Source organism: Eschrichtius robustus, chromosome 10, assembly GCF_028021215.1.
Source record: "Eschrichtius robustus isolate mEscRob2 chromosome 10, mEscRob2.pri, whole genome shotgun sequence".
Classification (NCBI taxonomy): Eukaryota; Metazoa; Chordata; class Mammalia; order Artiodactyla; family Eschrichtiidae; genus Eschrichtius; species Eschrichtius robustus.
The window spans coordinates 116066486-116138574 of record NC_090833.1 but is presented as its reverse complement, the minus strand read 5'-3'; the positions used below and the strand labels follow the sequence as shown (position 1 = coordinate 116138574).

General features: G+C 39.2%; 1 pseudogene; it reads right to left on the bottom strand.

Annotated features, from left to right (window-relative positions):
- Nucleotides 1–21145: 21145 nt before the first annotated feature.
- LOC137771024 (inactive polypeptide N-acetylgalactosaminyltransferase-like protein 5) lies at nucleotides 21146–35266 on the bottom strand (annotated as a pseudogene).
- Between the last annotated feature and the right edge of the window lie 36823 nt (nucleotides 35267–72089).

Genomic DNA, 72089 nt, shown 5'->3' with positions numbered 1-72089 from the left:
TCTATTTTTAGTTTTTTAAGGAACCTCCATACTGTTCTCTATAGTGGCTGTATCAATTTACATTCCCACCAACAGTGCAAGAGGGTTCCCTTTTCTCCACACCCTCTCCAGCATTTGTTATTTGTAGACTTTTTGATGATGGCCATTCTGACAGGTGTGAGGTGGTACCTCATTAAAGTTTTGATTTGCATTTCTCTAATGATTAGTGATGTGGAGACTCTTTTCATGTGCCTGTTGTGCCTCTGAATGAACACCAGTCACTCTTGAAAGCAGCATTACTTTCTCTGCTCAAATGACTTCCTGAATAAGTGAGTTTATTCTCTTTGACATGTTTTAAGCTTATTGAAATTTATAACAACATTCCATCTGTGGCATTAGAGTTCTGTAGACTAATTTATCACAGAACAAGATCCATCACATCTGTACTAAATACTTTGTGTTTAGCGGGCTGATTCTGTGTTCAGGTCTTATCTTGTGTACCTCGATAACAGTGTGATAAAACTGTTGAAGTTTGTTTTAGTGTCTTTTTGTTTTTGTTGTTTGGTTTTATTTTTCTCTCCCGTTAATGATCCTCTCCTCTCTCCTTACCGAGGAAGCATCCTCAGAGGGGCTCGCTCAGGTCTGCCTCCCCGAATTCTTAACCCAAAGCATCATCAGGATTATTACCGTTAAAATAATATTTTTTCCAATTCCACATCAAAACTTAAACGTCAGTTTTGTCGTCATGTCAGCACATACACCTGATTTTTAAATTAAAGTTAACTGATCATCTACCTTAGGTGTGGTATATCTTTAAACAGAAGCCTCTGGAAACCGTAGCTTAGCTTAGGTGGAGGGATCTGGGGGTAGGGATTCCTGGAGCTGTGGCAGTCTTTAATAGAAAAAAGGGAGGACCTGGGGGCATTGTGTGCTCTCCAAACCCTCCTCCTCAGCGTTTTGCCCTTCACAGGCCCTTTCCCACGTAAGATCCCCTAGACTGTTAACGTGGGGACCGATCACATGGCAGGAAACCCCAGTAAAGAGACCTGGTAAAGAAACGAGCAGCTTCACGTTTTTAACATTATTTTTCTTAGATAAATAAGAAATTTGATAACATTAAATGCTTCAGTGATTTTAAAATAAGAGCATAAAACCAAATATCATAATAAATCATTTTTAAAGGCTTAAGTTTATAATATGAGAGAGAGACCAAGGGAAGAAAGGTTAAAGCACAAAGGTTAAAAATGTGTATGTGGAGGGAAAAGTGTGTGTATGAGAGAAATAGAGAGAGAGGGGTCTTAACGAGTGTCTTGACTTTATTGGGCATTTTCCTCAGCTCCTCTTTGATTCTTTGTCTCTTACTGTACCAGCTTGGCTCCAGCAGCTCCATTCCTTAAACAGCTTCCAATGTTTGAGCCCCTTTTCCTAGAGATTAAAAAATCAAAAGTTGATCTACCCCTGACATAGAAACTGAAAATTGGCCGTTTTAACTGAATCTACTTAAACACAGACATAGTTTCATCTAAGACATTCATAAATTGTAGTTGTTGGTGTGTGTGTGTGTGAGTATAAAAGCACAAGCTTTGGACTCAGACCTGGGCTCACAATCTGAAATTTTCTAGCTATACAAAATTAGTCAAATATCTTAAATTCTCAGAACTTTAGTTTCCTTATCTTTAAAACAGGACCAATAATATCTAATACAAAGGACTGTAGAGAATGTTAAATTAGATAATGTGTATAATGTCCTTAACACACACTTGTAAGGACTTGCTAAAGGATTATTTTTTTATCATCATACTTCTATTACTATTGATATAAGAACAGTTGAAAATATTTAATTTCAAGTAATTAACATGCTTTTATGACTGTTAATATAAACATAATTGCAAATATGAAATGCACAAGTGTAAAAAAGATGAATCTGATCAAAGAGTTAAAAAGTTATTCTCGTTAGGTGTCATTTTAACAGGTAAATGGTGAAAAAGTCAGGCAATCAAAGAGAAGCGCTCGGATAGCCTTTAAATTGAAGTCAGAGTTCAATTTCTTAAATATCAAATCCATGGAAAGGGAGAGAAGATTGGGCAACACTGGAGAATAGCGGCAGAAGATGTGCTTTTTCAAGTTGAAAATCTATTCTGACTTTTAGAATTCTATAGTTAGAGCTCTTCTCACTGGGATTTCAGTCCAGTGACATCGGAGAAAATCGTGAGGTTTTTTGTCTCTAACTACAAGGTCCTGAGAGTATTTTCAAATGGTTCAAAAAGCTCATTTGTCGTGAACTAACATTTTAGGAACAACTTTTCAATGACTTTAGTGGCAATAAATCAGAAGCATACTGATTCGGTTTACCATGAAACGCCCATGGGTTTAAAGATTAACCGGCAAAGAGATAGAAAAGACACAGTTTAGACATTTCCAAAGGCAATGCATTTGACCAGTTATTTGAGTCACGCAACAAAACTTCATTCTTTTTTTGTCTATGATGCTATCACAAGCTATAAAAGTAACTCCAACATTGCTTTCCATGTTTTATTACAATTTTTGTCTTTATTCTTAATAATAAGGTTATTAATTACAAATAAAAATAAAACTAATTAAGCAATCATTCTATTACTAACTTTTAAATGTTTAGTGAAGTGCAGTGTTTTGGCAATGAAAGGCAGTTTTGGAGTTGGATATTATTATGATCAGAAGATTTTCTTAACTTAGCATTTTTTTATAGCTTGGTATTTTTTCTCTTTTATTTAAACTATATATATATTTTGTATTTGTCTTGGGTATAAGCTTACTTTGGCTCTCTCTAGAAACATATGTATCTAGTAAGAGCAACAAAAAGAAATTTAAATGTATTGTGGATAAAGAACTATAATGACAAAATCTATCCATTCACTAGCTAGGGGATAGAAAGTTAAAGCTACTGAAGCAAAATTAATGGGTCTAAAGTGATGTAGAGTTAATTATCTCCATTTTCTTTAACTTCAGTCTATAGAAGCAGATTCATTTGTTACTAAAGATCAGTGGAAGTGACATGGGCTGGATGATGACACAATTAAGATGAGACCAGAGAAAAAAAGGCATAGGTTCTCCTCAGATGTGTAGGTACGAGTGACTTGTGAACTTGAGTGCATTTCAAACTGGGTCATAGCAATGTTTACCTTTTAAACACAGCACCTTGGGAACTACAGGAGTGACAGTTTAACTTCCTTCCTTTGATGGTGACTGAAACAAATCATTAACTACCATGTAAAATTCTCACAAGTAGCCAAAGTAATGACCAACACGGTTTTGTGAAGACTTAGTAAAGTCTAACTAATTTGATTTCATGATAGGATGACAAATCGAATAAATGAGGGGAAATAGCTGAAAGTGTTTTGACAAGAATTTTACTTTTAAAGGAGAAACAATGTGATTTTCTTTGTCAGTATTTTACAGTGAGATATCAACTCAGTTACCATTTAAATTACAAAATCCTGGGAGTTGACATATATCTTCTATCATCTTCAACTAGACTAAAAATAGGCATCCTTATTTAATTCCCGGTTCATATTACTTGGGGATGCAAAGAGTACTTTCTATCATTGAAGTTTTAAGACCCTTAAAGGACAGAAAATTTTAAGTAAAGAAATGATTAACTGTTGACCTATTTGGTACAAGGTCTTTTTGTAAAAAGGATTTCAGTGCTGTAACTTCACAACATACAAGAATTGTATTCTCAGAGTCCCCCAAAGAAAAGTTTCTTTTGACTTCCTCTTTGAAACTCCAAAGATGTTTAAAATAATCTCTGGGGTCCCCATTTATTTTAAATCCTGATACTGTGTTCTGTAACAGAAGTACCAGAGGTCTTTTTAATAATTTTGTAACTGTACCTTGGAAATCCAGTCAAATGCCATGTTAGCCAACAGGTAGAATCCTGTTTTTCATTTTTCATGAGACTGAAATTGATGTGATTTATTTTTTCCCAATAATGAGTGCCAAGCCTAAACCAAACGGTTAGTTGATTAATGTAATACATACTTATTGGGTGCTATGCATTATTAGTCACCATGCTAGGCTCTGGGTGCACAGCCTCGAGCTAGATACACACGATGCCTGCCCTTACGCCGTGCACGTGCCCTTACAACACGTTAATTGAGATGATGAACAATTAAACGTGCAATTACTGGCCACCGTGGAGAAGGGTGCTTACTAGCACTTGGCAGGGGCATCTAAGTTGGTATTCCTGGGGAGGCCAGGTGAAGGTTCAGAGATAATAATGGAGGCAACAGCATGGAAGAGGCAACAGCGGGATTGAGATTTGAAAGAGTGAAAAGAGCAAAGACCAGTTCAGGGACTGAGAAGAAATCAATCCCTAGAGCTCAGGTTTGAGGACCGGAGAGGCAACGTTGAGGCCGGAGAGGAAGGCAAGGAGCCTGGTATGTTGTCCTAAGAAAGGAAACTGCACACCAGCGCCCATAGGGAGCTATTAAAACATTCAAAGCAGGGGACTAACGTGATCATAATTGCTTTATGTAAATGCAGATATTAACATGGTAATTTTCTGTCTGTGTTTTTGACGAAGCCTCAAGACTATAAGTGCCAAACACTGTGAGGGGTAGACGGCCTGAGGAAGATTTGCAAAGGGGGTCTCAGACGAGGGATGTGATGAATGTCACTGACATCAGCCTCCAGACTACACAAGAGGGTGGAGATGCTGAGATACAGAGGTGATACTGGAGAGACGATGGATGTGGGAAGTTCACTGTGCTGTGAGATGGTCACGTCTCCCCTTGAGAGGGAGGTGGGGTTCCCAATGGCTCTTTCAGATACCGTCATATTTGTCCCCCACAGCTTGGGGGACACAGGGCTGAGAACGACCAAGGATGACACTGTGGCTGCAGCACCTGTACCAGCAAAGTGTAAGCTGTGGTGTGGGTAGGGCAGTAACAAGTCCACCTGTGCTTTTCCTAGTGACCTGACGTGGGCGGGCGGGAGACCAAACAGTCAGACACACTCGGAGTTATTTTTATAAGAGGTACTTTAGCTGGGATGATGCCCAGATGGACCACTGAGAAGCAAGGACCAATGGGAGGGGTTTAAGGTGGTTCTAAAGAGTTTATCAGCCGTGCCAAGGAACCAGAGGTGGGGATCCTCATAAAGGGCCTGTCTCAGCAAACCCCGCTGTATTAGTCAGGGTTCTCTGGAGAAACAGAACAAATAGGGTGTGTGTGTGTGTGTCTGTATTTTAAGGAATTGGCTCATGTGATTGTCGGAATTGGCAAGTCCAAAATCTTTAGGGTGGGCTGGCAGGCTGGAGACCCAGGGAAGAGCTGGTGCTGCAACTCAAGTCTGAGCACAGTCTGGAGGCACAGTTCCCTTTCTCTCGGGGAAGGTCAGGCTTTTCGCTCTTAAGGCCTTCAACTGATTGGACGAGGCCCACCCACATCACGGAGGGTCATCTGCTTTGCTCAAAGTCCACTGACTTAAATGTTGAGCTCATGTAAAAGAATACCTTCACAGCAACATCCAGCCTGCTGTCTGACCAAATACCTGGATACTGTGACCAAGCCAAGCTGACACGTAAAATCAACCATCACATCCACAATTAGCTGTAAACCCTTTTTACAGCCATGGAAATGTCGACTGTAAAAAGCCAAACTACATTCAGTGCCAGTCAAGAGAGAGCTTTTCTGTCCCATTACTTGTTCTTTCATCTACTCCAAATGTGGAGAAGCCAGAAACCACACAGCTAGCAGGGAGGAAAACCGGAGGAGGCCTTTTCCCACCGCAGAAGGTCAGGGCTGGAAGAGGAGAAACACCTTTCAATTCCAGAGCTTTAATTATTTCCCTGGGATGGACACAGCAATTACTGACTCGCTGGGGCTCTCTAAAGTGACAGAGGACAGGGGAAGGAGATCTAGTGGCCCAGAGCAGGCTTGTAGGAACAATAGGGGAAAAATAAAGCTGCCTTACCCCCCGTATCTTTAGTGCACTGCACTTTCAACAGACTAGCTCCAGTCAGAAGGATGTCTTTGCTTGCCATGGGATAATAATTTTAGCGGCCCCTGTTTTGATGCTCCCTTAGCCGTGTGTGTGTGTGTGTGTGTGTGTGTGTGTGTGTGTGTGTGTGTTAACTGCTGTTATGTCTTCCTGGAGAACTGGCCCCATTATCATTATATAATACCCCTATTTATCCCTGATAATTTTCTTGTTCTGTACATCCTGCTTAGTCTGAAATTAATACAACTACCCTACTTTCTTCTGATCAGAGTTAGCAGGGTATATCTTTTTCCATCCCTTTACTTTTAACCTGAGTCTTCATATTTAAAGTGGGTTTCTTATAGACAAGGTATAGTTGGTTCTTGTTTTTATCAACTTTCCTAAGCTCTGACTTTTAATTGGTGTATTTAGACCATTAACATTTAAATCGATTATATCATTGGATTAATATCTACCATGTTTGTAACAGTTTTCTATATGTTGCACTTGTACAACAAGTGTTTTTCTATTTTCACCTTTCTTCTATCCTCTTTCTCTGGTTTTAATTTAGCATTGTATATGATTTCATGTTATCTCATCTGTTAGCATAGCAATTATATTTTTAAAAACTTTTTTCGTGGTTGCCCTGGAGTTTGCAGTATGAAATTACAACTATTCTGAATCAATCTTCAAATAACCAATACTGAGGTTTGTAGGTTTCCTGTCTTTTATGATATTGCTGTCATTGATATCACTTATCCATTTGCTATAATCACTTATTCTTACTACTATTACTCTAGAAAACAGCTATCTTTTAGATCAATTAAGAGTAAGAAAAATAAAGGCTTCATTCAACCTTCGTTTATTTCTTATCTGCCATTCTTCCTTTCTCTATGTGTATACCAGTCTCTGATCGGTATCATTTTTCTTCTCCCTAAAGATTTTCTTTTAAAATTCCTTGAAGGATAGGTCAGTTGGCAATGAATTTGGACAACTTTTGGTTTTCTGCGAAAGTCTATTTTCCCCTCATTCTGAAGGACAATTTCATTGACTAGAGAATTATAGGTTTTTTGGTTTTTGTTTTCTTTAACACTTTAATCTGTCCATTCTCTCTTCCTTGCCTGGTTTCTGATGAGAAGTTCTATTTATTACTTCTGTATCAATGTTCTTCTGTAGGTTAGGTGTTTTTATTTTCCTCTGGCTTCTTTCACGCTCTTGTCTTTGTCTTTGGTTTTCTCTAGTTTACATGTGAAATTCTCAAGTGTATATTTTTGGTGTTTATTCTGCTCTTCCTGGAATGGTGGTTTGGTATTTGTCATTAATTCCATAAAAATATCAGCCATTATTCTTTCAAATACTCTTTCTGCTTCATTTTCTCTCCTTTCTCCTTCTAGTATTCCAATTATGTTCATGCTAAACCTTTTCAAATTGTCCCTCAGTTCTTGGATGTTCTTTTTTTCCCTCTATTCCTTTTTATCTCTGCATCTTAGTTTGAGAAGTTTCTATTGACATATCTTCAAGATCATTGATTCTCTTCTCGGCCATGTTCAATTTACTGATGTGCTTATCAAAAGCATTGTGTTCGTCATTTCTGTTACAGTGTTGTTGACTTCTAGAACTCCTTTATTTAAAAAAATTAATTAATTTATTTATTTTTGGCTGCGTTGGGTCTTCGTTGCTGCGCGTGGGCTTTCTCTAGTTGGGGCGAGCGGGGGCTACTCTTCATTGCGGTGCGCAGGCTTCTCATTGCGGTGGCTTCTCTTGCTGCGGAGCACAGGCTCTACGCACGTGGGCTTCAGTAGTTGTGGCTTGCAGGCTCTAGAGCGCAGGCTCAGTAGTTGTGGCTCACGGGCTTAGTTACTCCATGGCATGTGGGATCTTCCCAGACCAGGGCTCAAACCCATGTCCCCTGCATTGGCAGGTGGATTCTTAACTACTGCACCACCAGGGAAACCCTAGAACTCCCTTTTGATTTTTCTTAGAATTTATATCTCTCTGCTTACATTACCCGTATGTTCTTGCATGTTGTCTTTTTTTTTTTCATTAGAATCCATAACATCGTCATTATAGTTAAATTCCCTGTCTCCTAATTCCAACATCTGTGTTGTAGTTGAGTCTGATTCTGATGCTAGCTTTGTCTCTTCACACTATGTTTTATCTGGCCTTATAATTTTTTGTAGAACACTGGAAATAATGTAATGGGTAATAGGAGCTGAAAAAAAGACTTTTGAGGTGAGGTTTTTTGTTAATCTGACTAGCAGTTAGGGCTGTGTCTAATGTTTACTATATCTATAGGTGGTAGAGACCTCAAATTCCTCCAGTGTTCTTGTTTCTGTGTCCTCTTTAGATTGAGTCTGTGTCCTCTAGCTCTTTTAGCTGTGATCCACTGGTATGATGCTGGAACCCATGGATGTGGTGGTCAGTGGGCGCTGGGAGGGGAAGTGTTCTATGAACTTACTTTTAAATCTCAGTCTTGCAGTGGGCCTGTGTTCCTGATCTGTGACCGTCATACATTTATTAATTATCCCTTTAGTTACATCTACACCCATTCACCAACCTTCTAATTTCAGTTACTAGGTTTCATTTTTAGATGTGCAATTTGTTCTTTTGCAAAATTTGTTGCTTTACCTATGCTTTAAACCCCTTTTGTTTCTTGAACAATATCACACATACTTTTAGAAGTACATTCTTTGATTACAAAGTCAATATCTGAAGGCTCTGTGTTTCTTTCCATGTTTATATCTGCTTACTCTTGTTTATGTATGAGTTTTCCTTGTGTTTATGTAATTTTTGACTATTAATAGATTTTTTTTTTTTTCCCAGAACTTTTAGGCTTGAGCCAAGGTACGTCCTTTCAGGGAGGATTTTCTTTAGGCTTATCTCAAATGCCTGTGAAATTTAACACTTTAAATTTTAAGCTAAATTCTTGGCTTCACATTTTTCTCGTTGACCAAGCACAGTGAGTTAGGCCAAAAAACTCACATGTTGGGTTCTTTGTCTATTAATTTTCAGGAAAGATTCCTCACACACCCGTCCCCCACAACTCAGTATAAAGATTTGAGGCCAGATTTTTTATTTGTTTGTTTATCAAGTTCACTAGAAGCAAAGCGCTTTTATTTCTATTTTACTCTCATACTAAGGGTGAAGCTTTTGGTTCTCAATTTATTAATTTGGAAACCAACCTTCTAGACCCCCATTTTGAGAGGCCTTTAATGCCATCTCTTCTATTTCCACAACACTCTGAACCTTTACATTCAGTCAACCGTAGCACATTTTTAACCATAGCACATTTTTTACCTACCTGCACCCTACCTTTGCTTACATCTTAGCCAGAGTATTTCTTTTATGACAACTCTGGATACATTTATAAAGATGTATTTCCATTTTATCTACCAGGTTAATTAGGGGGGTTACTCTATTGATTATAATGTTGAGAAAAGGAGTAGTAGCAGTGATTCTCTGTGGGCTGGAATTCTAATCTGTGCATCACTTTGGTCAAGTTGGTTACAGGTCTGCCTCTCAAATACAGAGCCACTTTTGAGGTACTGATGAATTCACAGAACTAGATGTGCTTGTTTCTTTCTTTTGAAATGTTGACAATATCTGTATATAATAGATGAAGCGTATGACAGATGAAATAGATATTGCTTTTACCAACATCTCTGTTGAATAGCAGCCCGGCTATGGAGAATCTAAAATTGTCTTTGACAACCGATCCAAATTGATGGTAGTGATACACTTTGAGAATACTTCTTTTCCTCACCTTATTTTTTTTTTCTCCAGTGACCATTTTATCTTTCATTTTAACTATTCTTTTTGGTGTAGTTCTTTTCATTACTTAAGTGTTAGTAGATTTAAGATAATGAGACTCACATATCGGAATATATCAATGTGGAAGCATATTTCCTATCTTTGGATCAGCCTGCCACTTTCTAGCTGTGTGCCCTTGGACAACTTACAGATTTCTCTGTGCTTTCAATTCCTTATTGGTAACATGGGGATAAAGACAGCCCCAACTGCATAAGGTTGCTGTGAGTGTTCCTGGCTGGAACACAGTAAGTACCGTATAAATGTAGTTCATGATGATGAGGACGGTGGTGATAGTCATGATGATGAAGATGGATCTGGGAAGGTGGGCTGGAAGAGGAAAATGTTTACAAGGACAAGTTTTAGCATAACCCTTTCCTTATGTTTCTTTGTCTTGGGTTTTACATTCACTCCGAATACTAATCTTGGTACTTTAAGATCTAAGTTTCTACAGAATGAGTTAGAGGATCAGTTTTAATGCTTTTTTTTTTTTTTTTTAAGTTAAGGCATTTGATTAGAAGGAGCATGCTTTAATGATTTCTTACCTGACTTGATCTCATTATCAACTTCACCAGAGGATTATCATTGACATTATTGCATCTGGCATTTTTGAGAAGTCAGGCTAACCTCTCCCATTTCTCAAGGTGAGAAATAGGATAATAACGATAATCCCTTTAAAATCTTTCAACCACTTTCTAGGGATTAAGTCTAAGACTTTACCATTTAAGCTTCCTAAAAAAAATTGGCCTTAACCTCACTTTGTAGTTGCATTTCCTCCTACTCTGCCCCATGCAATCCAGGCTGTTCACTGTTCTCTGGACGCACCATGATTTTCACGTCTTTGTCTTAAGGCTTCATTCAAACTATTCCCTCCGACAAGAACACCCTGCTTTATATTCTTTCTCTTCTAAATTGGCCCCTCCTCTCTGCCTCCAGACCTGCTTCCTGAATCCATTCTTCCCACTGCAGCCAGACTGATGTTTGGAAAATAGAAATTGAACACGTCAACCCCCTGCTTAAATCCCTTAAATAGCTGCTAGTGACTCTCAGGAATAGAGTTCCATCTCCTTGAGAGAGAGTTTATAATATTTTCTTCACCTTTCTGGTCTTATCTGTGTTCATCTGACTCACAATGTGCCGAGTCACTCCAGCCTTTTAGATGCTGTTTCCTCTGTTTCACATGGTCTCCCAGTTTTCTCCACACATCCCGGGTGTGGGAAAACTTTTATTCAGTTCTTCCCTCAGATTTAGAGTTGTCAGATTAAAAAAACAGGACACCCACTTAAATTTTAACTTCATCTAAATAGCAAATAACTTGTTGCATAAGTCTGTCCCAAATAGTTCATGGGACATGTTTATACTACAAAATATTTGTTGTTTATCTGAAAGTCAAATATAAATGGGCATCCTATATTTTTATTTGCTAAATCTAGCAATCCTACTTAGAGTACAATGAAGCCTTCTCTTAGAACCAAATCATATGTTCTCTTAACATCCTAGACTTCATGGCTCTAACCACCATATATTGAAGTAGTTGTTAATATGTTTTTCTCTTCTACTAGATAGTTTTCTCTTTGGGGACAAGGGTCATATCTTTATCACCGTATTGTCTGCAGCCATTACTGGAGAAAGCACAGTCCCTAGAACACAGAAATCATTAAACAAAGATTTAGTGAGTAAATGAATAGATGGATAGATGATTGAATGAATATGTTGGAACTCCCATGGAAGGCCTCTTCAATAGGACATCCTCCTGAGAAAACTATTTGGTAATTATCTCTGTTTGGGTAACACATTTTACATCTTTCCTGCATAGCTCTTTTCACACATATTCCATGTGTGATCCTTACAACTGTTGATCTGCACGACTGTACACCTTCCTGCCTGGTGGGCATCGGAGGTCAGGGGTTGGATCTTCACCTCCTCATGGTTGTGCTTCCTGCCTTCCACATGGACTTGTTGATCACTGGTCCACACCAAACAATGATTGTGATTTAAAGAAGGGACCTAAGTGCACTCTCTGGAGAGGAAATGCTCACCTGAATATGACCATGATCTGTGACTGTTGACAAGGCATGTGCATTTCAGGGATGTTATAAGGAAAAGAGTGCCTGCCAAATCACCTGCTAATTTGCTCAAATTCAAATACTTTATTTTAATAAAGATAGGAACTGAGTATTATGCAGACAAAAGTGCACAAGAGCTAATATTATGTGCCAAGTAGTGTGCTATTTGATTTAAATGCATAATCTCTATTTAACTTCATAATTGCCAATGGAAGTAGATACTAGTCTCTCCATAGCTCCATATTAAAGATGTGAAAAATTAGACTTAGGGTTGTTCCTAAGGCTCTAAATGTAGCAGATAGTGGAAAAATCTAAATTTCCTTGCTAACCAAGGAAAATGCTGTTTAAAGTATCCCACATCATATAATATGAGAAATGGTTGAAAGAAAAGGGCCTATTTAGCATGAAGAGAAAAAAAAAATTATAAATGTTGTTAGGTATTTGGAGGATCAGTCTTTTTTTGTGTATCCAGAGAGCAGCAGTAAGCACAATGGGAAACATATATGGCTAAATAAGAGCAGGGATTTTCTAATACATAAGGTTATTAAGTGTAACTAATTTCTTTAGAAGTGGAATAATTGGATTTGGAATGGAATCGCTTTGAAACTCTGCTACAAAGAGCACTTTGCACATTCCTGGAAGATTTAGGAGGTGATATCATAAAGGTGAGTCACAGAGGGGATTCCATAGGTAGTTTACGTGTACAGATTTACAGACTAAAAAATTGTACGTTTGGTACTTTAAAGATGTTGGATTTCTATGTATGGTTTTATATGTAAAAAGTTCAGATATTTTTGTGAATTTATATAGAACTGGTAGTTGCTGGGAAAAGATGTCATTTTAAAGCTATAAACATTTTCAGTCTCTGAGGTAAAGCCTTAAATATCCCCATTGGACTTTCTGTTTCACTGTTTATAGTAGCTATTTAGAAGGATCCTTTATCAACGCAAAGTAGCTTCGTATTGTTCTTCGGGGACATTTTGAAGTAATTATTAGCTTTAATGAAGAGGTTTTTTGACTGCAAAGGGGAGTGTGAGGAATCCAAGCGAGGATTCTACTTGGTTGGGTATTACTGAGACAGGACTGTCTCCACGGGCTTTTCTGCTCATGAGAGAGAAGAGTGTGTCTTTCTTCATGCGGATTTAGACTGTATTTTCTCTATAGAGTTTCTTTCTGGGTTTGTTCTTGTTGGAAGATTCATTGACAGGAGATATCAAGTGGTGCCTAGAAGGAAGGGATTGTACTTGATTGAGGTTCTGCCTGTTTGTTCCAGGAATGACCTGTACCTCATTCTACACAGATCAATAACCAGGATGTTGTAGGATGTACTGGTGTTGGAATATTATGTTCTGATGTCACTGTGCTTTCAGGGCCACTAGATAAGAGTGCACACGTGTGTCCTGATTTCCTTGGGTGGGCTCTAAATTTCCACCATCTATGATCCCTTGATAAGGCACATCCAGGGCCTAAGGCAGGGACCACTCTTTGTTCCCAGTTGTTGAGACCTCAAAGCTGAGGATCAGCTTTCCTTTCGGGCACTCTCACTGGTTGGGTTGAGCTGATCCTTTCATGGAGGGGCACGTTGGAGACTTCAGGGGAAGATAATGACCTAAAAGTATGGAGGCACTTGGCACTTTCTCATGTAGGTCTGGAACAAGGCAAGGATGTTCCCTCTCACCATTACTTTTTAACATAGTATTGGATGTCCTAGCTAAAGTGATAAGACAAGAAAAGGAAATAGAAGGCATACTGATCAGGAAGGAAGAAATAAAACTATCTTTGTTTGTATATGACATTATTATTTGTGTAGAGGACTGGCCAGATCCTTTGAGCTCTGAGAGCAGCCATGTGTACTATAGGTTATAAGCTACTGTGTTGTAATTCTCTCAAGTAAATTAATGCAAGCTTAACAAACATCTACCACAAGTTACACACTGTTTTCTTCTGTGATGGGAGAACTAAGAGAAAGGCCAGTGCCATGCCTTGGATATAATGGTGCAGGCAGTAATGCTCCCATGAGCCACCCCCCCCATCATCCTAGGATGCTGTGCCAGAAATAGGTCACCCAAGCCTGAGACCTGCCTCAGGTCATTCTAAGAGGCAGGAGCACAGAGAACAGCAGTGAGGATCCCAAGAAGCCAGACTCAAGGCAAAGAATAATGTCTGGTGTCTCATTATGAGATACTCAGGTGCTGTGGTGGCCATGAAACTGCTGCCATGTATCCCGTTGAGATCTCCCGTGGCAGAGTGTGAGTGGGCGGGCAGCCCAGCTGCTGTCATCCAGGTTTACCATTCTGTGTGAAAACCATGGTTTCCCCAAGATGTTGGCTGCCTTGTCTGAGCGCAGTAGGGGGTCTAGTGCCAACCTGTTCCTGTGACGTGACATCCTCTAATGGATGACTTTATCCTAAGGACTCTCCATTGGTCTGGACAAACATTTTCTAAAATGGATCTGCAGTCTGAGGATATTCTCACCTGATTCTTCCTTCCCCTCTCCTTTTACAGGGGTCAGAATAGCATCATGATTCCAAGGCTCTGCCCAGTCACTGCTGCTCTGTCTCCCCTCACCTCCACACGTGCTGATTCCCAGCTGAGGTCTTCTCAGAGAACCAGACCTCACACAAGGGCTGTGTGTGACATTTGGCAAAACTGGCAGGTGTGGGCTGAGAACAAGTGTAATTTTGGTGTTCTTATAATGTGGTGGAAGTGAGCTTGGACACTTAGTTATATATGCAAGTGCATGTTCAACGCATCAAATTGGAAAGTCACCTAAAAATAGAAAATCTGAACTACTTCCAGCTGGAAGAAACTGAGGACAGGTTGTGTGATATTGTGCTTTATGATAAGAAATATATATTTGGTCGTTGCCCCTATTTCTGGCACAGAGCTCCTACAGTCCTTGGAATTTCCTAAGTGATGAGAGCCATACAGTTGTCTTTTGTTATGTTAATGAGGTGGCTTTTGGAAGCAGCTAAGGAGGGAGGCTGGTTGTCAGGGAAGCCAACCACATGATTAGAAGGTTGGAACTTTCAGTCACTACTGCCTACCTCCAGGGAGTGGAGAGGGGCTGGAGGCTGACTCGAGGACCAATGACCAATGATGTGATCAATCATGCCTATTTAAAGAAGCCTCCATTAAACCCAGAAGGACCAGGTTCTTTGAGCTTCTGGGTTGGTGAGCACGGGGAGATTCAGGGAGAGTGGGGGGCTCAGAGAGAGGGCCTGGGAGCTCTGTGACTTTTTCCCATATCTCATCCTATGCATCTCTTCCATCTGGCTGTTTCTGAGTTATGTCCTATTATAATAAGTTGGTAATCTAGTAAGTAAAATATTTCTCTGCATTCTGTGGGCCACTCTAGCAAATTAATTGAGTCCGAGGAGAGGGTCATTGGAAGCTCTGATCTATAGCAGATTGGTCAGAAGCACAGATGACAACCTGGATTTGTGATTAGCATCTGAAGTGGGGGCAGTCTTGTAAGACTGAACCCTTAACCCATGGGCTCTGATGCTGTCTCCATCAGAAGTGAGTTAGTTGTAGGACACTCAGTCAGGGAATCGCTTGCTGGTGTGGGGAAAAACCCATACAGGTTGGAACTGGAATGAGAATCATACATTGTTACTGAGACCCTAAGTGCTGGGAGAGAAAAAGGGGTTAGCCTGTGGTCGAGACAAGGACTGGGAAGGGGGAGAAGAAACATACGCAGTTGCCAAAAGCCTGGGAAAAAGGGTTGGCGTAAGAGAGGGGATGGACACAGAGAGGGTGAGAATGGGGAAGTGCGCAAAAGCAGGTTCAAGGTGTGGTGCAACAGAATACAGCAGACAGCAAGAAAATGAAAAGGAAGACAAAACTCCAGGACGTAGACGCAAGCATACAGGTTCCATCAGCAATGCAGAAATGAAAAGGAAAAAACTACGGTTAGGGTGTGTATAGTATAAGCCTGAAAGCTGTCTTCAACTCACTCACTTACGAATACAGACAATGAGACTGAAGGATTTCATGATAACTCACGTGAGGCAGGGTTTCCAAAGATGAAGTAGGTCAAACAAGACAAAGGCCGGGATCAAGTCCAATTTGAAGAAAAGAAAGAGTATGAAGTGTCGCTGTTGGAAGAAATCCCTGGTGATCCTGCTCTGAACTATGTTTCTTCCCATCACTGAGAGAGAAGAATGTTAAGGAATTACCACTGGCATCAGAAACATTGCATTAGATTAACACATCACGAAGATTAATCATTGAAGTCTTTAAACATTTGCTGATATCAAACAATGGAATACATAAAATACTTTAAAATATTAGAAATAGCAAATGCATAATTTTTAGGTATAAATGGGTCACACAGTACAAAAATAATAATGTTTAATTAGATATTGCTTTTTATATAGTTTTCCCCTCAATAGTAGAGATGGACTTACACAATCTATTCATTTTTTCCCAAGTTCACTTTTCCATCAAGAGCCATGTATTTGAATGCTAGATAGTTAGACTCAAGCAGTCAGTGTTTGATTTTCAAAGTGTTGCTAATTGACCCCTACAAAGATTTAGCTCAGGCAGTGGGAAAAATCAGAAGAAAAAAGTAATCATGTAAGCAGAGAATGGAAGGGAAAATGTCAACTTTACTTGAGTTTCATTGGTTTGACTCAATTCAGTTACTTAAAACTAACCAACAAGCAAGACCGATTGCTCACTCTCTCATTTCTATTTTCTAAGGAGTAGAATGGGAAGCTCTATCTTTATTTCAAATAACTTGCGGGTCCGGTTGTTTTACACTACAATTGGTGTTTTTTTCCTCTAATGTAAAAGTGAAATACCACTAATCCATAATTTACAGGTTATAGTAAAGAAAAAAATGAGGTATTATACTTGACACAAGAGATTTCTGGCATACAGTGGGAATGCAACATATGGTTGCTCTTGACTCATGGGAGTTAAACAGTGTTGGAATCATTAATGAACATTAGCTGAAGAAGAAGACAAACAAGGGAAAATACATCTAGGGAAAAACATAAAGATTGTTCAAAATAAAAAGGCATAGAGGATAAGAAATCTAAATCACTATTACAAATGTAGGGCAAAGGCACATACAGTCAAATAAATCATAAGAAGACCTGCAAGAAGAATGTATGTTTTGGGAAGAAAAATGGAGAATTTCAAATATATGTGAACTGAGAAGACAGGGAAGGAAGATTATAAGCCCCTTGGGGGAGATTGAAATGAATTCAATGAGAGAAGCAAATGCAGCACAAAAAATGAATGACTTACTTGTTTTAGTGCTCATTGGGGAAAGCTTGAAGTTCTACTAGAAAGTGAAAAGTTTCCCGGGGGGAGATGGCAAACTCCTAAAACCAAAGAACTGGAAAATCATTTACATAGGTAACATCTCATTAGAATGAAACCTACAGTGCCTTTAAGTTGTTTTATGGGGGCAAAATTTTGTTGAAATTATTTCAGATGTGAAAGCCCCTACAAATTGATAGATTTAGGGATAATACTCGGTATCTGCACATTAAAAACTGTGGAGAATAAAGTCTTATGCTCATAGATGTGCACTGCAGCATTATTTATAATAGAGAAGTATGGGGAGTTTTGTAAAAATACAAAAGAGAATGGTTAAACACATTTTAAAAGTTATATAATAAAATACTTTACCAACAAAATAATGCTTATAAAAAGTCATTAACAATGGCAGAAAATGCATATGATGTAATATTAAATGAAAGAAAATTCCATGCACAGAATAATTAAAATTGTGAAAGATAAAATAACTGAAGAAAACAAGACTGAGGAGATCCATAATAAAATGTTAAAAATAATTATTTCTGATGGGGTATTGAGACTATAGAGTCTTTTTACGTTCTTTTATTTTTCTGTTTTTTCTAAAATTAGTAGGTATTTCTTATATGCAGATGTATGTTGAATGTGAATCTATATTTTATAAATAAGTACATGTATAAAATTTTAAAAATCAACTAGTTCTCTAAGACTTTTAATTAAAAAGCAGCATTCCTTTGCTCCACCTTTTTTGCTTTCCCAAGACATCCATTTTCAAACCCTTTAACTGTTTCTTCTGTTAATTACTTCCATATACCAAATAACTGCCGTTTAGTTTTTAAGGGGTTATTTATTGAATTATTCATGTGGGAAATAGATTTGCTTTTCTCACGTCCCTGCCCTCAACACCCACACAACTATTTTCTCTTTATCCTCCCAACACGTTTGTCTCTTATTTAGATTAAATGGGTATTTTGTGTTTATCCATAGTGGAGTCATATAGTGTCATGTAACTATTTCATTCTCTTCCTCGTACAAGTTCTTGTTTTCCTTGCAGGTCAGTAATTGATCCTTTTTGTTTTTTCTTAGGAACCTATTCCCAAACTGTCAGAGATGTAAAGCTCTTCTCAGTGTATTTAAATAAATCAAGTAAGGTCTCAGTTCAAGTTCCCTGGAAACAGAGCTGGAGAACGGGGTGTGGATGCATGGATCTGATTGAGTGAGCACCCCCAGGAGAAGAGTGCAGGTCTGGGACAGGAAGTGAGCAGGGGTGTTTCCCTTTTGTCTGCTTCCAAGGGCAGAGTTACCTCTGAGTTCTTAGCACTGTGGGGCAGGGTGGGTGGAGCTTCTCATCTCCAGGGCCTGGTGGCTCTCTCTTGGCCCAGGACAGAAGAGGGGATAGATGGGTGCCCTTAGCATCCACTAGATGGAGGATGGGTGCACTAGCCCAATAAAGTGGATTGGGGCAGGGTTCAAGTGCATCCAATGTAGGTAATCTCTAACTGTCTCCTTCCTTCCCTCCTTTCCTCCCTTCCTTCCTCCTTTCCCCTCCCTCATTTGTCCCTCCTTCCCTCCCTCTTTCTGTCTTGGGGACCTTGTTTCTGGGTACCCTGATATAAGGATCTGTGGGTTTTCTCTTGGGACAGCCAGGTTCTCTAGAGAGTAACCCCATCTCTTGCCTGAGGCATTGATAACTTTTTTCAGCCTTCTTGGACCCAGCAAGGGGGGATGGTCTGATGGATCATATTTTGCAGCACAGGGACTTGCACGTATGTTTTATGTCTGTTTCACTCTTCTGCAACTATGTGTGTGACTTGAGCCCATTCCTCTGCCAGGGCAGCAAGGAGGCAATAAAGGGTTAGCAATTCCGGGAGTCAAATTGCTTCTTAAACAGACTTTGAACAAATGCTTCTGCTTTTGGTCCCTCCTCTCTATTTCTGCCTTCAAAAGTAACAGCTTCCTCAACTTGAACCATTCCAGGTTCTGTGACACAAAAAGTTTTACCTTTCTCCCTCTTCCTCCTGACTGCTGGCTTAGATTTTCACTTTCCCTGCTGTGCTTAATAAGTTGAAATGTGTCCTGCTTTCCGGCTATAAACGTTCCCTTGACATCCTACCTGCTGCCATTGCTTTCCAGTTTTCTTTGTCTTTTGGGGTTTATTCCTGTTCTTCCTCATTACTCTCATTATACTCAATTTTAGGGGATAAACTTATTTTCAATCATCTTGTTAAAATAAGACACTTGTTTTTAACAAAATAAATTTTTAACGTGCTTGATTTCCACGTATGTTGACAAAAATTTTAAAACCAATTAGTAGTTATATCTTAGTTGTACTATGAACCTCTGCAGATTATCTTTGTTAAGCAAAGTGGAAACAAAATGCAGTGAAATAAAAATGGTAACATAGCTTTCTTTAGCAATGCAAGTCCATGAACATGAATAAACACTTGAATCTGGGAAAATAGGGGGGGAAATAGCTATCACTGGCAGTGTTGATTGTTTGTATATAAAAGGTACATTGTTCCTGTGTGAAAGCCCAGTTAACCTTGTGTCTCGGAAGTCATGTTCTTTGTGAGGGTCCAGGGTGAGATTTTGGATTCTCAAAATTCTCAGCGTGTGGGATTTTGTAACATAAGGTGGAGGCCGCACTCCTCCCTTCTGTAATCCATATGTCAGTAAGGTTTCGGTCTTTTATTCCCAGCATAAAAATTTCTGGGCTGCATCTTCCCTGTAATATATGCCCGTAATAAAAAGAAGACTCTACGCCTCCCAAGAGTCACTCAGCCAGGGAAGTTCCATTTTTGTGAGGAAGCAAATCCCTTGAGAGAAACCTTGATTGGGTTGGATCTAAAAACAGAATTCCTGCTGGAATACTGACAAGGGCATATTCCAGCGGTCCTGTATTATAATAAATTGATGCTGATAGGCATGAAATTTGTTACTAATTAGCTCAAGTAATAATTACAATATTGATTTATAGGGTACTTTACATTTCTCACAATATTATCCCAACTGTTGCTAATTTTATTTTTACTAGAGTACTGAGAATGTTCACATGTGGCATTATTCATATATAACGGGTAAGGCAGCTGCTGAGTGAATTGCTAAATGTGCTGTTGACATCCTGTGACCTGAGCCCTGAATTCTTTTAGTTGCACAGTTCTGGCGCACTTTTTGTATGCTCTGCACTCACAGACACCTTACATGCTTTGTTCTAAGATTGTCTTATGAGATTTTTTTTTTTTTTAATTTATGTTGCTTTGTAAATGCTGCAAAGGTCCTTTCAAGTTGACAGAGAATCAACTCTGTGTCATTCATTAAATCTGTGCTTTCTTCTAGCTGGTAGTTGTTAGCCACTAAACTCCTGTTTACTCTTCATGTTTCCATAAAATCTGAATTTTAGACTTCTTAGCCTTTTTTTTTGAGATGTGTGCATCTGCCTCTGTGATATTCATTCCTGGTTTTGTCTTCTGTCTCTTCTTTTTTTTTTTTTTTTGCCCCTTAACACCATGCTACCTCCAAGGCTCTCTGGACTGAGAGAATTTGGTACAAGCAGTTCCAAGGGAAGCAGAAAAACTCTCGTTCACAAGTTTCACAAGTCTGGGTGGTGGTTGGAGGGACCAGGTCAAAAGAAACTTCTGACTTGAGCATGTGAGGTTTACTTATTTAGCGGAGGGGTTATCTCCCTTAATCACAAGGTCCACAGGTGTTCTTGTGAGTCACACTCAGTCACACCTCACAACATGTGTCTCTAGGCGTCACGGAGAATCAGCAAAACGGCTCCAAAGTTGCTGCTGACCAGGCTGTGGAAGGAGACTTGGCTTGCATATCTCAGAAATAGATTTTCCAGTACCTGTAGCAGCAAAATGACTCCATATATATTTCCAAATAGGTCATGGTACATAGGTCTAGCAATGCAAAGAAATCATTCCATTCTGAAATAACGTATCCTTTGTGGTGCTGAAAAATAAATAGGCTTTTAAGTGAGGGAAAGAGTGCCATCATCCGCAAATGCAATATTTTCAACATGGTGCTGAGAACAGCAGTTGCAAAATAGCATCCGGGAATTAATGTTGTCGACTCTGCATGATGCTGCCCAGGGCGGAAGGGCTCAGCTGCTTGTTTCTTAGCGAGTCTGTCCTCATCTTGTCTGACTCCTGCCAGGCAATCAGTTCTCCAAAAGCCTTAGTTGAAACCAGGGCAGCATTTAGCAATGCAAGGACTTTATCCATCTCATGGTCAGTAGCTGCCTCAGGATCAATGCAGAAGGCAGGTTGTTGGCCTGCTGAACTCTTCCAGGACACCTGATACTGAGAAGTGAGTAAATGTATTGACAAGTGGTGAAGATTTTCAAGGAGCTCAGCAGTCGTGTCATACGGTTGAAAGACAATAAAGAAGGGAAAACAGTGTTTATACTTGGGGGGGTGGGGAGTGGCCCCCATACCTGACATCTGACACAGTTTGGGTCATTGATCGCTTTGTTTTGACCTAGGTTGATAGAATGGGAATCATAAAGTTAATCATAAAATGAACATAGAATATATTTCTACTGTTTATATTATAGTTAGTCAATGTCACCTTTGAGGTTGGTGTATATTATGAACCAAAACAAACTGTAAAGATTAAAAAAAAGTATTTTAAAAAAATCTTTTATATTGAACTACAGTTGATAAACAATGTTGTGTTAGTTTCAGGTGTGCAGCAAAGTGATTCAGTTATACATATACATGTATCTATTCTTTTTCAAATTCTTTTTCCGTTTAGGTTATTACTGAATATTGAGTAGAGTTCCCTGTGCTATACAGTAGGTCCTTGTTGATTATCTATTTTATGTATAGTAGTGTGTATATGTTAATCCCAAACTCCCAATTTATCCCTCCCGCCACCTTCCCCTTTGGTAACCAGACCTAGAAATAATGTCTTTTAACTTCACTTCACTGTACAGTAGAAACTAATACAACATTGTAAAACAACTATACCCCAATAAAAAAAAAGAAATGCATAAACAAACAAAAATCTCATGATATTTCCCATGTCCTAAGTAAAATAGATGCTTACTAAATACTTGTTGGATTTTTTTAAAGAATTAAGATTTTATCATTTCATTGAGGGAGTAAACATTTTAATGAGCTAATTTTGAATGGAAAAATATCCATATACCTTATTTTTATTGGTTTTATTGTTTGTATTGGTTTACACTGAACATTTAAAATTAGCCTCTCGCTAATTGTAGACATTGCCCCATTATTATTATATTTTTTAACATCTATATTGGAGTATAATTGCTTTACAATGCTGTGTTAGTTTCTGCTGTGTAACAAAATGAATCAGCTCTATGTATACATATATCCCCATATGCCCTCCCTCTTGCCTCTCCCTCCCACCCTCCCTATCCCCCCACTCTAGGTGATCACAAAGCACCGAGCTGACCTCCCTGTGCTATGCGGCTGCTTCCCACTAGCTATCTATTTTACATTTGGTAGTGTATATATGTCAATGCTACTCTCTCACTTGGTATAAGATAGCATTTACCCACTCTGTTTCTTAGTTTCCTCAGATGTAAAATGAAAATATTTGAGGACATGGTAGCTAAGACATTTTCTAGACTATTTTCCATTCTATGTCCATTGAGTTCATGCTAGTCATAATGCATACATAATTTCTTCATTTCATAAATACTCTCCTCTCTCAGGATGGACGTGCTTTCTATTTATATATTCCTTGTCCCTGTACATTAGATATTTATAAGCCTGAGGACTCTGTGACGTGCACACGTTATTAGGATGTTACTTTCTTTCCTGAGGCACTACTTCTACAGTGTCTGTGCTGCTCTTGGCTTCTCTTCTACTTCGCACTTGGGTCCTTCATGATTAGGTTGAAGTGAATTCCTTCATCTGTCAGTGGCTTATTTAGGTCTCAGGACAGATGTTCCATTTTTACAATTTACTTTTCCCCCCCCCCATTCCATTTGTACAATTTACACCCTTATTTCAAGCACTTGGATGATACTCTTTGCATTTTCTGTTGATTTTTATGGCGGTTTGGCCCATTATGCCTGACGGACTTCTAAAATCACTCACTTACTCCTGTGGAATTGCTTGTGTCTGTTTCTTGAAAGTGTGAAAACTTATTTACCCAAGTGATGTGATCCTTTTCTTTGTGTTTTTGCTGTTCGCCTCCCAACACACAAGGCAACTTGTCTTTGCCACAGTAATTTTGTTTCTCATTTTTTATCATCTGCTGAATCCTCAAAAAAGAGGTCTCGGTGGAATTGAGAAGCGGTGGTTTGTGTTGTTTGTTTCTTGACATTCTCTCCTTCTTTTGCATTGATTAGCACAGACCCTTGTTAGAAGGAATTTATGTGCAAGTTTCCTCTCTGAACATTTTTTAACCAAGTCAGGTGTCTGTTCTCTGAGGGCACATGAAATACAGTAGGACCGTTTTAAATGCTGGAGCTGAGAAAATGGGCAGTAATTGTGCATGAACCAGCTGTTATCAGATTTTACTTTACTTAATGAACTTAAAGAAGTACTACTTGAAAGATGGCCTTTTTTTAAAAAATCATTTTAAAATTGAAGTATAGTTAATTTACAATGTTGTGTTAGCTTCGGGTGTACAGCAAAGTGATTCGGTTTATATATTTATTCAGTTTACATATATATATTCTTTTTCAGATTCTTTTCCCTTATAGGTTATTACAAGACATTGACTATAGTTCCCTGTGCTATATAGTAGGTCCTTGTTGGTTATCTATTTATATGTAGTAGTGTGTGTATGTTAATCCCAAACTCCTAATTTAAAGATGGCCTTTTTGATTTGTGTAGGTTGTGCTGTAATACCTAGAAATAACAGAGGAAAGAATGGAGACAATTTAAAGAAGGCTAGTAAAGTTAGTAAAAATTTGCTGTGGGTCTTTGAGCCCTCCTTCTGGACCACGTCCACATGTTCCGTGTGAAATATATCATCTTAGTCAACTCGGTAAAATAACAGGTCATATTCTTAGCCCATTTTGCATTCTGTGTTCCCTCTTTGGGTATTCTCATAGTTTTAATAATTATACTTTCTTAGTCATGGAAAATTTGATCACAAGGGACCAAAAAACAACCCAAATTACCTAGAAAAATGTTACAAAACCAGAGAAAAATCTCATGGACATCAACTGCAAAAAGGTTAGCTAGATTTCAAAAGAACTGCAGCATCACTGGGTTTCAGTTTTGTCTTTCAGGCTTCTTGTTTTGCTTCTCTCTGTCCATCTACTTCATTCCTGTCCCCCTCTGTGGTCTAGGTTTTGCAGGCTATTTGTCAATAGTCTGTCAGAACTGCTCCAATATGCAGTATTGTTCTCAGACCACGGCAAGAGGAAACCCTTCCTAGGGTCTGCTCCAGTTTTATCCCTCTTCTAGGCTAGGTTTTGGGTACCTGGGGTCTTGAATTCTCTGCTATTCTAGCCTCAGGCATCCTATCAGAGCCTATGAAATCCTCCTCCTCAGGCACATTCTTCTGAGGGCCGTCCATGCAGTAGCCATGTATACATGTATACATGTATACATGTATACCCTTGGGCCCTGGCATGGGCTATGGACAGAGGTCTGCAGGGAGTGGATGGACCTTGGACATGTGAGGCCCTGGCTTTATGGACAAAGCTCAGTGCAGAAAGAGAAGGGAGGTGGGCCATGATCCGGAGCCACTAGCCAGTTCTCCCTGTGTCTCTACATCCTTGCTGAAAATGTTGAGGATCCCGAGAATTCTACACATAATTCTGTCATTGTAATGATGTATTTATCTACATAGGAGGCTAGCGCATGTTCTTCTAAACAATGTGTTAGCTTAATTTTATTACATTTAAATACTTAGATCCATGATGTATGGAATTCCATTTGCATTTTTGCCCTGGATCCCAGAAATATTATAGCGGCAGCATGCCAATGTGAATATCTACAAAATATTCCCCAGTAACTAACTGACTTAGTCTTTCTGTCACATTTCAAATTCTCTTGGGACAGAAATTAATTTTTCTAACTTGAGTGCCATGTTCAGGCTTGCAGGTTTCACAGGTATGTCTGACTCAAGTTGCTTAAAGTTAAATCTATTACCTTCCACTCCTAATAGGCTAATTCATACAAGACATCCTTACTGAGAACATTCTGAGCCAGGCACTTTGATAGTCACCTGGAGCAAGATGATGAGGAGAACCATACATGGTCCTTGTTTGGATGCAGTGGAAGAGACAGGGTCCATGTTTGGATGGGGAGCCCCATCAGCTACTTTGTTGTCAATTCCCAGATCTTCAGTGTATTCATGATTTGGCACCTTTCACCTTACCCATAGCCAAACAGGTATCAAGCCTGGTTGATCTTTACCTCTTAATTGTTTTTCTATTTGTCAACTTTACTGATCCCTACTGTTATTATCTTAATTTCATCTTAGTTACCTTCTCTCACCTACACTGTTGCTTGAGCTTTTATCTCATTTTTCTGTCTTCAGTATTGTGTTTCTCAATTACTTTAAAAAAAAAATCTGTCACCTTTTTTACTTGATTATAATCCATCAATCCTTGCATGCCGGCTCCTGTTTCCTTACTGCCCTCACTCGCCCATCCAAGACAAATACTAACTCCATATGGAATGAAGTCTAATTTACCAGGGAGAGAAGGCCTTCCAAGAAGAGTTTCCTACTTACCTTCTTCCTATCTTGGTCCCCACTCTGTCAATTAGAATAATAAATTTCAACAGTACCAGCCTCTTCTTTCTATTCCTTTGCTTCAGATGTTTTCTCTGCCTAGAACACTCTTTCTCAACAAAATTAGACTTCTTCCAATCTCTCCTATCCCTTACCCCAAACATACACACAACTGTGGTTGGGTTCCTTTCAGATGTGCTTTTACTGGAAGCACTCATGCATGTGACTATCAGAGCATCTACCTAAAGTAGTAAATCGCACACATACACACAAACACACAGACATTCTCTCTCTCTCTCTCTCCTGAAGGTAATCATTCCACAAGATTTTAACTACTCAAGGGAAGCATTATTTTTTATCATAAAACAGATCATCAAAAAATATATTAACCCAAAAAAGTTTGGTGACTTGTGGTTTCTCTGATTTAACCTATCACAGTTCTCTTTCTTTCTTGTTTTTTTAAAGATTGATCTTTTGGTTCTTGTTCATCTTGTAGCCCCTCTTGTAAACTTTTCCAGAGAAAACACTTATGTCTATAGGACAAATCCTAGAGTAAATACTGTTGCTTTGAATTCGAGCAGAATAAAAAAGTTCAGAGATTTTCACCTAGATCCTTGCACTTACACTGAGTGAACTGAAGCTATTCATCCCTGACATACAATGATATAAAAACTCTTCATTTTCAAATGTCTTTAGCCTGCAAATTGGGATTTTTATTTTAAGTATCTAAAGGTGACCTATTTTCTAAGTTTATACCATCACAGGAATGAAGGAATAGCCTGGTGAAATAGTCTGTAGGTGTGTAGATGATTACTGAGTGGAATTCCAATACCTTGAATTCCATGGTGTATACCTTATGACACATCAGGAACCCAGCTACACTGGGCAGGATGTAGAAATGATTTTGGCATATCTAAGATCCAAAAGTTCCTTAGGTGTGTCTTGTGCTACTTATAAGAATTAAGTAAATAGCAGCCTGATTTATCCATTGAACTTGACCATTTCAATCCAAGTGGATAGATCACACATCTTTCAGTACTAAAGAGTTTCTAATTCTCCTTTGATTTTTTTTTCTTTGATCAATGGGATTTTTGGAAGTGTGTTATTTAGTTTTCAAATGCTTGGATATTTTCCATGTTTCTATTATTAATTTCTAATTTAATTCTGTTGTTAAGAGAACATATATTGTATAATTATATATATATGTGTGTATATTTTTTTGGCTGCGTTGGGTCTTCGTTGCTGCGCACAGGCTTTCTCTAGTTGTGGCGAGCGGGGGCTACTCTGGTGCGGTGCGCAGGCTTCTCATTGTGGTGGCTTCTCTTGTTGCAGAGCAGGGGCTCTAGGCACACGACCTTCAGTAGTTATGGCACATGGGCTCAGTAGTTTTGGCTCGCGGGCTCTAGAGCACAGGCTCAGTAGTTGTGGCGCATGGGCTTAGTTGCTCCGCAGCATGTGGGATCTTCCCGGACCAGGGCTCGAACCCGTGTCCCCTGCACTGGCAAGTGGATTCTTAACCACTGTGCCACTAGGGAAGTCCAGTATAATTATAATTTTATTGAGATTTATTTTCTAACCTAGAATATGTTCTATTAGTATAGAATGTGTTAGGTACTAGGAATACCAAAATAAATGAAATAGAAATCATTAAGCAATTCACATTATTTTTTGTCTAATAGACATGTTTACAAATTACAATACAGTGTTAAAAATATAAAAAATATATGTACAAGAGTCTATGGAAGATTACTGTAGTTTAGCCAAGGAACAGGTTATGATTTAGAGAGAATACTTAATTCGTTGGCACAAAAACAAAGGATAGCACACAGGCAAGATGCATTATATTTATGGCAACCTTGGGAGTTATTGTTTCTCTCTTATGTAGAAAGATTTAGGAATTAGTGGAGTCAGATCATAGGCTCAGGGTATAATTTTCAGAGCTTGACAATGAGATGGTGTCATTAAATCTGGGCCAACAGAATAAAAAAATAAATCTTCATTGGCCTCTCCAGCAATTTGAAGACTTTAATTGAAAATTCATGTAGTTGAAAATTTTAACTAAATTTTATTGTATTCTATCATTAGACCAAGTCTCCTTGGACCCAGAACTCCCTTGTTGAATGCTGATACACATAATCTAAATGAGAGGCAACTAGTCCAATCTGTGAAGGACTGCATTTGTGAAAGTTTGTTTCTAAATCTTGAAGTGTGCACCAATTCACAGCAGCAGATGCCTGTGTGCAACTGATATCTCCCTAAACAGCCGTGTGTAGACAAAGAACCAGTGGGCTCTGGAGAATGATAATATCATTTTGTCTTTATTGAGCACTTATCTCTGAGGAACTAAAGTGATTTACAAGAATTATCTCATTAGTTCGTATAATACTCTTATGAAGCAAGTAGATATTATCTTTGTTTTTTAATAGAATTCTCCAGGTACAACCTGGAAAATTTGATTAGATAGGTGAGCTGGATTCATAACATCCTAATCTAAGAAAAACTGTCTTGCAGACATTGAAAGCATTATTAACATTCGAAAAACAATTTTATAAATCCTAAAGTTTTTAGAGTACATGCCAGCTCAAGGAGCTGGCCATATTTACAGGTGGTTTTGACAAGGTGCATTTTTAAGAACTCAGGTTTTATATTAAACATTTTATATTTATATTTATATTATACATATATTCCATAAGATGTTATGGAAAAACCCGAGCAAACTTTTTGGCCAACCCAATAGATTCTCTCTTAAATCCAACAAATATATTTTGAAAATCTGCTATATAAGAGAAAGAAAATCAAAGCATGATATCTTTTTCCAGAGAGGTTTTTATCTTATTGGTATGATAAATTTTAAAAAGAGACACTTAAAAGGATATCATATATATATATATGCTGTATAGATATCTCTGTCCCTATCCAGAAAACTAATATGGCATAGACAAGGAAAGTCGTTATCTCTCAAGAATGAGTAGGAGACTATAAGCAGATCATTTTAAGGAAAGGTTGATTGTAAATACAGTTTTTCATTGCACTCTAAATGAAATGCAGTGCCTCGCTGTGGCCTTCAAAACTCTACATGGATTGCCTTGATTGCCTAGCCAAGTCTCATTAAATAGACAACTCTTCCATATTTGGCCTGCTTTCAAACTTCCGATCCTCTGCCACATCCTCGGTTTCAGCTGATGGCCTTGTACCTTATTTCACTGAGAAAATAAGAAGCAATCAGTAGAGCATTTCCATAAGCCATTGCTCATATTTACAGGTGTATCCTCACCTGTTCTCAGGCACGCTGGCTCCTCTGTCCAGGTACAGATGAATTGTCTGTGATGCCATCACTCGTGTACTAGATCCTGTCCCCTGTCACCTACTCAATTTTCCTGGTGCATCTAATCTTCCTTCTCCACTGAATCAGTAGTCAAGCGTGCTCTTATTTCTTCCATTTAAAAAAGTATTCTTGATGTTACTGACTTATTTCTCCTCTTGCTTTTATAACAAAAATCTTCCACGGAGTTGACTGTACTAGCTGTCACTAATGATCTTCTAGCCTCCAATTCTCCCATCAGACCACTCCATGCAAATTTATGTTGTTCAGGTAAGCGGCGATTTACAGACTTATTACATCTAGGGGGCACGCCTCAGTCCTCTTCTCCATTGATCTGTAAATAATGTTAGACCCAGTTGATAACTGCCTCCTTTTTAAAAAACCTTATTCACTGTTTTTTCTCACCTGGTTTTCCTCTATTTCACTAGCTATCTGGCCTCTGTCTTCTTTGCAATTTCCTCTGGATCTTTCAAATTACTTAGCATGGTGTGGAGGGATTGGCAGTTCATTTTCTATTACATATTACATTCAAACATATCAAAACTGTTCACTGTTTCTATTAACAAACAAAACTTGCTTTGTTTTGATACTGCGGCTGCAGGTTCGTTTCAGTGAAAATTTCCTCTGATCTCAGCTATTAAGAGCTTAGAGGAGACCTAGTCAGACAGTGACCCTCCTAACTGGATTTAGTCACCACCGGCTTGAACTCACTGCGTGCCCCTCACCTTTTGCTTTAATACAGTTCACCTTGGAATTGTCATGTTGAGATGAGAACGCGCCCAGCTTGGATGCTAAACCAGCTCCCAGAGTAACGCCTAGAGTGACTCAGAGAATAGCCCCTGCTCTAGTAATTGCCCAGCACTATCCTCACACATCCTGCCTGGAAACCTCTGCAGCAGGCGTGTGGGGAGGCCCGAGTGATGGGAGCCATCACCTGGGCAGCGGTCAGCTGGCACTTCTGAGTAGCTGAAGAAGGGCCGTTAGCAAAGCCGTCTTTCTGAGAACCTGAAGTTGAGTGAGGACAGTCTGGAAGGAAAAGCCATTTAATCCTGGGACCCTACAGTTTGAGAGAGAGATCAGAACTCCAAATGTTGCTTTGGGGGCCATCAGCATATAAAAATAATCTTTGATGTTTTCAATGAAGATGAGCTCACCTAGAGAAAAGACCTCTGAGTTTTGGGGAGTGTGGGGAAGCAGATGGCAGCCCGGGTGGGCTAGTCCGTGGACAAGTGTTTGAAGCGCCTTCTCATGCTGCAGTTGAACCTATGCTGATGACACAGAATGAAACAGAGCACCACTTCTGCCCTACACTTGCATGTCTTATTTGAAAATCAGGCAAACCTCCCCCTTAAACTTGAGGAGTTGAAGTTCCAATTGATATTCTTTCAGGGACACTTAGGAATAGTTCTGAATCTTTAAAAGGCCACAGATTCATTGAGGTTTTAGTAAAAGCTATGGATCTTTCCCTAGAAAAACGAAAATGAGTGTATAGAAACAAGACATAATTCTGAAACAAAAAGTCAGAGGCCTCCTGGGTACTAGTTATTTTTCATAGTGAAGACATGGTTGGTGCTTTTATATATTCAGTTGGAGATTTTTGCTGCTGCTTTCTTAAATTCTCTTGAGATTTTGTTGTTTTGGTGACACAGTGTTGACGCAGAGTTAGGGTTGCTAAGTTCTGTTTTCTAATTTCATCATTGCCTTTTGTGATTCTGCCCTATGTTATATTTTGGGGGAAAAGGAGAACGTCTTGGGTTGGAGCAATGTTCTCATAAACTAGTAAAGAACACAAATTCTGCAGTATAATGGAATCATTCTGCCTTTTCTTGTTCATTTAAGTGAGATAGAGGGAGTATTTTAATATTTTAAGAGTATTTTAAAGTATTGCCTTTCTTTTTTGATAGAAAGCCTTTAATAGAATTTTTTAAAGATTTTAAAGTAACAAATTGGCTTTAATCCTCTTTTTCCGTATAAGAACAAGAGCCAAATGTATTTCAGCATGTTTCCAGGTAAGATGTGAAATGACATGAAAAGTATGTTCAGAATGAAGATCTATTTCAGAAGGCAACAGCCATGAGGAGACAGGCAGAGGGGAAGATGAGGGCAAGACCAATGCCAAGATTCAAGTCAGTGCAGGTAAACTGAGAACTTGATCTGAGCATCTAATCTTGAAAGGATGCAATATTTGAGACGGCTCTTTTGATCTCAGGCAGTGATATAAAACACTTTCAGCAGACCCAACTGAGGTCAAAGTTGAATTTCCTTGTTGAAGAGGGGGACAAATATTGCTGCCATTAAATCTATTAAAGAATATTAAAAGTTAGCCACATGTAAAGATAGATATTTGATACAAGGGTAATATATAGAATCACACACAAATTAGTGTCATGGTGTAATTCCAAATGTCATCACTTTGGCTCGGGATCTTGATACAGGATGTTGGCCATACTTAGTGACAGATTTGATAGAGTGAAAGTAAAAAGATACCTGTAAACAAATGAAGTCAAAATATGACACCATCTTTCTAGAAATTGAATATGTAGATGGGGTGACTTCTCTGTAAATCTGTGAAAGTTTTCCATATTTGTACCTTTGTTTTCTCTCTCTCCCACTTTCTCTCTCTCTCTCCCCCTCTCTGTATATCTCTCTGTCACTTTGTCTCTGTATGTATGTATATATATGTGTATATGTATATATGTAAATCCTATAATTAATCAAGGGTTACTCCTATATTTTTGCTTGAATATATCCATATCTGTATCAGTCATTGGCCACAATTTATATGCTGTTTGAAAAAGAGATATCTCTCTTTTCCACCCCATTCTTATCTAATAATATCTACCTCTAACTCAGTTTGAATATTACTGCAATTATGAAGCCATTTGGACACTTGACATTATTTCTCTGAGTGACAATAACTTTTGTATCCGTTAAGATATTCTTGGCTATGAGAAACAGAAGCCCAGTTTGAAGTTGCTCGAACAGTAAATCTATTATCTAACTCTTTATATGAAGTATAGAGTCAGGATGGTTCCAGGGTCGGCCGTTCAGAAGCTCAGCATCTTGAAGGATCTAGATTCTTTCCCTGTTTCCACTTGGAAAATCCCAGTGTGCGGATGTTATCTCCTCAGATTTCAAGAAGACTATAGAATCTCCAAGCATCATATAGAGACTAAACAATACCCAGAAAATTATGTGCATTTATTTGGAAAATAGAAATTGAAGCTTCTCAAGTTTCTAGCCAGAATGGAGTCCAATGTCCTTACCTAATCAAACTCTTGTAAGGAAAATAACACCACTGAACAGCTTATTACCACCTGAAGTTGGAGATGGGTCCCATCCCTTGGACATTCATCCATGTAAAATACGATTATGTGAAAAAAGCTTTGCCAAGGAGGAAGAAGCAGGTGTGTGTGTGTGTGTGTGTGTGTGTTTGCACTATTTTTTTGAGTTTGTTAATTGTATGCTATCATACTTTATCACTACTGCTTTTAAGTCGTACCTCTCTCTACCTTCTGTTCCATGACTTGTCTTGCCTAGACACCTGTATCTACCTGCTTGAGGGCAAGTGTCAATTCTGGTTTCTTTGTCTCTCCCCAAAGCTCAGTGACTATCACATAGTAGGTTTAGGATAAAACACTTGTCTGTAGGATCAACAGTGTCAATCTCTAGGATCACTGGTGTATGGGATAGTAGTATTTGAAACTTCACTTCTTGAGACAGGTAAAGGAAAACATATGAGATAAACTTGCATAGTTTAGACCATACTTAGTAAACTGTGCCATTGGACTAGGAAATAAACTTTATTAATGCAATCTTTAGTTCTGCAAAATCTTTATTAAGTTTCAGTAGACATGCCTGGAGATTTCAGCCCTCGTTAAGTGGCAAGAGACTGGAAATCAGAAGTCATTTTAAACCTTAGTGCAAAAAAGGGATTTTAAAGCTGGAAAATGTTTCATGCTAGAAGATAGAATAGGGCCCTTACATTTTTAAAACTAGTACAGATTTTAGCTGAAGTAAGTTGTAACAGTTGAGGGTTTGGGCCTCATTAAAAGAGGTTGTATTTTTATTTATTTATTTATTTATTTTCATGGGCTCTTCATGTCTTTTTATTACTTGATGTTGCCAAACTGTTTTCCAAAGTGAGTTTGTCACAATTAGCACTCCCACCCACAGTGTCTGAGACTTCCTGTGCTTGCCAACACATGGTCCTCTCAGACTTTAAAAATGTTTTGCCAATCTAGGTGGCTATGTAGAAATATTGCCCTGATTACTCAAGAAATTGAGTATTATTATTTTTATAATTTAAAATAATAAAGAAATATTAGATCAAGACCAGGACACATAATATCACAGAGAGATTCTTACATATTTCTACCCATGTATGTGAAATGAGGTCTTCTTGCTACTGTCCATATTTGTTTGAACTTTCAAATTAAAATGAAGCTGCATCTATATGTTCTCTCTATGTGCATTCTAAAGGTCCCGGCAAGGGGCTTAAACCGTGGGGAGATGCACAAATGACGGGGCCTGGCTTTGATGTAAAAATCTTTGACTGTTAGAGAAAAAAGGAGCAGAGGTTCTTGTGTGGTCCCCAGCCCAGCTGCAGCCGTATCACTTGGGAGCTTGGTAGTGGAGGAAGAGAATCCAAAAATTTGCCCATGGGAATGGGGGCAGAAGGAGGTATTTGCCACAGACGGGCCACCTTTGTGGGAGGAAGATAGATCTAGGGGGAAAAGAAAGACTTCTTGTGTTGGTTGATTTACTTCTGAGAAACTTGAGCTTCCCTAGAGATTAAAAAAAAAAAAGAGTAAGGTGCAAGTGTAGCAGCTTAGAATGAACAAGTTGAGAGTAGGGTCTGAAAATGGGTGGGTGAACAGCTGAAGGGTTGCCCTAATTTAAGGAAAAGTACAAAAATTGGTATCTGGAAAGCAGCAGAAGGCTTCTTTAGAGCCACTCCCTCTCTGTACTCTCACTCACCTTTCCAAACCAGGGACGTACCCTTCACCTTGTATTCATCTAGCCAAATGTGCGCCAGTCTGAGATTGTTATATACCAAGGCTTTTACAATTCCAGTGTGGTTTGCAAAGTGTTGCTTATCGATATGTCCTACTCGAGAGCAGGGGAGTATAAAGAGTTGGCCTCCACACATCCAGATCCTTAGTGAAAGTTCCTAACTTTCTCCTCCCCAGAGATTCATGCTCTTGTTGTACTTTCCGATTGCATTAAAATAATGCCTATTTGGGCTTCCCTAGTGGCACAGTGGTTGAGAATCTGCCTGCCAATGCAGGGGACACGGGTTCGAGCCCTAGTCTGGGAAGATCCCACATGCCGCAGAGCAACTAGGCCCGTGAGCCACAACTACTGAGCCTGCATGTCTGGAGCCTGTGCTCCGCAACAAGAGAGGCCGCGACAGTGAGAGGCCCTCGCACCACGATGAAGAGTGGCCCCCGCTTGCCACAACTGGAGAAAGCCCTCGCACAGAAACGAAGACCCAACACAGCCAAAAACAAAAACAAACGTAAAAAAAAAAAATCCCCTTTCCATGGCCGTGATACAGTAAAAAAAAAAAAAATAAATAATAATAATAATGCCTATTTATAGCACAACTTCCTCCAACCATTGCAGGTGACCAGATAGGTCTAGTGGGTCCTTCTGGCCCATCCATCTCATAAGAGAAAACACGATCCTGTTTAAATTTCAGATACCAGTTGATAGCTCCCCTGACAACAGGAGAGGGCTGGTATTCCAGGGTCACATAATCAATGGCATCTATCAGAGGACACACCCCCATGTGGGGCTCCTTGGCAATGGCATTCAGCAAGGGCTCCAGCCATACTTTATTCACCTTGCAGTGGCTCTCCAGGAACATCAGAATGTCCCCTGAAGCACGCGATGCTCCAGTCAGCCTTGCTCGAATCAGTCCCTCTCTCTTTTTGTTTCTTATTAATTTAATCTTTCCCTGAAAAATTTCCACACGGTAGTCTAGTTTCTCTTACAAATCATCAAATTCACTCATGTCATCTACCAAAATAGTTTCTTCAAGGATATGCTGCGGAGTGAGAGTCATGACACTGGACACTGTCCAAAACGACACATTAAATTCTTCATTGTGGAAACAAATGACAATGCTGGTACTAGGTAGGTTGGATGGGTACTGCTTTTTTTTTTTTTTTTTTTTTAGCATCTTTATTGGAGTATAATTGCTTTACAATGGTGTGTTAGTTTCTGCTTTATAACAAAGTGAATCATCTATACGTATACACATATCCCCATATCCCCTCCCTCTTGCGTCTCCCTCCCACCCTCCCTATCCCAACCCTCTAGGTGGACACAAAGCACCGAGCTGATCTCCCTGTGCTATGCGGCTGCTTCCCACTAGCTATCTATTTTACATCTGGTAGTGTATATATGTACATGCCACTCTCGCACTTTGTCCCACCTCCCCCTCCCCCCTCCCTGTATCCTCAAGTCCATTCTCTAGTAGGTCTGTGTCTTTATTCCCATCCTGCCCCTAGGTTCTTCATGCCTTTTTTTTTTTTTTTAGATTCCATATATATGTGTTAGCATATGGTATTTGTTTTTCTCTTTCTGACTTACTTCACTCTGTATGACAGACTCTAGGTCCATCCACCTCACTACAAATAACTCAATTTCGTTTCTTTTTATGGCTGAGTAATATTCCATTGTATATATGTGCCACATCTTCTTTATCCATTCATCTGTCGATGGACAGTTAGGTTGCTTCCATGTGCTGGCTATTGTAAATAGAGCTGCAATGAACATTGTGGTACATGACTCTTTTTGAATTATGGTTTTCTCAGGGTATATACCCAGTAGTGGGATTGCTGGGTCATATGGTACTTCTATTTTTAGTTTTTTAAGGAACCTCCATACTGTTCTCCATAGTGGCTGTATCAATTTACATTCCCACCAAGAGTGCAGGAGGGTTCCCTTTTCTCCACATTTCTCCTGTCCAGCATTTATTGTTTGTAGATTTTTTGATGATGGCCATTCTGACCAGTTTGAGGTGATATCTCACTGTAGTTTTGATTTGCATTTCTCTAATGCTTAATGATGTTGAGCATTCTTCCATGTGTTTGATGGCAATCTGTATACCTTCTTTGGAGAAATGTCTGTTTAGGTCTTCTGCCCATTTTTGGATTGGGTTTTTTGTTTTTTTGATACTGAGCTGCATGAGATGCTTGTAAATTTTGGAGAATAATCTTTGTCTGCTGCTTCATTTGCAAATACTTTCTCCCATTCTGAGGGTTGTCTTTTCGTCTTGATTATGGTTTCCTTTGCTGTGCAAAAGCTTTTAAGTTTCATTAGGTCCCATTTGTTTATTTTTGTTTTTATTTCCATTTCTCTAGGAGGTGGGTCAAAAAGGATCTTGCTGTGATTTATGTCAGAGAGTGTTTTGCCTATGTTTTCCTCTAAGAGTTTTATAGTATCTGGCCTTACATTTAGGTCTTTAATCCATTTTGAGTTTATTTTTGTGTATGGTGTTAGGGAGTGTTCTAATTTCATTCTTTTACATGTAGCTGTGCAGTTTTCCCAGCACCACTTACTGAAGAGGCTGTCTTTTCTCCATTATATATTCTTGCCTCCTTTATCAAAAATAAGGTGACCATATGTGTGTGGGCTTATCTCTGGGCTTTCTATCCTGTTCCATTGATCTCCATTTCTGTTTTTGTGCCAGTACCATACTGTCTTGATTACTGTAGCTTTGTAGTATAGTCTGAAGTAAGGGAGCCCGATTCCTCCAGCTCTGTTTTTCGTTCTCAAGATTGCTTTGGCTATTCAGGGTCTTTTGTGTTTCCATACAAATTGTGAAATTTTTTGTTCTAGTTCTGTGAAAAATGCCATTGGTAGTTTGATAGGGATTGCATTGAATCTGTAGATTGCTTTAGGTAGTACAGTCATTTTCACAATGTTGATTCTTCCAATCCAAGAACCTGGTATATCTCTCCATCTGTTTGTATCCTCTTTAATTTCCTTCATCAGTGTCTTATAGTTTTCTGCCTACAGGTCTTTTGTCTCCTTAGGTAGGTTTATTCCTAGGTATTTTATTCTTTTTTTGCAATGGTAAATGAGAGTGTTTCCTTAATTTCAATTTCAGATTTTTCATCATTAGTGTGTAGGAATGCAAGAGATTTCAGTGCATTAATTGTGTATCCTGCTACTTTAACAAATTCATTGATTAGCTCTAGTAGTTTTCTGGTAGTATCTTTAGGATGCTCTATGTATAGTATCATGTCATCTGCAAACAGTGACAGCTTTACTTCTTCTTTTCTGATTTGGATTCCTTTTATTTCTTTTTCTTCTCTGATCGCTGTGGCTAAAACTTCCTAAACTATGTTGAACGGTAGTGGTGAAAGTGGACAACCTTGTCTTGTTCCTGATCTTAGTGGAAATGGTTTCAGTTTTTCACCACTGAGAATGATGTTGGCTGTGGGTTTCTCATACGTGGCCTTTATTATATTGAGGAAAGTTTCCTCTATGCCTACATTCTGGAGGGTTTTTTTCATAAATAGGTGGTGAATTTTGTTGAAAGCTTTTTCTGCATCTATTGAGATTATCATATGTATTCTGTTGTTTTTGGATGGAATGTCCTATAAATATCAATTAAGTCCATGTAGATTAATGTGTCATTTAAAGCTTGTGTTTATTTATTTTCATTTTAGTTGATCTGTCTTTTGGTTAAGTGGGGTGTTAAAGTCCCCTACTGTTTTGTGTTACCATCAATTTCCCCTTTTATGGCTGTTAGCATTTGCCTTATGTATTGAGGTGCTCCTATGTCGGGTGCATAAATACTCACAATTGTTATATTTTCTTCTTGGATTGATCCCTTGATCATTATGTAGTGTCCTTCTTTGTATCTTGCAATAGTCTTTATTTTAAAGTCTATTTTGTCTGATATGAGAATTGCTACTCCAGCTTTCTTTTGATTTCCATTTGCATGGAATATCTTTTTGCATCACCTCACTTTCAGTCTGTATGTGTCCCTAGGTCTGAAGTGGGGCTCTTGTAGATGGCATATATATTGGTCATGTTTTTGTATCCATTCAGCTAATCTGTGTCTTTTGGTGGGAGCGTTTAATCCATTTAAATTTAAGGTAATTATCGATATGTATATTCCTTTTACCATTTTCTTAATTGTTTGGGCTTGCTACTGTAGGTCTTTTCCTTCTCTTGTGTTTCCTGCCTAGAGAAGTTCCTTTAGCATTTGTTGTAAAGCTGGTTTCCTGGTGCTGAATTCTCTTAGCTTTTGCTTGATTGACTATTTCCTTTACCATATTTGGGAAGTTTTCAACTATAATCTCTTCAAATATTTTCTCAGACCCTTTCTTTTTTTCTTCTTCTTCTGGGACGCCTATAATTCGAATTTTGGTGTGTTTAATGTTGTTGCAGATGTCTCTGAGAGTGTCCTCAATTCTTTTCATTCTTTTTTCTTTATTCTGCTCTGTGATAGTTATTTCCACTATTTTATCTTCCAGGTCATTTATCCATTCTTCTGCCTCAGTTATTCTGCTATTGTTTCCTTCTGGAGAATTTATAATTCCATTTATTGTGTTGTTCATCATTGTTTGTTTGCTCTTTCGTTCTTCTAGGTCCTTGTTAAACGTTTCTTGTACTTTCTCCATTCTATTTCTAAGATTTTCGATCATCTTTACTGTCATTACTCTGAATTCTTTTTCAGGTAGACTGCCTATTTCCTCTTCATTTGTTTGGTCTGGTGGGTTTTTACCTTGCTCCTTCATCTGCTGTGTGTTTCTCTGTCTTCTCATTTTGCTTAACTTACTGTGTTTGGGGTCTCCTTTTCACAGGCTGCAGGTTTGTAGTTCCCGTAGTTTTTGGTGTCTGCCCCCACTGGCTCAGGTTGCTTCAGTGGGTTGTGTAGGCTTCCAGGTGGAGGGGACTAGTGCCTGTGTTCTGGTGGATGAGGCTGGATCTTGTCTTTTGATGGGCAGGACCTCATCCAGTGGTGTGTTTTGGGATGTCTGTGACCTTATTATGATTTTAGGCAGCCTCTCTGCTAATGGGTGTGGTTGTGTTTCTGTCTTCCTAGTTGTTTGGCATAGGTTTTCAAGCACCGTAGTTTGCTGGTCGTTGAATGGAGCTAGGTCTTAGCGTTCAGATGGAGATCTCTGGGAGAGCTTTTCTGTTTGATATTACATGGGTCCGGGAGGTCTCTGGTGGAGCAATGTCCAGAACTGAGCTCTCCAAACTCAGAGGCAGAGGCCTGACACCCAGCTGGAGCAACAAGACCCTGTTAGCCACACAGCTCAGAAGAAAAGGGAGAAAAAAAGAAAGAAAGAAAAAGAAAGAAAAAGAAATAAAGTTATTAAAATAAAAAATAAAAAAATTATTAAAATTAAAAAAATTTAAAAGTAGTGGGGAAAAAAGAAAAAAGAAAGAATGAAAGAGGAGAGCAACCAAACCAAAAAACAAATCCACCAATGATAACAAGAGCTAAAAGGTATACTAAAAAAAAAAAAAAAAAAAAATGGACAGACAGAACCCTAGGACAAATGGTAAAAGCAAAGCTATACAGACAAAATCACACAAAGAAGCCTATGGATACACACTCTCAAAAAGAGAAAAAGGAAAGAATATATATATCTATATAAAAAAAAAGTAAGCTAGCAACCAAATCAATAAATCTACTACTAATAATAAATACTAGACTAAGATAAACATAAAACCACAAACTAGTCAGTTGCATACAGCAAACCCCAAGTCTACAGTGGCTCCCAAAGTCCACCTCCTCAATTTGGGATGATTGGTTGTCTATTCAGGTATTCCACAGAGACAGGTACATCAAGTTGATTGTGGAGATGTAATCCGCTGCTCCTTAGGCTGCACAGAGAAGTTTCCCTTTCTCCTTTTTGTTCGCACAGCTCCTGGGGTTCAGCTTTGGATTTGGCCCCGCCTCTCCATGCAGGTTGCCCTCTGCATCTGTTCTTTGCCCAGACAGGAGGGAGTTAAAGCAGCAGCTGAATAGGGGGCTCTGGCTCACTCAGGTCGCCGGGAGGGAGGGGTACGGAGGAGGCGGGGCGAGCCTGCGGCGTCAGAGGCGTCGTGACGTTGCAGCAGCCCGAGGCGCGCCGTGCGTTCTCCCGGGGAAGTTGTCCCCGGATCACGGGAGCCGGGCCGTGGCGGGCTGCACAGGCTCCCGGGAGGGGCGGTGTGGAGAGTGACCTGTGCTCGCACACAGGCTTCTTGGTGGCCGCAGCAGCAGCCTTAGCGTCTCAGGCCCGTCTCTGGGGTCCGCGCTGATCGCCGAGGCTCGCGCCCATCTCTGGAGCTCGTTTAGGAGGTGCTCTGAATCCCCTCTCCTCGCACACCAGGAAACAAAGAGGCAAGAAAAAGTCTCTTGCCTCTTCGGCAGCTGCAGACTTTTTCCCGGACTCCCTCCCGGCTAGCACCGAAGCCCGAGCCTCAGCTCCCAGCCCCGCCCGCCCCGGCGGCTGAGCAGACAAGCCTCTCGGGCTGGTGAGTGCTGGTCGGCGCCGAGCCTCCGTGCGGGAATCTCTCCGCTTTGCCCTCCGCACCCCTGTGGCTGTGCTCTCCTCCGTGGCTCCGAAGCTTCCCCCCCACCACCCCCATCTCTGCCAGTGAAGGGTCTTCCTAGTGTGTGGAAGCTTTTCCTCCTTCACAGCTCCCTCCCCGAGGGGCAGATCCCATCCCTATTCTTTTGCCTCTGTTTTTTCTTTTGCCCTACCCAGGTACGTGGGGAGTTTCTTGCCTTTTGGGAAGTCTGAGGTCTTTTGCCAGCATTCAGTAGGTGTTCTGTAGGAGCTGTTCCACATGTAGTTGTATTTCTGATGTATTTGTGGGGAGGAAGGTGATCTCCACGTCTTACTCCTCTGCCATCTTGAAGGTCCTCCTCTAATTTTCTTAATACTTCTGTTTTTATCAACTGTTACATGATCGAGGGCATTGTCTTACCCCTTAAACTTATTATTTCAAATGGCCTAAAGGTAGACCCCACTGAATGACAGGGTGCTGGACAAGCCAAGCCTGGGGACAGAAGGGGGACTTTCAAATTATGCTCAGAAGAGAACCCAGGAGATGGTTGCCAGCATATGGAACCCACTGAAAGCTGCCAGAATGGAGGAGGTGTTTCCTTTTACACAGAGTTTAATTTTTTGTAAGGAATATAGATAGGTAAATATTTTAAAACATATGTAGTTAAATGAAATAATAGAAGCGACTGTAAACTGGAGAGGTGAATCACTCAATTTGGGTGGGGTAAAATGGGCCTGTTTAGGTGAAAAGAATCAGGAGAGGCAACTTTTATAGCCATCTTTGTGTATTTTTATTTTTCAAGTTGGATTGTAAATAGTGCATATTAATTCAACAGCCAACTAAGGAAAAGCAGCATTCCAAGATGAAGGAAGTGTGTTATTAGTGTGAACAAGGTGATATTAGCATCATATAATGTTGCCTGGATACAAAGCATCAAGCGGAGAGTGAATGAAATGTATCTGGAGGCAAAAGCAGGGGTCGTGTCACAGGGCGCTCATGACATGGTCTCCACTAAGGAGCTTGGTTCCATCCTGTGAACACAAAGAGGTCAGGAAGAGGCTAAAGAAAAGGTACAAATGGGTCAGCATTGCATTTTGGAAAGTGAGCTGTCATAAACGTACGGATAATGGATCAAAGGAGGAAGAAATCACCGGCAAGGGAAACACTTGGCACGTTTTTGAAATTAGCTGGGCGAAACATGAGGGTGGGGGAGGGGGAGAAAGCACTTGTACAAAAGGGAAAGCATAAGTTTAAAACTGTTTAGAAGGTGAAGTCTGTGTGTTTTGATGATTTATTGGATGTAGGTAAGAGGGAAGGATGGGGTAGTGGAAGATGATACATTGTTCCCTGGAAGGATGGATATTAAATTGAAGAAGCAAGTGTGATTATAGACTTCAGGGGGAGAGAGAATAAAATTGGCTTGGAACATGGTCAGTGTATAGGAGACACCTACCTAGGTGAAAGTGTCTACTAAGAAAAAAAAAAAAAACTATATATATATATATATATATATATATATATATATATATATATATATATATATATATATATATATAAATATATTCCATTCTCTAGAATTCTACAGAGAACTTTTGTTCTTCAGTCATACACATACCAATTTACTTTTAGGGCAAATATATCTGGAGTTTTGAGGATATGTCCATGTTCATTTCAGATAAAATTGGTCTCAGAACATTCTAAGTCAGTTTTTCTTCAAACATTTTAAACATTAGTCACATTAATTGTTAATCTGGCTACTCTATGAAGAAATTAAAATGCATATAAATGTTTGAACTGTAAAAGTTTAATTGAATACTGAGTACCTTCTGTCTGGCAAATAGCTTTAATGTGAAACATAAAAATATTCATTAATAGAAAAAGATCTGTAAATGTATGAATAATTTTTCTGTGCTTTCATATAAGATGATTTTCAGTTTATATGCTCATTAGACAGTTCTGGATAAAGTTCATTTAGGATGACCGAAAAACCCTTTTTGTAAATACAAAGTTTGGGATTCAAAAGCTGTAACTTCTTGTTTTTAGTATGTGTTTTATTATTTTATTATATCTATTTATAATTAAGGACAGTTTTATCCAGTATTTTATTTGGGTTGGTAGAAGGCCAGGACAAATAATCCTAGGTTGGTTATCAATATAGTTTTTGGATCTCCCCTAATGGAGAAGTTACTAGTTATCCACCTGTGCTATACTCAGGGCCCATGTCTTAAAATGTAATTCTCTGTGCAAATTAGTGTCAAAGATAATACTCATGCAGGGTCTTTCATAATCCCCACTTTTGTGTGCCATGCATGGCTAACATGATTACACAGTTGTCTACCACCACAATCTTAAGATGTGTGTACAAGTAAGTGGTGTGAGATAAGTTAATTTGCTATTTAAAATAAATAAAAAGCCTACCTTTTTTGTTTCAAAGACTAGGAATCATTTTAATTCATGTAGCTGCTATATTTTATTTAGTCAGTTGAAATATATAAATATATAAGGTATATAGATCATTCCATTTGTCATTAGGAGTTGAGGGAAGGGGGAAAAAAAAAACCCTTGAGTTCTGTCTGTATAATTGAATAATTTTTAATCATTTTGAGTCCTAAATCCACACCTGTCGATTTGGGAGGGCCAACCCTTCCACTTCCTAGCTGTGTGACTATTTAACTTACTGAGCCTCAGCTCCTTATCTGTAAATTGAGGATAATATCATCTACTCACAGGCTTTCTTTGTGATTAATAGGGCAACATATGCAAAATATTTCTACAGTTCCTTTCTTGATAAGTAAACTTTAAAGGTAAGAATGCATCAACTATTGTTTCCTTTTTTTTTGCCCTCTTACTAAAATCTATTTGGCCCTTCTAGCTCAAATGTCCTCTCTTACTCCAGGTTATTCAGTCAATCATGGAGGTTTCCTCCCATGCGAGTTTTCCTGCAGTTAGGCTATATAACCACCAGGTGGTGATGTCAATCCCTTCTCTTCAACCACCTCAAGTTTTTCTTTTTCTGTTTTAATAACAGAATGGTGAGGAGTTTGTACCATCTCCTTACTTCATTTAAAAATACAACCTCAGGGAGACCTTCAAGACGATGGAGGAGTAAGACGTGTAGATCACCTTCCTCCCCACAAATACATCAGAAATACATCTACACGTAGAACAACTCCTACAGAACACCTACTGAATGCTGGCAGAAGACCTCAGACTTCGCAAAAGGCAGGAAACTCCCCACGTACCTGGGGAGGGCAAAAGAAAAAAGAAAAAACAGAGGCAAAAGAATAGGGATGGGACCTGCACTAGTGGGAGGGAGCTGTGAAGGAGGAAAAGTTTCCACACACTAGGAAGCCCCTTCACCGGCGGAGACTGCGGGTGGCGGAGGGGGGAAGCTTCGGAGCCGCGGAGGAGAGCGCAGCCACAGGGGTGCGGAGGGCAAAGCGGAGAGATTCCCGCATAGAGGCTCGGCCCCGAGCAGCACTCACCAGCCCGAGAGGCTTGTCTGCTCACCCGCCAGGGCGGGTGGGGACTGGGAGCTGAGGCTCAGGCTTCAGAGGTCAGACCTCAGGGATAGGACTGGGGTTGGCTGTGCAAACACAGCCTGAAGGGGGCTAGTGCGCCACAGCTAGCCGGGAGGGAGTCCAGGGAAAAGTCTGAACCTGCCTAAGAGGCAAGAGACCATTGTTTCAGGGTGCGCAAGGAGAGGGGATTCAGAGCACCGCCTAAACGAGCTCCAGAGACGGGCGCGAGCCACGGCTATCAGTGCGGACCCCAGAGACGGGTATGAGACGCTAAGGCTGCTTCTGCAGCCACCAACAAGCCTGTGTGCGAGCACAGGTCACTCTCCACACCGCCCCTCCCAGGAGCCTGTGCAGCCCGCCACTGCCAGGGTCCCATGATCCAGGGACAACTTCCCTGAGAGAACACATGGTGTGCCTCAGGCTGTTTCAGCGTCACACCGGCCTCTGCCACCACAGGCTCACCCTGCATTCTGTACCCCTCCCTCCCCTCAGCCTGAGTGAGCCAGAGCCCCCTAATCAGCCACTGCTTTAACTCCCTACTGTCTGGGCAAAGAACAGATGCCAGAGGGCAACCTACATGGAGAGGCAGGGCCAACTCCAAAGCTGAACCCCAGGAACTTTGCAAACAAGGAAGAGAAAGGCAAATTTCTCTGTGCGGCCTAAGGAGCAGCGGATTAAATGTCCACAGTCAACTTGATGTACCTGCATCTGTGGAATACCTGAATAGACAACGAATCATCCCAAATTGAGGCAGTGGACTTTGGGAGCGACTGTAGACTTGGGGTTTGCTTTCTGTGTCTAGTTTGTTTCTGGTTTTATGTTTATTGTAGTTTAATATTTAGAGCTTATTATCATTGGTAGATTTGTTTATTGGTTTGGTTTCTCTCTCTCCCTCTCTCTCTCTCTCTCTCTCTCTCTCTCTCTATATATATATATATATATATATATGTTTTTCCTTTTTCTCTTTTGGTGAGTGTGTATGTGTTTGTTTCTTTGTGTGATTGTGTCTGTATAGTTTTGCTTTTACAATTTGTCCTAGGGTTCTGTCTGTCCACTTTTTTTTTTTTTTGTAGTATAGTTGTTAGTGCTTGTTATCATTGCTGGATTTGTTTTTTGGTTTGGTTGCTCTCTTCCTTCTTTCGTTTTTTTTATTACTTTTTTATTTTTAATATTTTTTATTTTAATAACTTTTTAATTTTATTTTATTTTATTTAGTTATTTCTTTATTTTCTCTTCCTTTTCTTCTGAGCTGTGTGTCTGATGGTCTTGGTGCACTGGCCAGGTGTCAGGCCTGAGCCTCTGAGGGTGGGATAGCCGAGTTCAGGATATGGCTCCATCAGAGACCTCCCAGCCCCATGTAATATCAAATGGAGAAAGCTCTCCCAGAGATATCCATCTCAACGCTAAGACCCAGCTCTACTCAACAACCAGCAAGCTACAGTGCTGGACACCCTATGCCAAACAACTAGCAAGACAGGAACACAACACCACCCATTAGCAGAGAGGCTGCCTAAAATCGTAATAAGGTCACAGAAACCCCAAAACACACTACCAGACGTGGACCTGCCCATCAGAAAGACAAGATCCAGCCTCATCCACCAGAACACAGGCACTAGTCCCCTCCATGAGGAAGCCTACAGAACCCACTGAACCAACCTTAGCCACTGGGGGCAGACACCAAAAACTACAGGAACTATGAACCTGCAGCCTGTGAAAAGGAGACCCCAAGCACAGTAAGTTAAGCAAAATGAGAAGACAGAGAAACACACAGCAGATGAAGGAGCAAGGTAGAAACTCACCAGACCAAACAAATGAAGAGGAAATAGGCAGTCTACCTGAAAAAGAATTCAGAGTAATGACAGTGAAGATAATCCAAAATCTTGGAAATAGAATGGAGAAAATACAAGAAACGTTTAACAAGGACCTAGAAGAACTAAAGAGCAAACAGTGATGAACAACACAATAAATGAAATTAAAAATTCTCTAGAGGAATCAATAGCAGAATAACTGAGGCAGAAGAATGGATAAGTGACCTGGAAGATAAAATAGTGGAAATAACTACCGCAGAGCAGAATAAAGAAAAAAGAATGAAAAGAATTGAGGACAGTATCAGAGACCACTGGGACAACACTAAACACACCAACATTCGAATTATAGGGGTCCCAGAAGAAAAAGAGGGAAAAAGGGACTGAGAAAATATTTGAAGAGTTTATAGTTGAAAACTTCTCTAATATGGGAAAGGAAATAGTCAGTCAGTCCAGGAAGCACAGAGAGTCCCATATAGGATAAATCCGAGGTGAAACACATCAAGACCCATATTAATCAAACTATCAAAAATTAAATACAAAGAGAAGATATTAAAAGCAGCAAGGGAAAAGCAACAAATAACATACAAGAGAATCCCCAAAGGTTAACAGCTGATCTTTCAGCAGAAACTCTGCAAGGCAGAAGGAAGTGGCAGGACATATTTAAAGTGATGAAAGGCAAAAACCTACAACCAAGATTTCACTACACAGCAAGGATCTCATTCAAATTCGACAGAGATATTAAAACCTTTACAGGAAAGCAAAAGTTGAGAGAATTCAGCACCTCCAAACCAGCTCTACAACAAATGCTAAAGGAACTTCTCTATGCAGGAAATCAAGAGAAGGATAAGACCTACAGTAAGAAACCCAAAACAATTTAAGAAAATGGTAATAGGAACATACATATCGATAACTACCTTAAATGAAAATGGATTAAATGATCCAACCAGAAGACACAGACTGGCTGAATGGATTCAAAAACAAGACCCATATATATGCTGTCTACAAGAGACCCACTTCAGACCTAGGGACACATACAGACTGAAAGTGAGGGGATGGAAAAAGATATTCCATGCAAATGGAAATCAAAAGAAAGCTGGAGTAGCAATTCTCATATCAGACAAAATAGACTTTAAAATAAAGACTATTGCAAGATACAAAGAAGGACACTACATAATGATCAAGGGATCAATCCAAGAAGAAAATATAACAATTGTAAATATTTATGCACCCGACATAGGAGCACCTCAATACATAAGGCAAATACTAACAGCCATAAAAGGGGAAATTGACAGTAACACAAAATAGTAGGGGACTTTAACACCCCACTTAACCAAAGGACAGATCAACCAAAATGAAAATAAATAAACACAAGCTTTAAATGACACATTAATCTACATGGACTTAATTGATATTTATAGGACATTCCATCCAAAAACAATAGAATACGTATGATAATCTCAATAGATGCAGAAAAAGCTTTCAACAGAATTCCCCACCTATTTATGATAAAAACCCTCCAGAATGTAGGCATAGAGGGAACTTTCCTCAACATAATAAAGGCCATGTATGAGAAACCCACAGCCAACATCATTCTCAATGGTGAAAAACTGAAACCATTTCTACTAAGATCAGGAGCAAGACAAGGTTGCCCACTCTCACCACTGTTATTCAACATAGATTTGGAAGTTTTAGTGACAGCAATCAGAGAAGAAAAGAAAAGTTACCCAAATCAGAAAAGAGGAAGTATAACTGTCACTGTTTGCAGATGACATGATACTATACATAGAGAATCCTAAAGATGCTACCAGAAAACTACTAGAGCTAATCAATGAATCTGGTAAAGTAGCAGGATGCAAAATTAATGCACAGAAATCTCCTGCATTCCTATATACTAATGATGAAAAATCTGAAAGAGAAATTAAGGAAATACTCCCATTTAGCAATGAAACAAAAAAGAATAAAATACCTAGGAATACACCTACCTAAGGAGACAGAAGACCTGTATGCAGAAAAGTATAAGACACTGATGAAAGAAATTAAAGATGATTCAAACAGATGGAGAGATATACCATGTTCTTGGATTGGAAGAATCAAAACTGTGAAAATGACTGTACTACCTAAAGCAATCTACAGATTCAATGCAATCCCTGTCAAACTACCAATGGCATTTTTCACAGAACTAGAACAAAAAATTTCACAATTTGTATGGAAACACAAAAGACCCCAAATAGCCAAAGCAGTCTTGAGAAAGAAAAACAGAGCTGGAGGAATCAGGCTCCCGGACTTCAGACTATACTACAAAGCTTCAGTAATCAAGACAGTATGGTACTGCCACAAAAACAGAAATGTAGATCAATGGTACAGGATAGAAAGCCCAGAGATAAACCCACGTAATCTGATAACCTTATTTTTGATAAAGGAGACAAGAATATATATAATGGAGAAAAGACAGCCTCTTCAATAAGTGGTGCTGGGAAAACTGGACAGCTACATGTAAAAGAATGAAATTAGAACACTCCCAAATACCATACATAAAAATAAACTCACAATGGATTAAAGACCTAAATGTAAGGCCAGACACTATAAAACTCTTAGAGGAAAACATAGGCCGAACACTCTCTGACATAAATCACAGCAAGATCCTTTTTGACCCACCTCCTAGAGAAATGGAAATAAAAACAAAAATCAACAAATGGAACCTAATGAAACTTAAAAGCTTTTGCACAGCAAAGGAAACCATAAGCGAGATGAAAAGACAACCCTCAGAATGGGAGAAAATATTTGCAGAAGAAGCAACTGACAAAGGATTAAACTCCAAAATTTACAAGCATCTCATGCAGTTCAATATCAAAAAAACAAACAATGCAATCCAAAAATGGGCAGAAGACCTAAACAGACATTTCTCCAAAGAAGTTATACAGATGGCCAACAAACACATGAAAGGATGCTCAACATCATTAATCATCAGAGAAATGCAAATCAAAACTACCATGAGATATCATCTCACACCAGTCAGAATGGCATCATCAAAAAATCTACAAACAATAAGTGCTGGAGAGGGTGTGGAGAAAAGGGAACCCTCTTGCACTGTTGGTGGGAATGTAAATTGATACAGCCACTATGGAGAACAGTATGGAGGTTCCTTAAAAAACTAAAAATAGAACTACCATACGACCCAGCAATCCCACCACTGAGCATATACCCTGAGAAAACCATAATTCCAGAAGAGTCATGTACCACAATGTTCATTGCAGCTCTATTTACAATAGCCAAGACGTGGAAGCAACCTAAGTGTCCACTGATAAATGAATGGATAAAGAAGATGTGGCAGATATATACAATGGAATATTACTCAGCCATAAAAAGAAACGAAATTGAGTTATTTGTAGTGAGGGGGCTCGACCTAGAGACTGTCATAAAGAGTGAAGTAAGTCAGAAAGAGAAGAACAAAATCGTATGCTAACACATTTATATGGAATCTTAAAAAAAAAAAAATGGTTCTGAAGAACCTAGCAGCAGGACAGGAAGAAAGACACAGACGTAGAGAATGGACTTGAGGACATGGTGAGGGGGAAGGGTAAGCTGGGACGAAGTGAGAGAGTGGCATTGACATATGTACACTACCAAATATAAAATAAATAGCTAGTGGGAAGCAGCTGCATAGCACAGGAGATCAGCTCGGGGCTTTGTGACCACCTAAAGGGGTGGGATAGGGAGGTTGGGAGGGAGACGCAAGAGGGAGGGCATATGGGGATATATGTATATGTATAGCTGATTCACTTTGTTATAAAGCAGAAACTAACACACCATTGTAAAGCAATTATTCTCCAATAAAGACGTTAAAAAATTAAAATTAAATTAAAAAAGAAGCCAATCAAATAAGTTGGTTCACAGAATAATTTAGAAATGCTACAAATTATAGAGCATATTATATTGTTGCTGTCATGTAATATAATCTCTGTTATATTATTGGTTAATCATGTCAAGTACATTTAGTTACATTAGCTAGATGTTAATTACACAGCTGAAGTGCTAACATTTTCTGGTATTTAAACATTTTAAGTTACAAAGAATCTTCAAATTTGTTATTGTCTTTGAATACCTACTGTACATTACTACAGTATTTCTCTAAGTGTGTAGCAAGACGTTCGAATCAGTTGCACTGATGTTAAAATTGCACCGTCCTGGAGTTTGTGTTCCGAAGCGGGAGCCGGGAGGTAAGGAGAGTCCAGGAAGTGATACCCACCAGCTTTCCTGTCCTTCCCCAGTCAGTAGAAGTTGATCAGAGTCTGGACCAGAAATTCAGGCAGTGCTTCACTGGGGCCCCTGCTGCAGCAGGGGGAGCAAGAACAAAGCAGGTTCCCTTGCTGGCTGGCTCCCTGAGGTGGGGGAGAGCTGGTTCCTTAGATGGGCTAAGGGTAGGGGCAGATCCAGGGGTCGGGCCAGAGGGGTGGCCTAGGTGGTCTGCCCAACCCTCTGGTGGGGTGTGTGCAGGGGGCATGCGCAGTGCCCTGCTTTTGCTCCCAACCCCCTGTTTTTGCTCCCGCCTCTTCAGAAGTGACAGTTGGGCTTTTTGGTCTTTTTGTATCTTTTTGTCCATAATTTGTCCCAACTGAGCATGCACCCAGGTATTTTTAGTCCCATAAGTTTCTTTGTATTTTGTTGCTTGAGGAGAGGTACGTCCGGGTGCAAGCCCTGCAGCGAAGGGTCCCAGGTCCCAGCCTGTCTCAGTATCTCCATTTTTGATGAGACTTATATCCCCTCCCCCCCACCCCTTAGTGTGATACTAATGGACACTAAAGTTTGGAAACTATAGATTTAGACACAACTCAGAGCTTTTTATTAGCTTGAGAAAAAACAATTTGCTTTCCTCTTAAATCAAAAGGATAAATTTTGTAAATGGGGGGGTAAAATGGTTTCAATTTTTATTTTAACTACAATTTTAGAAAAACACATGCTGGAAATGTAAAGAATATAAAGAACGGATCTTAGTACCTTGTAGCAATCTAGATGGTCATTCCAATCAAAAATAATCTTGCTTTTTTACTCCCATTGCAAAGATGGAAAAGCACAGTGGTCAGAGTGTGGCTGGAACATTGGCACCCCATATATATTTATAGAACCAAAGTCTCCATATCAATGCAGTGATTAATATTAATGCCATTGAGCTGAGTCATGCAGTTTTTAAATTATACTTGCCTATCCCCAATTTCTCATTTGAATCTAATAGAACTTCCTTATTTTGAAATTTTGGAGTTGTCTATTTTTCATTGTGTGTGTTTCCCTACATTTGATTAAAGGTAATATAGATGAATATAGGTAACTCCATAATATTAACAGTTATCCCTTGTTCTGATCAAATTGCTAGACATTGTACTTAAAAATTTATCTAAAATTCTCAATTAATTCTCAGATAATAGAGAACCCCATTTTACAACCATGGCCATTTGGGCTCGAAGTGTCTAAGGACCTTCCAAAAATACTTAGGTAGCTGGAGAGGAGGTGGAGGATGGAAGTGCCTAACACAAAGCCCCTGCTCTTAGCTACTGGGCAACACGCCTCTAACCAGCTTTCATGATGAAACGAGGAAGAGGCTAGCCCAAAATAAGATGCCTATGTGGAAAGGTATCCCCTCCATGCCCTCCTGCCCGTTTGACAGTTCTGATGTCATTTCATTCATTTCTATATTCATTCAGCTAATGTTCTATCAGCAGGGGATACAGCAGTCAAGAAAAAAAGTCTCTTTCTGCAGAGTCTACATTCTAGAGGAAAAGACAGGAGAAATAGGGAAACAAGTAAATGTGTCATAAGACAAGAGGTGGTATGTGCTACAGAGAATGTAATGGAATAAAAAGTGGTGGTGAGAGGTGCTATTTGATACTCGTTGGTTAGGGAACCGTTTTTTAGTAATGAGGGAGTGAATCACACATATCTATGGAGAAAGAGCTCTCTAGGTAGAGAGGGGACAGTACAGAGATGCAACACCTTGAGGAAAGAGTGTTCCAGAAACAGCAGGGAGGCTGGTTTGGCTGGAACAGAGGTGGGAGTGGTGGACAAAGAGGCCAAAGATAGCAGAGGGAATCAGGACTTGAGGACGTCATAGGCCCAAGTATGGACTGAGGTTTTCCTTGTGTGTGGGGTGGGAAGCTGAGAGTTTTTTAAACAGAAGAGCGGAAAGCAGTCTGACTTACCTTAGAGAAAGATCTTTCTGGATTGTGAATTAATCTGGAGAGTGGATTGAGTTTGTTAAGACTGGACATTAGGGCAGCTCATGCAATAGACCAGCTAAGACATGACTTCATCAAGTGGTTCGTCATAGGTGGTTTGACTAACGTGCCAAGAGTTCATTTGGTGAAAAGTGCGAGGGCTCTGAGTGTATTTTGAAGGTTCAGATGACAGGACTAGGTTTGGGATGTAAGAGAAAAAGAGACAGATTAAGAGAAAAAGAGACAGATTAAGGAAAAGCATCAAGTTGTTGGCATGCGTAACTGAACAGCATTTACCGAGATGTGGAGCCTTGTGAGTTGGGGGTGGGGAGAGCTGGTCTATTTTAGACACGTTAAATTCAACGTCTGTATCCCCTAGATCTGAGGTCTGCAAACTCCTGTCCGCCAGGCAGATCTGCTGCACTCATTGTCTTTGTAGACCCACAAACTAAGGATGGTTTTCACATTTTTAAATAGTTGAAAAGTAACTATTAATAAATACTATTTTGTAATATGTGAAGTTTACATGAAATTCACATTTCACTGTCCATAGATAAAGTTGGTAACATAGTCACACTTACTTGTCTATGGCTGTTCGCCTGCTACACCAGCAGAGTGGAGTAGTTGCAATAAAGACCACACAGCCCGCAAAGCTGAAAATATTTATCATCTGGTCTTTTCCAGAAAAAGCTGCCCACCCATGACCCTGATGGTCCACTCCTACAACATGCTAGCTTGAACTGTAGGAAAGTTAAGCGGCAGCTCCTGCATCATCCCCCATCAAGAAAGTCATGATTTTTGCTCACTTCTTTAAAGACCTTAGTCATGAAAAGACTGAGCATACCTGTGAATTTTAATGGGAACATCAGTGCCTTCAACAAAAGTAGATTACTTATGGTGAATATAAACTTCTCTTAGGACAAGGAAATAATTCATATAAGGATCTTCTGAATTCCCCAAAGTGCATTATGTAAGGTCTGGCTTATTTGGCCCAGAGGACAGCTGTCCTGGCCAGGAAGGACCACTTTTTCACATAGTGTCTGACACAACCGCTGTGCTGTCCATCTCTTGAGATGACGTTGCATCACCAGAAGTGGATTTTCTACCATTTTGGGATTTGCTAAGCCCAAAGGAGAAGTTCTTTTTTATTGAATAGTAGTTTTTCCTCCCTCTAACTCCTAACTAGGGTAAATGAATTGAACCCCATTTATTTTTAGAAACCAATGCGATAATATTGGTATTATTAAAAAAAAAAAAAAAAAAAAGACTTCCATTGCCCCAAACTAAGTATAGTTGGTAATTTGGAAGACTTCAAAATGGTCTTCATTTTCTGAGAGCTGAGTGTTCCAAGGACACAGGAATATGCTGCAAAGTCTAATTTCCTCTGAAGTTATTCCATGTTCTTTTTAGGTATTCACTAATTGCACATATACAGAACTGCTTTATATATATGTGTGTGTGTGTGTGTGTGTGTGTGTGTGTGTTTATATATACACATACACACACACATGAAAAACTGAAAATATATTCAATATGTGAAAAGACACTTTCTTTAAAACCTTTTATATCTAGTGGAGCTATTTTTTCCCCTTTCTGTAAAAAAGAGACATAGAGGAGGAGAAATGATCAAATCCCCAGCAGGATGGTAATACCTGCTGGGCTGCTCTGACAGTGGCAAGACTCCTATAAAGCCTCCTTAGTGTGTGAGATCTAGCCTTCATAAAAATGAGTCAGGCCTTGCTCTGTGACCGGTAAAGCCTTCCATTTTGTGAGTTATTTTTAACTTTAAAAAATATCAATTTCTGTGAATTTTGTGCTACTGAACCTGCTTCCTAGTACTTAATCGTGTACGATCTTTTGAAAGGATATAATATACTCTTTGCTTTTTGAATATTTGATATGCTATATGAAAAATACACAACATGCATCAGCAAATCTTTTGATTCCATTTTCACCTTGGCAGTGTTACATGAGATTGGACAAAATTAAATGCGTATATGCACGCCAGTGGCTATAAGCTGTGAAGTACAAGGAAGGGACCTTGAAATCTCAATGATTTAGAGTGTAGGGTGATTTTGTCCTCATCATTATACATAAAGTATTGCTCACATCATTACTATCACCATACTCATCAGAAACATCAGCATTACTCTAGTATTCGTTAATCCACCATAGGGACCTGAAACTTTGTTACTTATCATGCAGATGAATACTTTTATCTTTCCTTATTTCAATAATTTTTTGGCTTTTAATTTTGATACAAGCAAAATACTATTAACATTTTATTGCTGATAATCCCACCGGTAACATCTGATAATTAGGTGGAGTTATGTCAGAAAAGCCAAGAGTTCCATTAGCTAAATAGAATGACCCATAAAAAGGCAATAAATTTTAGAGCCTGTCTATACAGATGATTGGATTGTTAATTTTACAGGTCACTTGCTAGAGCATGAATAGTATGTAACTGGTCTGTTCTACAGAGATAGATGATTATGAGAGTGGAAAAAAACCCCCATCACATCAACTGTAATAAATTCATATGATCACCTGCTACATGAGCCTTAGTTTTCTGTATTTTCCTAGCATTTCAGAAACTTTTGATCAATTATTTGACCTGTAATGAAATTTTCAAAATGCAGCAGAGATTCCAGTTTAGCAGTAATTTTCAAATTGCTCTGGGTGTATTTATCATGAACCTGGGAAGAGATTTTTCGGAAGGCAGGATGGAGCACGGTAGAGTCTTTTATAATAAAATGGTTCAAACAGTTGAAGCAGAGTTTCCTGCTGTGTGAGGGGTGGGCTTTCAGTTCATCTTGCTGTGGTTGGTTGCTGGTTATCTATTTGCATCTGCTGATGGTCCAGGAGCTTCTTCAGAAAAATCACATGTTCCATTCACAGCTGTAGTTTACATATGACAGGTTTACAGAGGAAGAGGGGGGAGGTCATCATGGTCAAAGAAGCAAGGAGACCCAGCATATAGGGACTGGCTGTAGCAAAGAGGAGAAGCAAGTCAATGCAATAAACTAGGTGAATCAATAAGACAATCATTTTAGGAGAATGCTGTTTATAGCACTCGAGGAAATATGAACTGGCTTGGGGAGGGTGTAGTGTGGATGTGTGGCCCAAGAAAGTTTGGAATAATTCCAAGACATAAAACATCAAACGCTATTGCCTCTCAGGGCTCAAGCCACCCTACTGTGCACGCATGGAGAGAGAGCTTTCTCCTCTCTCGGCCGAGCTGTCCCGTCACTGTGCATTTTGTAAGCCTCACTGGTTGGGGGATTGTCAGTTTCGGGCCTCAGGGAGGTCCGTGGTCTGAGGGGACCCTGGAACAAAGAAGCCGGGGACGTGGTAGGGGCAGGCGAGACACCCTCCGAAAGCACTAGGACTGTTTAGAGAGATGAGGAAAACTTTGTGTCCTGCTTGAGCAAATGGGAGACAGAGAGCTGAGAATCCAGGTATTTGCTTTATGGTGATCTAATTTCTTACCTGAATACTGGGGGGCCTGTTTGGTGGCAAACCCAAGACTGCCAGAATCGATGACCCATTCCCTAAATCTTAGCTAGAGAGGCTTTGGCACAAATCTTGTCACTGATGTTCCTAAAGATGAAGTCATATCATTTCGAACTGATCCATCTGTAAAATTGCTTAATCTTTACAATTTAGTAGGGAAATTTATAACAGCTGGAATGTTAGAATGTTTTCCTCTTTCATTTTTTATTTATTTGTTTTTTAAAATTTATTTTATTTTATTTATTTTATCTTTGGCTGCGTTGGGTCTTTGTTGCCATGCGTGGGCTTCTCTCTAGTTGCAGCAAGTGGGGGCTACTCTTCCTTGTGGTGCACGGGCTTCTCATCATGGTGGCTTCTCTCATTGCGGAGCACGGGTCTAGGTGCATGGGCTTCAGTAGTTGTGGCACGCGGGCTCCAGTAGTTGTGGCGCACGGGCTCAATAGTTGTGGCTCGCGGGCTCTAGAGCACAGGCTCAGTAGTTATGGCACATGGGCTTAGTTGCTCTGCGGCATGTGGGATCTTCCCGGACCAGGGGTCGAACCTGTGTCCCCTGCATTGGCAGGCGGATTCTTAACCACTGCGCCACCAGGGAAGCCCTCCTCTTTTATTGGTAACTGAATTTAAAAGGGAACTTTCTTTTTTTAAATTTTATTTATTTATTTAAATAGAAGTTTTTACAAATTAAAGTATAGTTGATTTACAACGTGCTAATTTCTGCTGTACAGCAAAGTGATTCAGTTATACATATATATATTCTTTTCCATTATTGGTTTATCACATGATATTGAATATAGTTTCCTGTGCTCTACAGTAGGACCTTGTTGTTTATCCATTCTGTATATACTAGTTTTCGTCTGCTAATCCCAGACTCCCAAGCCATCTCTCCCCCACACCCCTCCCCCTTGGCAACCACAAGTCTATTCTCTTTATCTGTGAGTCTGTTACTGTTTCGTAGATAGGTTCATTTGTGTCATAGTTTAGATTCCACATATAAGTGATATCATATGGTTTGTCTTTCTCTGTCTAACCGACTTAATATGATAATCTCCAGGTCCATCCATGTTGCTGCAAATGGCATTTATAAAAGGCAACTTTCTGACGGAAATATGGAGGAACCTAAAAGATTATTCTTACTATTTAATTTCAAATGTTCTCTAAGAATCATTCACAAAGTCTCTGTTTTTAAAAATTGGGACATATGTCAGGTGAATTATTATGCATTTGAAAAAGCAAGTGAAAGACGGAGAAGAGGAATTTCAGTTGGAAAGTTATTTGTTGACTTGCTTATGTTCAGTAATTTTCTGGCCTTGATTATAAATGCCAGGCTTTTTTCCCTGAACCTCCTACATTATTCCAAAAGTTCTTTGTTAATTAATGTCAAATTCTGTGTTAAAAGGAACAGAGCTAAACATGTTTCTTTTAACTAAAAAATGACAGATAGCAATTATAAAGTACAGTTTCAGACTTTATTTATCATTTTATATAACAAGCTTTAATAATTTAATAATTTTTAATTCTCTATATGTTTATATATGTATATGTGTATTTGTATATATATACATACATACATATACACATATATTAACAATTTATTGGGATGAATTAATTTTTTTCTGAAACTGTTGAAAAGTTTCTAGTTGATGATAAACACTAAAAATAAAACAAAAAACTGCATGCAACAGAAATGAAAAGAGCAACTTCAGAAAATATAATCGCCTTATCTATAGGGATTTAATGAGATTACACTGAATATATCCTGAAAAATAACTAAGAAAGGAACTCAGGAATGATTTAACAAGCAAGAAAAAAAATTAGAAAGATAACCAACCTTTTGAAAATCATATTGTAAAATGCAACTACTTTAAATACAATTTTTTTTTTTTTAAAGTCAAAGCAACAATGTTTCCTTTTTATTAGGCAGGAAATGAAAATCAGAAAGATGATAACATATTTGATGCATTAAAACATCTACCTATAAGACAGATTTTTAGCAATGAGAGGCATCAGAGACATGTAGGTGATAGAAAAACAAGTGAGAAAATCTTTAGGTGGACAAACTAGGTACAAATCTGAGACTTCTGTTGGGATTTCATCATTGCCTTCCAGCTTTGAAAATTGAGTCCTAGAAGAACACAGTATGCTGGGACTCAAGTTCAGTCGGTGATGGGTCAGTGGTTTACCCAGGTGTCAGTCACTTTCAGGGAAGTAAGGGTTTCAGCGTCTCCCTCAACTTTGGTCCATGATCACTGTGTTTAGAGAATCAGAAGTACTCCTGACTGAGTAACCTAATGAGGCTGCAGCATCCACATAACTGAAATCCGCTGGCTCACACTGGCCAGCCTTTCATCTGCAGTCTACTCTGGGTATAGACATTTGCTTTAATTTTCCTGTGTTTTATTTCCTATGTACAAACATTTGAGAGTGCTAGTAAATCTGGTTTAATTAAGTATCATCCAGGAACCCAAATAAATGATGTGGTTTACAGTATTAAAGAGGCAACTTTTCTAGCCCTTAGGTGATAGGACGATAAGAACAGTAACAGCAGCACTTACCGTGGGCCTGGCGTCTGTGATGGGAACTTGACAATCACTAATGTATCAGGTCCTCGTGGAACCTAGAGACAGAGGAGGTAGGGACTTGCCTGATATCCCATGGCCAGTGAAGAATGGAGACAGGCTTTGCTCCACGGCAGCGTGGATCCAAAGTCTATGCCTTGGTCCCTCCATCTGATCATCTCTCACATCTATATCCACCCGTGCAGTGACCTGTGAACACATGGCAGGAACGCAAAAACAGCTGTCCATTTCATGCATATAAATATTTCATGTATTATTTGTTACATCACTTAAGAAAAAAACAAAATGTCCTACCGCAAGGGAACTATACATTCTGCACATAACCCGCAGCCATCTAGTAATAAACATACGCTCCTTCATTTTTCACTTTTTCAGTCTTTCTCTTTTTCCAATCGATTTTAGAGAAGGGACCATGTGTAATATTGACCATTCCAACTACCCTGTAGTCCGGCTTTGTGAACACCTCGCAGCTCCATGAATACTGCACTGCTGATGTCTTGGTGACTGGACCCTAAATCTTTAGAGAACCAGTCTTCCCTGTTTAACTGCAGGTGCTCCACACCTAATAAATACATCTTTCGGACAACCGTGTTTTCCGTAGATCCTGGCTCTTCGGGACATTTCAGATAATTCTGCCTTGCACTTTATTTCCCAGTATGTTACTTAATGGGGCCACTGTTCTGTATCTTGTTTATGGCACTCATTCACTGTCAGCCAGTGGTCCTCGGTGCGGATCTAAGCACTTCCTCGGAGATGACTATGCTGGTCCTTTAGGGTGTGTTTGTTTCTAGCTGTTTGTCAGAAGGGCCCCTCCCATTTGCTGCCACCTTTTTCACCCTCACCTGCCGTGACCACATCCCCGTCCTCCCAAGATGCTCAGTGCTGCCTTTTGCCGGTGGCTGTTCCTTGGTTTATCGTTTCACCGTCAGGGATGCTCTCATTTTCTGACCCCTCATGAGGTCACCTCCGAGTACACATCCCCTCTCAGGCTGCTCACCCTGAGCCGCTTTCATGCCTCCCACTTCAAAGGGGTATCTTGTCAAGTCCCCTTGCCCTGAGCTTTCCTTGGAGTTTTATTCTTTCCGAACCTCCCCTTTCTCTAAGGGCACCTCCTCTCCACATCTCTTCACTTGCTTCTTCCCTACTTACAGGTAGGACTAACAGACTTCCGGGGAAAAAATGAAAATAATAAAGTGATTGAAGTTTTCTTTTTTTATTAAAAAAGTAGGTACAAGCACATTTTTCAGCCTAAGCTCCAAGAAGTTAGCAAATAGAACAAAACTGAGCAAAGTGTAAAGAACTCTTACAAGCAGCCAAGCTTCATTAACTTTTGAAAGGAAAGATTCACGGTTTCACATTTGGGTTTCGATTTCTAGTAAAGAAGTGAATTAGCATTCCTATAGCCAACTTTCCAATTTTCTTTGGGATTCATTGTAGTTGAACGTTATATTTGTAACACTGCATGAAAATTCAGGGTAAATTATGTGACTTTAAAACTGTCAAAAACTACTGCTGTCTGTCTCCTCGTGTCTCTAAAGGAATGATTTGGCAAGGCTGGAAGGTAAACTAGAGGGGCTAAAATTTAGGAAAACGAATATTTATTCCTCAGTGATGAAATGTAATCACACTACATTTTAGTGTTTCAGAAAGGGGGAGGAGTTTGAGGACGATGAAAACGATGTCCACAGGACTTTTCTTGATAGCAGCATAAAACAAACAGAAAGAAACAAACTTTTCTGTCCTTCAGATCACCTGCTGGATTCTGCCATGAAATAGGCACAATTTATATGCAGTTATATGTAGCCAGCGGAGTTGAATGCTAGGTATAGTTATGGCCATTCTGCAGTGCTGTTTCACTGAACACTAATTTGAAAAATATTGAATAGGTCCTAGGTGCTCCAGATATTCTAGGCTCTGCAGTGGGTACTGGGCATACAGTAGAGTGTGATGGTTAGGAGAAGGGGCACTGGAGTAAAAATATCAAGTTGCAAGTCCTCTGTCATTTATTTAAGCTCTGTGACCTTGAACAATTTGCCTCACCTCTCTGAGCTTCAGGCAGAAAATGAAAATAATGTCTCAGTCTTTTCTTGGGACATTCTCTTCTGTCTCAGAGTAACGGGAGCCTACCTTTCCCCTGTGCACGATTCTGGCCCCTTGGAGCCCTCTCAAGCAGACAGACGACTAGAGCACCCATCGCCTTGCTTGTTCCACTCATCCAGACCGCTCGCCTTCATTTCTTGAAGCTGCTACTCCTGACCCACTGTCCCTCTCATGTCACCACACACCTTAAAGTTGGTGATTTCAATAGCTACGTAGATGGTACTTTCAGTGCTCTGGCTTTAGTTTCTGGATAAATCTTCTTTCCTCTCTGGCCTCATCATTCATTTCTGTAATCATACCCTAACCTGCACTGCCTACAATAGTATCAAATTAACCACATATGACTATTAAAATTTTTAAAATTAGGACTTCAGTCCCTCAATTGCACTGGCCATATTTCAAGTGCTTGAGAGGCACATGTGGCTAGTTGGCCACCATATTGGACAGCTCAGAACACCTCCATCTTTGCAGAAAGTTCTACTGGATAGTGCTGACTCCTAGACTCCTTCAATATCTGTAACTGGAATTCCTCCATAATCTCGGTTTTATACCCTCCACTTTCCGACCCTTACTTTCTACATCTCCAGCTCAGTGCCTCTAGTTGGCTGACTCAGTCTTGGACACCTCCTGGAGATACGGTTGATCAATCCCAACCTTTATTCATACTCTTAATCTTTTTCATGCTCTTACTAGTCTATTAAAACAGCTTGAATGCTGTGTTCAAATTCCATAAACCCTATCCTGATTCCCCCCTCAGCTCCCTGGCCCCTCCCTCATTTCTTTAGATTCTTCTGGCTAAAATACAATCTTGGTTAATCAAACTACCCGCCCTGTTGTCTAAACTGCAGAAGTTGTAAGCAGCTGAAGGATATTCCATCATGCTGCTTGGCCTAATTCTGCACCCATGACCTCTAACTTCAAGAGATAAATAGAACTGTTTTTGAGGTTGGATAATATCATCTATTGATTGGTCTTCTACTTCACCTCCCCCTTCTCCTGTATTCTATTCTTCAAACTGTTGTTAGCTCATTCAATAAAATTTCACTGAAATATTATACTTTTCTATTCTCAAATTTCCATTTGATTCTTTTGAAGGTTTTCTATTTCTCTATGGAGATTTATCATCTGTTCATTCTTTGTCTATATCTTCCCTCAGGTCCTTGGTTTATTTGTAATTGCTCTTTTAACATCCTTGTCTACTAATTTCAACATCTGAGTCATCTCAGAGTCCGTTTTAATTATGTGTTTTTTTCTTCCCTTGAAAATACATTGAGTTTTCTGGGTTTTTTTTTTTTTTTTTTTTTTTCTTCTTTTTTTGCATGCTAAGTAGTTGTAACTCTGTGCTGGATACTGTGAATTATATGTTGTAGGGAATCTAGATTGCCTTCTCTTCATTTATAGGTTTTTGATTTTCGTTTTGGATGGCAGTAGAATTCCTTGAAGACTTTTTGAACCTGACAGACTTGGCTTTGTTTTTTGTTGGTTCTGCTCTCTGTTGATTTTATCCCATTTTACCTTCTCAATTTCAGTAAGACTGGTATTGTTTTTGGCTCTACCTCCAATAAAGGAAACCAGGGCAATGTAGAACTCACCTCATGTGTTTCCCTTCTCTTAAGAATCATGGTACTTTGAAGCTCTCTAGCCAATGCCTGTTGTAGATTTGTACAGTTCATGTTATATTTTCTCCAGTGTTATAATTGTTTAGAACAGTGGGCCAAGTCCAGTATCAGTAATTTTGTCATGGATGAAAGTAGAATTCTATCCCACTGTGTTTCCCATTTCAAAATGCTTTATTTTGCAAAAAACATACATACAGATGTAAACATAAAATGTAATGTACAACTTACTGTTTAATAGAAAAGAAACCACTGAGGAAACTTCTACGTAGATCAAGAAATAGAACATTTTCACTACTGCAGAAATGTGTCCCCAAGCTTGACATTCACAGTCTAAACCCCATTGCTCTTCCGTAAGTGTAATCACTCCTTTTATTTTCTTTATCTTTTTACTGTCTGAGTGGACATTGCTAAAGACTGAGATTTAGTTTTACCTGGTTTTTTGCATTGTATACATGGAATAATACACACAGTGAATGTGCTCTTATGACTGGCTTTCTTTCCTGGACATTATGCGTAAGGAGATTTATCCAAGTCGCTGGATGTAAGTATAATTCATTCATGTTTATTCATTTCTCTCTTTAATTCACTCCAATCAGTCTTTTCCCATGCCATTTCACCTAAACTGTTCTTGTCAAGGTTGTCTATGCCCTTCATCAAGGTTGGACCATTTCTTGTCTCAATTTCAAGCACTAGACACTCTACACTTCCTCCCTCCTGCTTGTCTCCTCCACCTCCAGCTTATTCATCCCACTCATAGACGGGTCCATAGGCAACTAAGAGAGCATGTGTGCAGATCGTTAAGTTTTGTGGAAACCATGGAATAGATATGTATGTATACATACAAGGTAGTGAATGTATCTACTATAGACATTCTGAGACATGCAGGAGTCTTCCATTTAACCACTGGAAAGCCATATCAGAAAAATAAGGTTTAGTTGTTGTCTGTAAAATGGATTCTGGGGTGAAAAGGATGTAAAAAGAATCTGTCTCTCCTTTGCAAAAGTTACTCAGAAAGGCTATCTCTGGGCATCGGCTCAGCAAAATTTCAGTTTACAGATGAAATGGTGAAAGACTTCAGGGATGAAGGTATTTTTAAACGTGTTCACAATTCTGGAACTTCTTATATCTTTTATTTTAGTAGAAAATTGATCATCTGGGAAAGGCATTAAATGAAATAAAATTATTACTTTTATTGCTAAGAGAGACCTACTTCTTTAATTTCCTCGAATGTTAAACTGTCTTTGAAGTCTTATATGCTAAAGCATATTTTTTGAATTATCCAAAAGGGTCCTGTTCTTATTCTCATTTTAGTTATTAGTCTGGAAATTGCCACCATTCTGGGATCTCTTAGTGGCAAGTGAGTGAAGACACCATAAATTCAGATGGTTTTACATTAGGCTTGGGATTGGTGCCCAGAATTACCACTTCGATGCCAGAACTACATTCTAAGTCTTGCAGCTACTCTTATCTCTGAATATTCGGTAAAATGACCACTTTTTCTTAAGTTACCTAGATAAAGTTTCTTCTCTAAAAAGTACCTTGACTACATTAATTATCCTGGTCACTGTATAAAATTCTTTGTTTTGTTCGATGAATTGAGAAGAGACTTTTCCTACTTACGGCACTTTTGCCATGTGCCATTATATACTCCTGAATGTATATCAAAATTTTTAAAAATCACTAGAATTTCCTCTCTCCTCTGATGCCATTAACTAAGATTAGTATGTTTTCAAAGGCTGACAAAGGCTGTAAATGTGAGAAGACAGTGACTCCACATCACTGGGGTACGTGAAAAGGTCCTGGGATGGCTATGCTTGTGTGGCATGAAATGCATTGTGAAATCATGTGTTCCCACCTCATGTTGGCATTCAGTGCCCTCTGGAGAATATAATGGTCCAGTTCTATTAACATATCAGAGTGTGCTTTACAATCGTGGAGCAGCCAAAAAGCTGGAGAGAGACGGTGTGTTTCCATTGCACATTTCTCATGACTCTATTTTTATCAGCTCAAACTGACTTAAAGGAATGGCAATCCAGCATCCATCACAGGGAGGTCTTACGCATTACTGATTAACGCAGGCAGTGCACAAGAAGGCAGACTTTGAACAACCTGTCAGTCTAAGAAATGCTGGTGAAAAGGCAGTTTGTTCCTTGAGAATAAACTGATAGTCCAAGGACAGAAAAAAATGTCATACAACTATAAAGGGCGATCAAAGCCTGAATGATGCAGTGGTAAATGGGACTGTTTCCTTAATTTTTCTTTCAGATTTTTCATCATTAGTATATAGGAATGCAAGAGATTTCTGTGCATTAATTTTGTATCCTGCTGCTTTACCAAATTCATTGATTAGCTCTAGTAGTTTTCTGGTAGCATCTTTAGGATTCTCTATGTATAGTATCATGTCATTGGCAAACAGTGACAGCTTTACTTCTTCTTTTCCGATTTGGGTTCCTTTTTCTTCTCTGATTGCTGTGGCTAAAACTTCCAAAACTATGTTGAATAACAGTGCTGAGAGTGGACAGCCTTGTCTTGCTCCTGATCTTAGTGGAAATGGTTTCAGTTTTTCACCATTGAGAACGATGTTGGCTGTGGATTTGTCATATATGGCCTTTATTATGTTGAGGAAAGTTCCCTCTATGCCTACTTTCTGGAGGGTTTTTATCATAAATGGGTGTTGAATTTTGTCGAAAGCTTTCTCTGCATCTATTGAGATGATCATATGGTTTTTCTTCTTCAATTTGTTAATATGGTTTATCACATCAATTGATTTGTGTATATTGAAGAAGCCTTGCATTCCTGGGATAAAACCCACTTGATCATGGTGTATGATCCTTTTAATGTGCTGTTGGATTCTGTTTGCTAGTATTTTGTTGAGGATTTTTGCATCTATGTTCATCAGTGATATTGGCCGGTAGTTTTCTTTCTTTGTAACATCTTTGTCTGGGTTTGGTATCAGGATGATGGTGGCCTCGTAGAATGAGTTTGGGAGTGTTCCTCCCTCTGCTATATTTTGGAAGGGTTTGAGAAGGATAGGTGTTAGCTCTTCTCTAAATGTTTGATAGAATTCGCCTGTGAAGCCATCTGGTCCTGGGCTTTTTTGTTGGAAGATTTTTAATCACAGTATTAATTTGAGTGCTTGTGATTGGTCTGTTTAAATTTTCTATTTCTTTCTGGTTCAGTCTCGGAAGGTTGTGCTTCTCAAAGAATTTGTCCATTTCTTCCAGGTTGTCCATTTTATTATCATAGATTTGCTTGCAGTAATCTCTCATGATCTTTTGTATTTCTGCAGTGTCAGTTGTTACTTCTCCTTTTTCATTTCTAATTCTATTAATTTGAGTTTTCTCCCTTTTTATTCTTGATGAGTCTGGCTAATGGTTTATCAATTTTGTTTATCTTCTTAAACAACCAGCTTTTAGTTTTATTGATCTTTGCTATTGTTTCCTTCATTTCCTTTTCATTTCTTTCTTTCTTTCTTTTTTTTTTTTTTTTTTTGTTGGGGGCAATCTCTTAGCTGCCCTCTGGTTCTTTGTTTCTTATTTGGGCAATAATTCAATGTCATTTATTTCTGATCTGATCTTTATGACTTCTTTCCTTCTGCTAACTTTGGGGTTTTTTTGTTCTTCTTTCTCTAATTGCTTTAGGTGTAAGGTTAGGTTGTTTATTTGAGATGTTTCTAGTTTCTTGAGGTAGGGTTGTATTGCTATAAACTTAAGACACTGATGACAGAAATTAAAGATGATACAAATAGATGGAGAGGTATACCATGTTCTTGTATTGCAAGAATCAAAATTGTGAAAATGACTATATTACCCAAAGCAATCTACAGATTCACTGCAGTCCCTATCAAACTACCAATGGCATTTTTCACAGAACTAGAACAAAAAATTTCACAATTTGTATGGAAACACAAAAGACCCCAAATAGCCAAAGCAATCTTGAGAAAGAAAAATGGAGCTGGAGGAATCAGGCTCCCTGACTTCAGACTATACTACAAAGCTACAGTAATCAAGACAGTATGGTACTGGCACAAAAACAGAAATATACATCAATGGAACAGGATAGAAAGCCCAGAGATAAACCTATGCACATATGGTCACCTTATTTTTGATAAGGGAGGCAAGAATATAATGGAGAAAAGACAGCCTCTTCAATAAGTGGTGCTGGGAAAACTGGACAGCTACATATAAAAGAATGAAATTAGAACACTCCCTAACACCATACACAAAAATAAACTCAAAATGGATTAAAGACCTAAATGTAAGGCCAGACACTATAAAACTCTTAGAGGAGAACATAGGCAGAATGCTCTATGACGTACATCACAGCAAGATCCTTTTTGACCCACCTCCTAGAGAAATGGAAATAAAAACAAAAATAAACAAATGGGACCTAATGAAACTTAAAAGCTTTTGCACAGCAAAGGAAACCATAATCAACATGAAAAGACAACCCTCAGAATGGGAGAAAATATTTGCAAATGAAGCAACTGACAAAGGATTAATCTCCAAAATTCACAAGCAGCTCATGCACCTCCATATCAAAACATCAAACAACCCTATCCAAAATTGGGCAGAAAACCTAAATAGACATTTCTCCAAAGAAAATATACAGATTGCCAACAAACACATGAAAGGATGCTCAACATCACTAATCATTAGAGAAATGCAAATCAAAACTACAATGAGGTATCACCTCCCGCCTGTCAGAATAGCCATCGTCAAAAAATCTACAAAGATGCTGGAGAGGGTGTGGAGAAAAGGGAACCCTCTTGCACTGTTGGTGGGGATGTAAATTGATACAGCCACTATGGAGAACAGTATGAAGGTTTTTTAGAGAAGTAAAAACAGAACTACCACATGACCCAGCAATCCCACTACTGGGCATACACCCTGAGAAAACCATAATTCAAAAAGAGTTATGTACCACAGTGTTCATTGCAGCTCTATTTACAATAGCCAGGACATGGAAGCAACCTAAGTGTCCATTGACAGACGAATGGATAAAGAAGATGTGGCACATATATACAATGGAATATTACTCAGCCATAAAAAGAAACGAAATTGAGTTATTTGTAGTGAGGTGGATGGACCTAGAGTATGTCACACAGAGTGAAGTAAGTCAGAAAGAGAAAAACAAATACCGTATGCTAACACATATATATGGAATCTGGGGGGCAAAAAAAAAAGTGGTTCTGAAGAACATAGGGGCAGGACAGGAATAAAGACGCAGACGTAGAGGATGGACTTGAGGACACGGTGAGGGGGAAGGGTAAGCTGGGGAGGAAGTGAGAGAGTAGCATTGACATATATACACTACCAAATGTAAAATAACTAGCTAGTGGGAAGCAGCCACATAGCACAGGTAGATCAGCTTGGTGCTTTGTGACCACCTAGAGGGGTGGGATAGGGAGGGTGGGAGGGAGACGCAAGAGGGAGGAGATATGGGGATATATGTATATGTATAGCTGATTCACTTTGTTATACAACAGAAACTAACACAACATTGTTAAGCAATTATACTCCAATAAGGATGTTAAAAAAATAAATAAAAAATTTTTAAAAAGGGATGAACTATTGATAGACACAACAAATTGAGTGAACTTACGCTGAGTGAAGAAAACCAATCTCAGAAAAGATTGCAAAATGCATAATTCCATTTATGTAACAACTGTAAAATAACATAATTATAAGCATGGAGAAACAGAATAGTGTGGCCAGAGGCTAGGGGTGGAGATGGAGGGGACAGGAGAGTAGTGGCTGTAAAGGGGTCAGACAAGGGAGTTTTGTGGTGATGATTCAATTGAGTTTCTTGATTGCTGTGTGGGTTTTGCAAGGCTACACATGTGATAAAACTGTGTAGAGCTATAAACACACACACACAAATGGTACATGTATAACTCATGAAATCTCAATAAGGTTTATGAATTGTGCCAATATCAGTATTTTGATTTTGCTATTGAACTATAGTTGTAGAAAATGTTAACACTGGGTGAGGCTGAGGGAAGGGTAAGCAGGACTTCCTTGTACATTTGTTTGCAACTCCCTATGAACCTACAACTATTTCAAAATATAAAGAAAAAAAGATAATTAAAAAAAAAACAACAACAAAACCCTCTGCCTTCAATGCTCCCTGATGCCAGCTTTGCATAGTAGTGATTCTGTGTGTACATGCATGCATACATGTGTGTGCACCAGTAATTATGATAATTCTGTGGACTTAAAGTAGTCTTTGCTGAGAAATATGACTATCATGCATATGAAGGGTGGGGTGACTGAGCAGATAAACTCATCCATTTCCTAGTTTTCACATAGCTTTACAATGGGGTATTTTCTTCTAACGGGTTTAATAGGGTTGAAGGTCAAAAAATTTCAAAAGTATGAGAGTGACAGATGATTATCTGCCTGAAATCTTCTCGCTGCTTCTTCATCAGTTAAGGAATCCTGATTTCATTCCCAGTGGTAATGTTCCCATCCTGCATCTAGGTGTGGCCCTGTGATTTTTAATCAATAAGACATAGGTAGATTTAACCATTGTGAAGTTCTGTGTCAGAATCTAGGCATACTCTTCAAAGTGAGATGGCTTATTCTGAAAGTGCCTCCTTTAGAATCTGATCCCCTTCACTTTTCTTACTGACTGCAGTGTGGATGTGATGTCTGGTGCTCCAGTAGCCATTATGAAGACATGCTTCAGCATAAGAATGGAAGCCATGTGTGGAGAGAACAGAGGAGACGTGTGGGGAGAGCCTGGGTCCTGGTGAGTGTCTTGGTCCTGGGCCTGCTCAGGATGCTCAGTCAATCTCTGTACTTTTTATTTATTTTTTTAATGTGAAGGAATAAACATAAGCCACTGATTTGGGGATGGGGGGGTGGTTTCCTCTTTTAAGCAGTCAAATCTAATCCCAAAATATATATCTTGAATAGGGGAAGACTTAATGATAAATGCAGGGAAGACTTGGGTCAGAGGGGGGAGATAGGACATTTATATATTTGTATGGCAATCTTGACACTCCTTTCAGTATTAGGACAGACTTCAGTAGTCTTCATTTCAGAGTTTTTCAAGTGATGATTAGAAAAGTATGTATTCTTATACAAGATTGCCTGACTGTTGAGAGGTTTTTGCTTTTGGCTAGCTGTGTGTGTTTGTGTGTGTGTGCACAGGGGGCAGGGAGGGGACATAGATTTGAGCTATTCTTACTCTCCGAGAGATGTACTATGGCAAATTATCAAACTATTTTTTTGAAATATTTTATCATAAAATTAAAAACCTGCACTATTTTTCCTAAGGTCAGTTAAGAAACTACAGCAGAATGTGCAGGATTTACATACTGGCTTGCTCTTAGTTAGATATGTTCTCGAGTCGTTCCTCTCTCAGTTGAAATAGATGCTGAGTCCCAAAATAAAATTGAATTGCAGACTTTTGTCTCCCTATTAATTCTTCATTCTGCTCTTGACTCGGGTGGGTGTATGTGCACATGCTGAGGTTTGTATGACTTATCTATAACTGCTTTTGTCATGGGTGCTGCTTCTGCCTTTAATATATGTATTACATATGTGTGTGTATATACATGTGTGCATGTATGTACTTATGTTATGGCATATGTATATACGTACATGCATACATGGGGATGCTTCAAACATGACCAGATTGTATTTACATGTATATGTAAATCCCCCATATACAGTTGCATATTTCTACCTCTCCAGACATTTTCTCTTTTCTTATCAACGCTCACCTTTACCTTAATGGTGCTGAGGTTTTCTCTCACAGTAAGCTTACCTTCCTGGTATCAGCTGGTAACTAAGGAGACGGAAAACAGGATATTTAACTTTCTCAGCGCTTCCTACCGCTTTCTCTGTTCTGTAGCACTTACTGTGATCTCACATGCTCTGTGTTTTATGGATTTCTCTTTTTTATTGCCTGCTTCTCTCACTAGACTATCAATCCTGTGGAGGAGCCAAGATTTCTTCTTTTGTTCACTGGTGTATTCCTAGCACCTAGGATAATACCTGGTGCCTTGTAAGCATTAAGTAATATTCGTTGAATGAATGGATTAGTTCTAGTCACTGGTAAAAAGAGTTACTAATGGAAAAGTCCTTTTAGAGAAATACCATTTTAGAGTTCAGTTCTATGGGCTGTTCAAATTTCCCATCTTAGCAGAAGCATCAGATAATAACATTTTAGAAGGAGGCCTCTTCCTCAGGGTAGATTCTTTTGGATGTCCTTTACTTTTACTATTTCCCATGTCATTTGCGAGGGGACTGTTATGTGCTTAAAAATGTAAACTTCCAAATTATTTGGGGAATAATAAAGTGTAAAGGATGTCTGAAAGAAACTGCCATCAGAAAGAGACCACTTCTAAAATGATACTATCTTTGACTATTTGAGGTGGAAGACACCTCGGCAGGAAATGATGACGATTTTACTGATAGGAAGCTGAGTGGCCCAAGGTAACTCAGAGCCTAGCTTTCCTACAGGCACAAACGGGAAGCCAGCCAGCATCACTGGAGCCCGAGACATGATTGTGTTCTCACACTCAAGAATGCTACGACCTTGAGCAAATTGCATAACACGACTTAGCCTCAATGATGATGATTATACACATTATGGGGCAGATGTGAATAAAACATGAGAACGTTTAACAGCATTTGCTGTTATTCATCCCTCATGCTATTTCCATTACACATTTCTGAGTGTTAGTTGGTATTTTCTCAGGTGAAATTAAGTGACTTTGTTGGGAGGATTTGGCAGACATTTTGGCCCATTATGCATTGCTATCTGAAAAAGAATAAACCATTTCAAAATATTACTTGTTAGCTTTTCTATGCTTTAATTTTGGCTAATTGTAAACACACAAAATGGAATACCATTCATTTTGATAATTAGCATTGCATATTCCTTTAGAACCATTTAGTATTTAACTGTACTACTGATGTATGGGGTCTTTTCACTATTTTGAAATGAGAAGGCTCTGTCTGGGACACAGTTCCATCCTGATAATGGATACGAGTTACTTAAGCTGTAGGACATAAGGACAAAGGCTGCATTCAATGTCTTTGCCCATAGAAATTTATCTTCTGAGTTCTTACATTTTACAAATCCACAAAGTGTCTTGAGGTTAAGAATTTACTTTATTTCGATGTACTTTGCCTTGGAGCCAAAGCTGTGAATGAATATTTTTGAGCCCTTATGGACAGATTCTGCCACGTGCTAAGAACGCAGAGATGGGGGGCGTAGTGTCTGCGCTCTCTGAGCTCAGAGCTTATTCACGTGCCTGAGACATTGCAGGGCACGTGATGGGTCTTCTGACAGAGAGGTGACAGGAGCATGCAGCTGGACCCCTCACAGAGCAGCCATTCTCTATGTCTACATCTCTATTCCTGCCCTGCAAATAGGTTCATCTGTACCATTTTTCTAGATTGCACATATATGTGTTAATATACAATATTTGTTTTTCTCTTTCTGACCTACTTCACTCTGTAGGATAGACTTTAGGTCCATCCACATCTTTATAAATGACCCAACTTCATTCCTTTTTATGGCTGAGTAATATTCCATTGTATATATGTACCACATCTTCTTTATCCAGTCATCTGTTGTTGGACATTTAGGTTGTTTCCATGTCCTGGCTATTGTAAATAGTGCTGCAAATGAACATTGGGAATTATGGTTTTCTCAAGGTATATGCCCAGTAGTGGGACTGCTGTATCATATGGTAGTTCTATTTTTAGTTCTTTAAGGAACCCCCATACCGTTCTCCACAGTGGCTGTATTAATTAATATTCCCACTAACAGTGCAAGAGGGTTCCTTTTTCTCCACACTCTCTCCGGCATTCATTTTTTTGTAGATTTTTCTGATTATGGCCATTCTGACCGGTGTGAGGTGATACCTCATTGTAGCTTTGATTTGCATTTCTCTAATAATTAGTGATATTGAGCATATTTTTATGTTCCTCTGGGCCATCAGTATGTCTTCTTTGGAGAGATGTCTATTTAGGTCTCCTGCCCATTTTTTGATTGGGTTGTTTGTTTTTTGATATTGAGCTCCATGAGCTGTTTATGTATTTTGGAGATTAATCATTTGTCTGTTGTTTCATTTGCAAATATTTTCTCCCATCCTGAGGGTTGTCTTTTC